Genomic DNA, 72,089 nt, shown 5'->3' on the forward strand with positions numbered 1-72,089 from the left:
AATGACCAAAATGTGGTTTAAGATACGTTTTATGACGCTATATTTGACAAATAGAGCAAACAAGGGTTTACAACTTTGTACAACCTGGCTGGTATTCGACTGAGTTCTGCCAAAACGTCAGAGAGGACGCTACTGTCTAAAAGAACAGAATCGAAAAACAGATGATAGACAGATGATTGCTGCTGTCAATCGATCTGCAGGGGAAATGGTTGAGGAGTGCTGGCGTTGTTGGAGATTCTTCGTCCGGCGGTTTGCTCGAAATAATAGGCGGATTGTATTCTATAACGTGATTTAATGTGTAATCGGTTTTGTGAAGTAAATTCTGTGATATTATGGACATGGTGTTTCATTGAAAAGCCCTCATAAACAACTACGGCAGGTCCTGACAACGGTTCTGGTATGATACGCCCACGATCCGACATATATATAATATATAAATACTTATATACATAGAAAACATCCATGACTCGGGACAATACAATATAGATGGATGGATTTATCAATCTCAAAAGTCGTTGGTATGAAAATTACACTACTTACATGAATATTTTACTATTTGAGGCAATAGCCGTTTTTTAAAAATTAATGAAATAAGTATGAAAATGTATCCAAAGTAATATATGATAATATTTTCGTTCAAAATAGGTCATTCTATTGAGGCGATATCACTCAAACTCGACAACACAATTGTAGACTTAGGGTATCCTAAAAACAAAACCTGCTTCACCCAACAAACAATACATCCTCACTAGCCTTTATAGTCCCCTGGCAACAAAAAACTGCAGCTCCACAGCCAAATGGCTCCAAGACTTACATTAATTTCAAGTAGGTGGTAATTAAATTTGTCGTCTTACCCATTTCCGCGTCCGGCCCTCGGGGACCCGAGCGCACCTAGGGTCTCTAACTAATGAATGTAAACTCCTGTTACGTGCTCTAAAGCATGTCATGAGTGCTGACCTTGAGAGCTTTTAATCTTCTCACAAGGCTCCTTGTAAACGTATGCTAACATTACTTAAATTTTAAAAGTTGCTAAAAAGGCTTCTTATGTAATTGTTCTATTTTTTCTGACAGGTCTCAAACGAATGAATTGTAAACTTCTGTTACGTACCTACTCTAAAGCGTGTTATGAGTGCTGACCTTGAGAGGTTTTAATTTAAGATCTTATAACGAAGGTACCTAATGCAAGGCTTTTTGCAAATGTATGCCAACATGCCTCAAATATTACAATTTAATACAGTTGCTCAGAATGCTGTCATACGAGTTTAGAAGAGAAGAACCAATTTAAAAATTGAGAAATTGCTTTATTAAAAGATGTAAAATAATACCCATTAATAAAACTACATCTGACTTGCCTGTTTTCGTTAGGTCAATAACGAATGTAATTGTTTGTATAAGTATTTTATTTCTGACATTTATCCTAGGGTCTAAACTAATGAATGTAAACTCCTACGTATATTAAGCGTACCTTACGTCCTCTAAAGCGTGTCATGAGTGCTGACCTTGAGAGCTTTTAATGTAAGATCTTACCACGAAGGTATGTAAAGGCTTTTTCAGTACAGATGGTCGTTTTTTTACGCACTAGTTCGAGAAGTGGTTCTATATGGCAATGATCTCAAAATACGATACACGTGCGAAAAGGAAATTTTGTCGATTTAAAACACTAATCATCGCCACTTTTCGAACTTCCTTTTTTACGCACTTGTATCGTAATGTACTATTTGCTAACGTGCTTAATGACTCAAAATACTAATTTTAATACAGTTACTTAAAGTGCATCTTTATGTAGCTGTTCAGGTTATTTAATATACTTATTTAATATGTAATTGAATTGCACATTGCAATATGATAATTCAGGTAATATTTTGTTGACTTTAGTCTATGAAAACAATAAATGTTCTCTATCTCTAAAATATCGTATCATGTATTTTTTTATACTACGTCGGTGGCAAACAAGCATACGGTCCGCCTGATGGAAAGCGGTCACCGTAACCTTTGGACGCCTCAAGGAGTGTCACATGCGCGTTGCCAACCCAACATGTAGAAGATATGTTTAAATAAAGTAATTTTTTCCTAATATGGCAAGCATCTGCCATGTGGTCCTTTATCGGAAAACTAAAACCTGAATATAGATACGCAAACGAAGATTGAAGAGCGGCGCAATCCAAGAAAAAATGCGACAACCAATCAATATATATTATTTACTAAACCCTGAATTTACTTATTATACAAAAACTCAGGAATTAAAATATATCTCACGAATTTGAAAGCCTACATGACAATGACAACATAGATGTCCATATTTTTGTGACGATGAGGGGTATATGTTTTCGTGGACACCTTTCCCGCTCAGTTATATCTGCTGCTGAATACAAGTTATCATTTAACGTATGCGACTATTTTAAATTTAGCAACTTAATAAACAACGTAGTTGAACTTCTGAACGAAACGAATTAGTTCAGAAAACTACTATTACCGAATACAGTGAGTATGGCACACGGCTAATGGTCGACGGGAAAGGAAACTTTGTCTTAATAAACGCTAAAAGCGGTACACCTGTGCGTTGTGTTAGGACAGAGCAGGGAATGAAGCTAGAGACACTATGATATTATTTATTTAACTACAAAATATAATATATACGCCTCTATTAAATGATTTAAATGTATTATGATAATAACCAGGTGTACTACAGTAACACAATGAAAAAACATATTATAATTCAAATATAAACTATATTTGTTAGAAGAAATAGGAATATAAATATTTTATTTGCAGAAAAAGGGTATATAAAATAGTTTCACCTTCTTCAGCTGTTATGAAACAGCATGTAAACACCTCTCGCACATTCGTCTCTAAACGCGCGCCATCCGAGGATCTTGAATCCGATGGCCAATGATGAGGAACAGTTTTTTTTATTCTGAACCACGATGCCAGGCAATGCATACGTCTGGGCACGTCCCGCCTTTTCCTTTTTAGGGTTCCGTAGTCAACTAGGAACCCTTATAGTTTCGCCATGTCTGTCTGTCCGTCCGTCCGTCCGTCCGTCCGCGGATAATCTCAGTAACCGTTAGCACTAGAAAGCTGAACTTTGGTACCAATATGTATATCAATCACGCCGACAAAGTGCAAAAATAAAAAGTGGAAAAAATGTTTTATTAGGGTACCCCCCCTACATGTAAAGTGGGGCCTGATTTTTTTTTTCATTCCAACCCTAACGTGTGATATATTGTTGGATAGGTATTTAAAAATGAATAAGAGTTTGCTAAGATCGTTTTTTGATAACATTTATATTTTCGGAAATAATTGCTCATAAAAGAAAAAAAGTGCGTCCCCCCCCCTCTAACTTTTGAACCATATGTTTAAAAAATATGAAAAAAATCACAAAAGTAGAACTTTATAAAGACTTCCTAGGAAAATTGTTCTGAACTTGATAGGTTCAGTAGTTTTTGAGAAAAATACGGAAAACTACGGAACCCTACACTGAGCGTGGCCCGACACGCTCTTGGCCGGTTTTAAGGCTGCTTTCAAAAAAAACGTCAAAAGAATGTAAAATTGATAGTTTTAGTCGGTGAAATACTACACTTTCCGTTATCCAATAGATTTATTTAATTCAAGTTCCAGTTAGAGCTTTTTATAAGACTGGATTTTTGAAATCTTGATTTTTATAAGACTGGATTTTTGAAAACTAACTCACTAAATTAATTATGAATTTTTTCTAATGCACGTTTAGAAAAACGCACGTATAGAGCTGAATCAGTCGATCTTATTTGTAAAATTTGGACAATTTTGAATATTAAAACGGGTAAATTTATAATTCGTATAACCTGTACCACAATCATTTCAGACTAGATTTTTATTTTAAGTTTTTGAAAAAGAGTAAACTAGCCTAAGGTGAATTCAATTTTTTTCGGAAATTACCTAAAATTAAGTGACAATTTCTTTGAAAATCTACATCACATCGAAGTAAGTTTTGTACTAAATTAATCTGCAACGTTTACTTAAATTGCTGTTATGCCTTAGTGATTATAAATTGCTATTATTGATTTTTGCCAATTTTTTGAAAACGAGCCTTCACCGGTACAATTATTACCACTTTTGGACATTTTCTCATATTTTGTTAGATCAAGTAGAAAAAGTCCTATAATATGATATATATTTATGAACTACTCGCAAAGCCCTTTAATTTAATACCAAACACGGTATGATCAAGCGCTCGGTTGCGATTTTACTATTTTTAACACGAAAGCCCTCTTAATATTATTCACTTACAAAATTGAACTTGAATTTTTCCGGGGACTCTTGTGTTCGCGAATTTTTCTTTCGAGTTGAGGAGGAGGGTATGGCGCGTAACGTCAATCCTTCATATGTTGTCAATGAGTTGTTGCCAGGTAGCCCTTTAAAATATTTCAGGGCAATCAGATATCCGAGACTTACTTATGCTGAATTAAAGTCTGCATTCTTAAAAACTTTCGACGTAGCAGATTTTGATTTCAAGGTCGAGAGACAACTTCGCGCTTTATCACAGAAGGCCAACTAGTCGGTGGTCGATTTTGTTATTCAAACGCGCGATCTAAACGCAAAGCTTCGTACGCCGGTTTCCGAAGAGAACTTATTTCACATCATTAAATATGGAATGAATCCTAGATATCATCCTTGTCTTGCGACTAACGTAGTTAAGGATATTGATGGTTTGTTAGAAGTCGCGAAAAATTTTGAAGCTTTCCCATGTTCACATCCTGCTCGTTTGGTAATATAAAAACGTCTATAACATAACATTAGATAGCAAACATACCTACTATAGTATACCTTACTTTTAAAGATATGGTATAAAGTTATGTTATAATAAAACGAATTTCAGTTTTTCCGTTATGGCAAAACAATACAATGCATACAGTTGATACTTAGAAATACTATTCACCGTGTGCATTTAGAATTAAAAATCCTTCACAAAGAATAAATCTGGTTTATTTATTGTATTATTTCATTACTTATACCAGGACACCAAGGGCAACCAGGAGAGCCAAGACAACTAGGACAGCCAGGACAAACAGGTCAACCAGGGCTTCATGGTTTTCGTGTCCAGCGAGGGGACGGCTTCGGCGACCAAAGGCGGTGTTTGTGCTAGAATGTTCAATGTTCGCGTGGTTCACCGTCACCACGAAACCGAACTGCCTAAATGGTAATCATTCATCATAGTATAGCATGAAAAAATGATTAGCTTTAAAACAAATCATTACCTCTACATATCCTTTAAAATGAATATTAAATATTTCTTGTATGTGGGTAGCTTTTGCACATTGTAATTTTTCCTCAGTCACCCGTTGACCACGAATGCTGTAAAGTGTTCGAAACGTCAGGATGAATTGCAAATTCATTATACGCGATTTAATTCGTTTCCATAGTTTTATTTCATGAGTAACTATCGCGGTCACCGAAGACAATATTTTGATTATTTTTATTACAAAACAATGAAATGGGTTATTTTGCTCCAATGGATGTAATTGAAAAAGCGACTTACTTGACATTTTAATATAATTAAAAAAAAATATCATTAAATTTCATGCTCGCATGCTTGATTTCATGCTTGCATGATTTTGAACAAAAACAACCTAAACCTAAACATTAACTACTCTGCGAGAGACTATATAATTTTATAATCTCCCCCAGTTTTCGGCGCCTCAGCCGCAAGTTTAAGACTTGCGATATCCCCGGCTAAACGAAAGGTATTTTTACCTAACAGCCTATCTAGCGTAATGAGGGCTTTATTGCTATATTCTAGGTTATTATACCTTTTTTGAAGTTGTAAAATATAGGATTTTCTATATAAAAATGTTCGCATATTAGCGCTTAATTTCGGTTTACGTTTTGAAAATTTCTTGCGCATTTCTAAAAAGGCTATTCCAAATGTGTAATATAACAACTTACTACCTGAGAAACTTTTAAAGCTAACTGATTTTCTAGACTATTTTTTTACTCTTTGAAATTAGAAAAAAGTTACTCAATCAACAAAGGAACTTGAGATAACATTATTTTGAGTTTTACAGAGTAGACCTTGCGAAAAACACGACGATGGGGTTAAGCACCGTGATGAGAGGTGTTACGCCATATGTTGTAGGTACTTGTTAAAATAGGCACGTCATTATAACAGATCATATAGAAAACAGGCGAGGATTAAAATGCAACAAGCACGTATTAGGATGCAAAACAACCCAAATCTATACATTTATTTCAAGGTCGTCTTCTTTATAGTTGTAATACGCACTGCAACAATATATAAAGACAAGCAAATGATTTAATAAAAAGTAAACACGTTAAAAGTCATATAATTTCAAAACTTGCCCATACAAAAGTAAAAGACAACATAAAGTTAAATGAAGATCATATTCAATTTCGTCTCGGCCGAAACACGGCATGTCAAAACTTTGTCTTCAAAACTTATCAAGTTGCTTAATTCTGCATAGCAAATGCTGTCCTATTACAAGCTGAATGAAGTTAAAATTATAACAAACTAAAAGATAAATATAAGACTTTCGTAAAGTAAAGATAATGTTTTGCGTTGTTACAGATATTTGAAGGTTATGATTGAAAAAGTTTAATCGATTTCGGATCAAATCGTCACCTTTCTTAACCCACGGGACATTGTGAAAGCAAACATTAATTACTTAAGCCACTTCAAATCCATCTGTTTATATTACACACAATTTCTGGAATTCATCTTATTCTAATAATGTAGAATTCGAGAATAAAATAGAGTAAATATCTTATTTCAAATATAAATTGGACTGCGCACTGCCGTGCCCTTAGATATATCTTTAGTTAAATCTAGTTAACCAATCAACTTAGACGATTAAGGACTGTATCGTTAAATATGGGGACAACTTTGAGTAGCCGTATTTATTTGCTATTATATTTTTTTCTTATAACAAGACATGGGCTTAATAAGGCACATAATAAGGTACGCATTTTGTCCTAGAAACTCGACGTAAAGCATGTGGTTTAGACAGCATTGACTTAATCCTCCCGAGTACCAATTACGATTTCGGACAAATGCTACTAGAAAATTCACAAAGTGCGTACAAGACGACACAATTGCGAAAAAAAATTGTACAGTGCGAACCTCAACGACACATGATCCACAAAGCAGAATATCTAGACATAGTCTAGCCACTGTTATTTAAAAAAAATAAAGTTCATGATCTGTGTATGGCGGCCATTTAGAGAATGTGGCATGGTGCTTACGCTAACTCCGACTTTGATGTCGAATTTAACTATCATACACTGTTTATATCGATCTGGTTTAGGCACTGTTCAAACACCATGAATGTCTATTAGACATTGGCCTATGCCTAATTTTTTTTATCTATTTCTCTCATCCTGCTTGTATCAAAAATTTACGGCAAACCGGAACGTTGCTCAAAAATGCGTTTTTTTAAATTATATAAATTCACCGCATTTATTCTGCAAGTACCCAATTGAACAACCATGAAGAGGACTCTTAAAAAATATATTTTGGCAGCATATTAACCTTTGTTTGTCGAAATCGTACAAAAAGTCTTTGAGATATTCTCAAATTAAGCCAGATTAGGGGTTGTCCAAAATGTATTTGCTAGACCTTAATGAAAGTACCATAAAGTCCCTAAAATAAAAAAAATATCAGACCTTCTTATATCAAATAGTACTTACCAATACCTTCAGATCAAACTCTCGGACCATAATAATACAAAATTATGCACATGTCAACATTTAGACGAGGTTTGTTGTGTCCCTATAATTAACGATACAGTCCTTACGGGTATGTTAGCGTCCAAAAATAGAGATTCAAAGACATATTCGGACTTTCCATAAAATATCCAAATTCATAAGGATAAAACAGTTCCTAGGTTATACATAAATACATGCAATCAATGTTGCATTAAAATAACAAGGACCATCTTCAAGGATCTTTAGAGCCAGGCCTAACGTTAACAAAGGCTAAAATCGTAACAAGTGGTGACCAACTATCAGGAGGATCATACCCAAAATATAAAATACCTAAGCCTTCACTAAAATAACAAGAACCATCTTAAATCAAAGTAGTAAATCAAACACCGAGCTCAGATGACAACTGGTTTATTGAAATAATAACGGGTAGATTTTACTTATTCTTAAGCTACCTACAACATCTTTCCCATAAAAATAAAAAGCATGCAATATAGAAACACAGTCTAAACTTATCTTCAGTAAACAGTTTATTAAAGAGTATTACCTACAATACCTACTAGCGTATAGGACGCATAGGTTGGTATACAACTCAAGTAAACTAGTATACACTTACTCATTCGTCTTCTCTTTGTTTTTTAAAAAAGCAACAAAAAAAAAATCAAAAGTAATAGTAAGCAAAAAGAAGAGAGAATAATTATCTCAACATAAAATGGCGTATATACTTATACCTACAAACTACATACTTATTTAAGTTATTAAATGAGTACAAGTAATCAGGCATAGGTATCTAAAATAAACTATTAATATCAATACCCATTTTGCGAGCTCTGTTACGAGTCAATGTGGGCTCATTTAACACGGTAGTCTGGGCAGTACCGCCACCGCTCGGTCCCGGGTTCGGAGCTGGCTCGGCAGTGGGCGCAGCCTTTACATCGAGCGGACTTGAACCCAGTGCTAGCGACTGCGTGGACGGTGGCGGGGACACGCCCGGCTCGCACTTTATTAAATGCCTGCGATTACGACGGTATTCCATACCTCTCCGATTTCTTATTATGTATGATCGAGGAGTACTACATGTCTTTACAATTTTACCTCTCATTTTATTAGTTATGTTCGTGTGATCCATTATTATTACATCATCGTCAACATTTAATTTTCGAAGATACCTACAACGTTTGTCATAGTTTGTTTTGGTTTTATTCTGTTTTTCAATTAGTGCTTTATGGCACGACAAGTTCATATTTACCGGTTCTAACAAACTATGATGAACGGGCAGTCTGCAATTTAACCTTCGTCCCATTAGCAATTGCGCGGGAGAACCTATGTTACCGCGCGGCGTATTTCTGTAACTTAACAGATCTAGGTAGAAATCAGTACCACTATTTATTGATTTTGTTAAAATCTTTTTTAAACTTTGAACTGCACGTTCCGATTTCCCGTTTGACTGGTGATAATGGGGAGATGATGTTACGTGAGCAAATCCCCATTGATCTTTGAACCTATTAAAATGTAAATGTGGTTGCATTATCTGTAATTACTGTTTGCGGTATTCCGTATCTAGCAAAATTTTCTTTCATAACAGTAATTACAGACAATGATGTTATGTTTTTCAACTGTGCTACCTCAATGAATCCAGAGAAGTAATCAACCATAATCAAGAAGTACTGCTTTCTATATTCAAATATATCCATTCCTACTTTGCACCACGGCAGTTCTGGAATAGGTATAGGTAACATAGGTTCCCTAGCGGGAGCATTCTGGCACTCCTGGCAGGCCTCACAGCGCCGCACATACGACTCAATGTCGCGCGTGATGCCCGGCCAAAACAATACCTCTCGCGCGCGGCGCGCGGCTCTTGCAGCGGTCAATGCCCTGATGACCGTCATGAATGATTTTTAACATTTGTTCTCTTAACGCGGCAGGAATAAGAACAAGCTTATTTTTAAATATTATATCTGTAATAATATGTAACTCGTCTTTATAAGACCAAAAACATTTTAATTTTTCTGATACATCACGTCTGTTCTCCGGCCAACCCTTGTTTATATATTCTTTTAACTGGCATAAGACTTCATCTTTTTCAGTTTCATTTCTAATAAGATTTAATTTTGACTGTGACATTTGTACACTGTTCAACAATTGATTAACTTGATACACAACACATTTACTTATCGAGTCATCATATAAATCAGGAAGAGGCGCGCGCGATAAGGTATCAGGTATGTACATGTATTTACCAGGTTTATAGGTCACTTTTAAGTCATATACTTGTAAACGTAAAAGCATTCTCTGTAAGCGCACTGGGACGGTGTCTAACGGCTTCGTAAAAATACTTTCTAGTGGTTTATGGTCAGTTTCTACCAGAACATTATTTTGACCATAAATGTACTGATGATACTTCTCACACGCGAACACAATGGCAAGCATCTCTTTTTCTATTTGCGCATACCTCGTTTGTGTGTCGGTGAGCGTGCGCGACGCGTACTCGACGGGGCGGCCGGCCTGCAGCAGCGTGGCGCCCAGCGCCACCGCGCTCGCGTCCACCGACACCACCACGGGCTGCGACGCGTCGAACAGCGTCAACACCGGAGCGTTACACACTAACTCTTTCAGTTTAACGAATGCTGCGTCGTGCACGGAGTCCCAACACCAAACAGATTCTTTTTTAAGCAATCTGGTTAATGGAAAAGTATGTTCCGAATAATTAGGGATAAATTTAGACAAAAAATTTATTGCGCCTAAAAACCTCTCGAGTGATTTTTTATCCTCTGGTGCGGGCATATTTTTAATGGCTCTAGTCTTCTCGGGATCGGGTCTCATACCGTCTTTATTAAATACGTGCCCTAAGTACGTTACTTCTTCGACACATAACTTGCACTTTTCTTTATTAAATTTCAAATTAATTTCTGTTGCCCTGTCTAACAATTTATTTAATCTTTCGTCATGCTCTTCCTTCGTGCGACCCCAACAAATAATATCATCTATAAATGAATCAACGCCGTCTAAATTTTCTAACAACAGTTTAATTTTAGCATGAAATACTTCCGAAGCACAGTTAATTCCGTATGGCAAGCGTAGATACTGATATCTGCCAAATGGCGTGCCAAAAGTGCATAAGTCTGCACTCTCTTCATTTAACTGTACGGCCCAAAACCCCGAACTGGCATCTAAAACTGAAAAGTACCGGGCCCCGTGAAGCTTGGCAGCTATCTCGTTAATAGTCGGCAACTGAAAGTGAGCGCGCTGCACGGCGCAGTTGAGCGGCCGAGGATCGAGACAGATACGAAGTGACCCATTTTTCTTAGAGACGATAACTAACGCATTTACCCATCGAGTAGGGTGACTCACTTTACGTATAACCCCTAACTGTACCATTCTGTCTAACTCTTGCCGCAATTTATCGTGTAAACCTATCGGTACTTTCCGCGTCGCACTAATAACCGGCTGAACTGTCTTATCAACCACGATGTGGTATAGCCCTGGAAGACAACCTAGCCCTTCAAACAAATCACCATGTTTGGACAAGTCTATAGTATGGACGCGTTTAATCAACCCTAACTCAATACAACTGTCACGCCCCAGTACGCTTTCAGAGTGCTCATTGTCAGGGATGGCAAATTTTAATTTATACACCCGGTTATTATAATACCAATCTATTACAGATACACCTTTAATAGGAATAACATTTCGGGATCGGGAATAACCAAAAAATCTCATGTTCGGTTCGTGTACAATATTTTTAGGGTCTAAACCTAATCGCAAATACCTTTGATAAGATAACATATTTATATCGGCACCACTGTCCAGTTTAAAACGTTCCTCGCCATACTCACATTTTAGTGTCTCATACCAGTCCTTCGCCGACGAGTTAACTGACGATACATTACAAATCACCGGTATAAAAAACGACTCGCACTCGTTACCCGATTCATCGTCACAAATCGCAATGTCATACACCTTTTTATTGACAGATTTACTCACACACATTCGCGCAAAATGCCCATAGCCCTGACATACAAAACACTGCACTCCATTAGCCGGACACTTGCCGGGATCGCAGGCCTGCCCGCACCCCGGACACGGAGCGCGCTGGCGAGCGGGTCCGGGCGCGCCCCCGGCGCCGGCGCCACGGCTCGGCCTCCAGCGCCCGCCGCCGCCGCCCCGGCCGCCGCGGCCGGCCCTGCCGCTGCGGAACTGCACCACGTCCACTTGCGAGGGTCCCGCGCTTATTTTGAGCGCTTCCAGTCTCCGGGAACCGTCACTCGATACCTCGTCCGCTTGACAAATTTTTATCGCCTTATCGAGTGTCAAATCGTCCGTACGAAGCAAACGGTCTCTAACGATAGTGCTCTTTATGCCGCAGACGATACGGTCGCGAATCAAATCCTGTTCCAATGAGGAAAATGCACATGTTTTTGTTAATAACCTAAGTGCCGTTACGTATTGGCTTATCGTTTCTCCGTCTTCCTGGTTGCGAGTAAAAAACTTGTATCTTGCTAAAGTTATGTTAGGTTTCAGACCGAAATATGCATCAAATTTTTCTTGAAGGATTTTTATGCTATCGCGATCACCCTCCTTCTCAAAGTCGAACGTCTGATATGCATTGAACCCCTCGGGTCCAATTAAATTGATAAGCAAACTGGCCTGAGTCGCGGCGTCCTCTTTCACCACTTCAGATGCCTTAAGAAATAAGTTAAATTGTGTCTTCCAACATTGCCACGCGTCAGCCCGGCTGACGGGGCTTCCATCTGTACTGAGCTCGGGAGGCGGTCTCGCGTGTTCCATTTTAAATCGCACTTTAGCACAAACACAAAAACACAATAACTCCAATATTTCCAGCAATAACCACCAATAACTGTATAAATACTATTAATTTCTTCACCGCTGCCACCATGTAGTAAATCAAACACCGAGCTCAGATGACAACTGGTTTATTGAAATAATAACGGGTAGATTTTACTTATTCTTAAGCTACCTACAACAAGGACATCATCTTCAAAGCCAGGCCTAACGTAAGAAAAGTCATAACAAGTGGCGACCAAGTATCAGGAGGGTCCACCCCAAAAAAGCCAGGAGGAGAATGATAATATCATGACTCAGATGATAATCAGAGTACTGGGTACTAGGAAACTACTAAACAACACGATTCTAAATAGGTACATACTCTTCTATGATTAGTCCTTTAACCGTCGAGGCCTTTGCAACGCACTGGAGGATAGCTGCAGCTGGAGTAGGAGTACCTACAAACGGTCGCAGCCGAGACTTCGAACTACCGAATGATATCCGTAGAATTGGTTATTGGTCGCATATTCAAAGAATTATTTAATTGCATCCTTCGTAAGCTTTACAAGGCATTATCCCATAAAACATATACATTAAACAGTGGAATGAAAAAACTAAAAAAGTAAATGGACGATACTAGAAAATAATATTAGTTGATGGGTTACGTCAATCATTATAACAAAGATGTCAAGCTAGATGAAAGTAAATAAAGAAAAGTTATTGGATTTTACAAATTAATAGACAAAAGCATAGGCGATCAGGAAATAAAGACCAGCCCATGGAAGTAAAGGAAGTTTAGATACCTGTCTTGTTGGCTATTATCTTATCATGTTTTGCTTTTAAATTATATGTAAAAATCTTCTTGTAATAAAATGAAATACCACTTGAACCTACATAATCTATACGAAAATCTTTTAACAATGCTTTCTAAAAAGATCATGAAAGTATTCTCAAAGAAAAATTATGTACCTATGATATTACTGTCCCAAACCTGAAAAATAAGAAAAAACCTGGCAAATTCATATCTCTTTTTCTCGGGGAGCATTAACAAAACCCTCTTAAAAATAACAAATTACGCAAACAAAGACAATCTGTCTCCGGGTTTAAAACAATTATCGTAACAATAAACCCACAGAGCGCAAACTTCTTTAACCATGCGTTATCTTTCCGTCTGCCATTAACAAAGAAAACGCGGAAACTTCAACCCAAAGTTAAAGGGTTAAGTTTCAATTTAAAATCATATCGGGGATTTTGTATAGAAACGTTCGAATTTGAAAACTAAGGTCAAAGCCGTAAAGGTTAACATAAATTGTAATTTCAAAATTTACGTAACTGAGTTCAGGGTCGGATTGACAAAGGCATTATCGTGCAAATCTTTATCTTCGGAGCAGCGGCTTGACAACTGTAGGATTCAAAGAGATACCATTACATGGAAGAAACTTACATGATTCAATTTTGTTTGCCCAACTTGCTGTTGAGAATAAAAACCTTCCCGTTCATTTTCTCTCAAACGCGAATTAAGAATGATTAAACGAAGCATCATTTTCACTCAAACAGATTGTAAAAATTGTGGTAATTTTACGAAAAATGTCACAATTGTGTTTTTATTCAACCCCTTATTTGCCAAGAGTGGCACTGAAACTTGAGTAGTTTCATGTGCTCTGTCTACCCCTTTATGGGATACAGCGTGATTGTATGTAGGTATGTATGTTTAAGCCTTACCAAAATAGTTAGAATCATTAGTAAAGAAAGCAAGTTCCGTCGTCCGACATTATAACAGTGATGAAACAACGGTTTTCAGTGTATGTACGATTATATCTTTATCTTGATATCATAAAGGCTTCTGTCAAAGTTTTGTTACTTTATAATTTAAAGTGAAGAATAGAGCAAGAAGTATTTATTTTTCCATCGCAGACGAGCCCATATGGGTCATCTTTTAAATCTGGAACACTACAGTAGACATATTTTTGCCGAGCCACATTTCTAATATTTAAAAATATTGTTACGTTTTTCAAACATTTTTCGTGTAGGTATAATTATAAAGTTATAAAGTGACTATTGTTTCGTTTCTTCCTGGAAACAGAACAAATAACAATAATTTCCCGAACAATAGAAACTGCGCAGTTCTTCACGCTCAACCATAAATGTAACTCCTCATTCAAGATTCTAATTTGATTAAAACCAATTAAATTCGTCTTGTTGCAAAATGGAGCCCATTTCCTTTGCAAATTGATAGCCTCGAGCACTCAGTCAATGACATTGATGTCTTTTGTTGTAAGAAATAGGGATTGTTGGCTTACTCGGCGTTTTGCTCAATTATTCGTAACTATGTTTTCCTTGAGCTTTGATTCGCAAGCAAAGGTAGGCTGGCTTACATTTTAAAAAGAAATAAGTGAACAGACAGTTTCAAATAATATTAACGATATACAAAATCTAACCTGATTATGCCACTTGTTTGACAGAAATAAATACACCGTGGGCTGTTTAAACCCGACCGATTTTAACCACAGCTTCCTAAGCTTAAATGGAGTAAAAAAAGTGGTACAACATGTAGTCCAAAAACGCATAGTTTTTGAGATAATCACGATTTTAAGATTTTAAAAAGTTGAAAAATCTCAAGTATAACACATCCTAAGAATGTGACGTAATTAGTATCTGCGCAGAAACACAAAAAAAGTTACTGGCCAGTACCTAAGAACTAAGTTTGGTGTACAACTACAAAAAGTTTGTTTTTTATCATGCAGAAACATCTGCGTTTGTTGTCTGTGTTTTCAATCTGTTTGAGTGAAAATTATGTAACTACAAAAAGGTTTTAATACAGAGAGTATTTGCGTCCAATAAAGATGTGACTTACAGCTGAGTGACAGTGTATACCTACTCGTATAATCGCAACAATAATCTTTTCATCACATTTGCTGATTAAAGGTATCATTACGTCTACGTGTACTGAAGCATAATGTACTATTTTATTCCCAAGGGAATAATGGATTTAGTTTTAAAAATTAATACAATCAGTACAATACTGCAGGCAAAGGATGTTTCAATCTGCCAAGGATTTTTATTGCACAACAAAAATTTGACTATTAAGCTATAAAATATATTATACGGTATGAAAAATGCATTTTATTTATGTTTTACAATTATTTCAGTGTGTTTTGCATTTATTTCGTAAAATTTAGCTCAGATAAATTGTTATAATTTACAATCTGACAATTACTCTACTCGCGCTTGACCGCGGGCGTACGCGAGGCACCCACCGTTGCCTAGCAACGGAGAGTACAACATAAAAATAAGTACAATTTTAGTTCAATTATTATGATTTATATGCTTATTTGAATGTTGCATTTAATTTATATGCAGTATTTTCGTGTTTGTTTTCGTTCAAAAAGTGTTTGTTATCAAAAACAATGGATTTAATATGAATAATCTGATGTAGATCAGGATACACTACTGGTCGCAACGCCGCCGGTTGAAGGTTTTGCCTTATAACTGTTTCCTCTGTATTTTTCGCTCAAATGTGATGAAAAACATTGTGTGTAACTCGGGGAGTATGAATATTACTAACTCGAGTCTTTAAATCGCTCCGGCAAGCCGTCGCGATTTAACTTACTCTCGTTAGTAATATTCAACTTCCTCCCCTTGTTGCACAATGTACTATTATCTTTTCTTTATCACAAAATATCGCGAAACTTGACTCAGGTTTGCTGTTTGTTTCCGAGTTTTATTGCTAGAGTGCAAACGTATGTGACTTCGCTAATAACTGGCCGGTAAATTGAAGTTAAACGTTTGCTAAAATGTCAACGTCCAAAATTATTATTCTGTCACACGATAGGTTCTGTCATATTTCCTAATCGATTGAATTCAGCTAATTATTTGAATTTTCTGAGAAATGAGCTTGTTTAGTTTTTAATACCATAAGTAGTTTCGGAACGCATCCTAAATTGTTTACATTTATCATTAGAGCATTATTTATCGGTATTTGATGCTATTTCGATACAAAATAAAATTTCAGGGGTCTTAAACATTTTCTTAAAAGTTTAAAACATAAACATTTTATAATATATTAAGGTTAGCGGTAAAATCTTAATGTATTATTTGCGGCTTGCGGGTTATATTTAACTTAAAATTTCAAGATTTATTGCGGTGATTTACTAGTGCGGAACTTTAAATTATAAATAATGTGGAATTGTTACGTGTAGTTTTCATGTTGTGGTTTGTGTTAGGGTTTGGGATTCTATTGATTATATTGATTTGGGTTACGTATTCAAATACTACCAACGGAAAGATGGCGGCAGCTAGGCGGATACAGTTGTTGCAAATAAAACATCATACAGCGTGTCGTAGTATTGACGTATTGGATGCGTTGGCTCGGAATCCTGAATTGTCTCCAGAACAAGAAAGTGATTTCATAGTGCGGTTTCAAGACTTAGAAAAGGTTTATGAGACATTTACGGAAATGTTTTATGAACTTCAGCTCTCTGCTGCGGATATAGAGAGCTTTGATTTGGAAAGTCATCTTCAGGAGTATGACGCGTATAACAAAAAATACTATTTTATTAAACAACGGCATTTAGGGTTGACTAATTTAAACGCTTCAGCTAATGCGGATAATAGCTGTAGCAGCGGTAACAATAATGACAATCCTAAGAGCGCGCGGAATAGGGCAGTTCTCCCTAAAGTGAAACTTCCTACCTTTGCGGGACAGGTGGAAGAGTTTGTTCCTTTTATGGAATTATTCCAGTCGTTGGTGGGCAATGATGCCACCTTATCGGATACTGAGAAGATGTATTATTTAGCGGGGTCGCTTTTAGGCGAACCAAAGACTTTGACTCAGCATCTATCAGTCACAGGAGATAATTTTTCGGTCGCGATTGATTTATTGAATGCGCGGTATAACAACAAAAGGTTGTTAGCGGATCGTTTGTTGCACAACTTATTGAGTGCACCTCATGTAACTTCTAAGGGGGTAACTGGTTTAAAAATGTTTTTGAACACATTGATTGAAAACACAAAAGCGCTGGAAAAGATGGAATTTCCGGTGGATTCGTGGTGTTATTTGCTCTTCTACATCAACTTCCAAAAGTTAGATGGTAACTTGAAGAAACACTTTGAAGACAAGCACGCCGATAAAGAATTACCTACATTTGCGGACCTTATTAAGTTTTTGGAAACTGAAATACGGATTTTGGAATCCAGTGCGGAACCACAGGCCAGTACGTCGGCGGGAAGGCGTATTGGTGGTGGACAGAGCCAGGCGGTAAAGGCTCATGCGGCATTTCAAGGTGCGGGTTCGGCGTCGGCGTCGTCGTGTCGGTTATGCGGAAAAGGCGGACACTTTATTGCGAAGTGTGAGAAATTCTTGGAGATGAAGCCTGCAGCTAGGAAGCGTCAGGTCGTTTCACTTAGATTGTGCTTCAAGTGTTTGAACGGTCATAACATTGATAAGTGCACTTATAACAAGAACTGTTACAAGTGTAATTCGGCTAAACACCATTATTTATTACACTTTGATCTTCCGGCAACTGGTTCAGATCGTGAACAACGTTTGACGTCAAACGTGGCTACAAATGGAAAGTCTCACAATTCTGTCTCGTCCTTTCCAAGTGTTCCTGTTGTCAGTGCGCCCTTAACCAGCGGCAATCCAGAAGGTGCGGTTCCTGGAGTCTCTGGATTGATGGCATCACAGGCAAAGAAACCAAAGGTGTTACTTGCGACGGCAATAATAAGAGTTCTGGATAGCAGTGGACGCTACCAGGAGGCGCGGGCCTTACTGGACGGAGGGAGCGAGAGCACATTCATATCGGAGTCTTGTGTGCAGAGGTTAGGCTTAGAGCGGTTTAAGCCTGACGATCCAATCACAGGACTGGGCTGTACTCCTATAACCGGTTGTAGGGGAGCAGTTAATCTGACCATGACACCTAGGCTGACGGATCAGCCAGTGCTGGTGACTACGGCTAATGTCTTAAATAAAATCAGTTATAACCTGCCTGGATATTCGTTGCCGGCTCAGTTGGCGGATAATTATCGGGGACTGGATCTTGCGGATGAACAGTTCTTTGTGAGTCGAGAGATTGATATTTTATTAGGTGAGGATTTACTTTGTGACATTGTACTCAGCGGACGCATCAAAATCCATGATAACATTCCACGGGTGACAAAAACGGTGTTCGGACACGTTTTGTCAGGTCCTGTCAATATTGGAGTTTCCCTTCGAGTTCCTTGTGCGTCTCAGGCCTTTTTCTGTAGTACAAGCACAGATCGGATCTTAGAACGGTTCTGGGAGGTTGAAGACATCCCGTTTAAGGCGGAAAATCCTAAAGATCTTGAATGCGAGACCATTTTTAGAGATACCCATTCACGGACTGAAGAGGGTAGATACTCAGCACGGTTGCCTTTTATATCGGACGCCCCTGAACTCGGTAACACTGTACCCATAGCTATGAAGCGGTTTTTAGCCATGGAGAGGCGGCTCCTTGCAAAAGGCAACGAGGTCTTCAGGGAGAAATACACGGAGTTTATGCGGGAGTACGCCGAAACAGGACACATGTCACTGTGTGAAGGGGAACCAAACGACTACGCCAGTGGTAGTTACATTATACCTCATCATGGAATTTTTAAAAAGGATTGTGATAAGATTCGCGTAGTTTTTGACGCTAGTTGCGCATCTACTAATGGTGTTGCGCTAAATGATTGTTTGCATGCGGGTCCAAAACTACAGCGGGATATCGCGGAAATTATATGTAGGTTTAGGCTACATCGTTACGTGTTTACAACGGACATCAGGATGATGTTTAGACAGATTTTGATTGCTGAGGAGGATCGGCGTTTCCAGCTCATTTTCTGGCGGGAGTCCCCAGACTTACCTTTGCGTGTGTATCGGCTAAATACCGTAACATACGGAATGAAGTCAAGCCCATACCTTGCGATTCGGACGCTAAGGCAGTTGGCAGATGACGAAGAGATGCAGTTTCCTGCTGCGGCACAACTTCTGCGGTCTTCGGTGTATATGGATGACATTTTAGGCGGAGCCGATTCCATAGAAGACGCAAGCAAGTTGAAGCAGGAACTGACGGATTTACTACGCTCTGGCGGTTTTGAGCTTAGTAAATGGACGTCAAGCAGTAAGGAAGTCTTACAGGACATAGCAGAGGAGCATTTAGAAAAACCTCGCAAAATATTTGACAATGCGGATGGGCCTAGTTTCTATAAAATCCTAGGCGTTCAATGGGATTCTAGCAGTGACTGTTTCTCATATCGTACGAAGCTGGATGACACTAGTGGATGTACTAAGCGGTCAATATTGTCCACTTTAGCTAGAGCATTTGATCCATTGGGGTGGATCTGCCCAGTAATCTTTCAGGGCAAGGTCCTCATGCAGCAACTCTGGCTGAAAAATATGTCATGGGATGCGAAAGCTCCTGATGACGTAGTTGCGGAATGGCAAGGCATTTTAAAAGATATGCCTCTTATTTCAAATCTGCGGTTGGAACGCTTTGTCTTATTAGACGTTAAATCGTGTTCTCTGCATGGTTTCTCAGATGCATCAGAACTGGGGTATGGTGCAGCGGTTTATCTGAGGACTGTAGGACATGACGGAAGGGTCAAAGTTAGTATAATGATGGCAAAATCAAGAGTTTCGCCGGTTAAATCGAAACTAACTATACCGAAACTTGAATTAAGCGGTGCGGCGTTGCTAGTCAGACTTTTGAAATACGTTGTTGCTGCAATCAGTGATGACCTGACGATAGACGGAATCTTCGGATGGTGTGACAGCACTATCGTTCTCTCGTGGTTGAAGACATCGCCACATTTGTTGCAGACTTTTGAGGGCAATCGAGTTTCTCAGATTCTAAATTGCGGTTTAAACATAGCCTGGAGACACTTACCTTCAGAAATGAACCCTGCTGATGTCGCGAGTCGCGGTTGTCGCGCGTCAGTACTATTGGAGCATCCTTTATGGTGGGGACCTCCTTGGTTATCAGGTGATGCGGAGACCTGGCCCAGGAATATAATGGACAAAGCGGAAGATCCATTACCTGGATTGCGGAAAGTGAAGGTAAATGTTCAGGCCCTGGTCGGGATTGTTGACAAAGATAATATTTTTACGCGGTTTAGTTGTTTAAATATGCTATTGACGGTCGTAGCATATTGTTTCCGGTTTGTCAACAATGCCAGGCCTTTGTCCGAGAAACTTAGGGGGGTATTATCAGTCCCAGAGCGACGGTTCGCTTTGCAGCGGTTAATCAAATTGGTTCAGCAGGAGGAGTTTGCGGATGATATCCACTGCTTAGACCAGAATAAACAATGTTCCAAGCGGCTACGTCGGCTTTTGCCGTTTATTGCGGATGACGGTTTATTGCGCGTTGGAGGTCGTCTGGAGCATTCAAGTTTGTCTTTTCCACGAAAGCATCCGGTGATTTTACCAAAATCACATGCTCTAACGGTTTTGATCGTGGATCATTTTCATGTGACCTATTGCCACGCGGGGGCAACGGTTTTGATGTCGGTATTACAGCGGCAATTTTGGATTATTTCTGCGGGACAAGTGACTCGTACACGAATTTTCAAGTGTATGAAATGTTTTAAAACCAAAGCCAGACCAACAGCGCCGATTATGTCAGCGCTGCCATGGGATCGAGTTAATTCAACTGGTGTGTTTCACACAGTTCAAACTGACTTTGCTGGTCCATTCAGCATTAAGCAGTCTCGTTTGCGGAACGCAAAAATTCTGAAGGCGTATCTTTGCGTATTTATCTGTTCTGCATCCAAAGGGGTTCATTTGGAGTGTGTCACTGACCTTTCGACAGAAGGGTTTCTTGCGGCTTTGACACGGTTCACATCTCGACGCGGAATGCCGAGTGTGATACGTTCAGATTGCGGAACCAATTATACAGGTGCCAACAGATACTTGGATGATGTGCGGAAATATTTGGCTTCTGAGGAAGCACAACAAGGGCTTAGCGACGGCGCGGCCAAACAGTCTATAACGTGGCGGTTTAATTCGCCAGCGGCGCCACATTTCGGTGGTCTTTTTGAGGCGACCGTAAAGTCGGCTAAGACACTATTGCGGCGCGTCATAGGTGAACAGGTTTTGACGTTTGACGAATTGGTAACGGTATTTACCAGGGTGGAGGCAGTCCTTAATTGTCGTCCTCTATGCCCATTGACCCAAGATCCTAATGAATTGGAGGTTTTGACGCCTGCTCATTTACTTATTGGAAGACCTTTGCTTTCGGTTCCGGAGTACAATTTCGAGGACATTCCGAACTCACGGTTGAATCGGTTTAACTTAATACAAGCTATGTCTCAACGGTTGTGGAGAAAATGGAGTGAACAATACCTCCATTCTCTTCAAATGCGTAGGAAATGGACATCTCCAACTGATCCGCCTCAGCTGGGTGATCTTGTCCTGATAAAGGAGGAGAATTTACCTCCTCTAAAATGGAAGTTAGGTAGGATAGAAGATCTGCTACCCGGCAAAGACGGTGTTGTTAGGGTAGTACGTCTCAAAACTTCTACAGGTAGCCTCACGCGGCCTGTTGTTAAAATTTGTAGGCTTCCTTTGGACGACTAAGCGGAGTTAGCGGTACCAAATTGTTTTAATTTAGTGTTTTATTTTCTTTGTTTATTGTTGATAAAGGCTTTAGCCTTTCTCGGGCGGGGGAATGTTTAGTTTTTAATACCATAAGTAGTTTCGGAACGCATCCTAAATTGTTTACATTTATCATGTCTCGCTCTCACATCATTTTATCATATATATTTATCTCGTATGGGGAAATTACGGGCATGCGCAAAAGGCGTTATCTTTAGAACAAGATTTAAACAATATGACATGAAAGAAGAAAAAGAATATGTCAGAAGATGAAGAAAAAAAAAAAATCGTTGACGTTCACGGCGGTGGTGAACTGCGGAAAGAAATCTTGTGAAATCACATTACGGCGAGCGGAAAAGCCGTGGATTTCTAAACCAATAGATATAACAATAAGCGGCCAAAGGCCTACACGTCAAAGCGCGGGTGAGTGTAGGGCTTTATTTTATCTATTTTTCTTTTAAGTTCTCCCCATTTGTTCGCATTCCGAAAACGGGTGGAATCTTCCCAAGGCGTCGATTTCCGGACTGAACCAGCGCCCTTTTGTCCAAGAACCCAAACTCACGCCAATCGGGTGGCGGGGAGGCTCTTGGTACAGAGCTTAATGATCTACTGGAAGATGTGGATTTGAAAAAACGAAGAACAATCTGGTTCCAGCACGACGGTTGTCCAGCCCACTTCGGCCTTTAATTGCGAAATTGGTTAAACGACGAATACCCAAGCAGATGGATAGGACGCGGAAGTAATGTTCTTGCCTAGTCCGCTAGGACGCCGGAGTTAACGCCGTTGGATTTTTATTTATGGGGGACACTGAAGGACAAAGTTTTACTCGAAACCAGTGCATTCAAGAGAGGAATTGTTATTAAGAATTGAATTACAGCAGCGTCAGAAAAAATGAAAGCAAATTTTGTGAACCTTAATGATCAAATACGTTTAAGACTTAATGTTTGTGCCCTTCGAAAACCTTATTCATTAAAAACATGTTATCGTATGTCTTGTTTCTTTTCTTTTTGTCCGATTTTCATAGGTTTGTGACAAAAAGATGAATGTCAACATTGTGAATTCATATTTATGTACGAACGGGTCTACCACGATATAATTTCATGGTTTTAACCTTAATACTGTGACCATAGCTAGAAAAACCTGGCTGAAACGTAGGAATTAAGATCTTAATCTTATTAAGATCTGATCTCGATCAGGTATTTACATTTTCTTATTCACACTCTCAAATAAAGATTTGTTCATAATGAAGTGCAAAGCTTAATTGATTTATTTTGTTACAAAAGTTAAAAAATTAATAATGCGTAATTGGACCTATGTTCATATAACATTATTTACTTGTAATTAAGTCAGGAATATGTGGTTGAAATCGGTCGGGTTTTAGCGGCCCACGGTGTATATTACATAGGACATCCTTACATAGATCGACCTCACTTGAGCATACTGTGGGGCTTAGGTAGGCTCAGAATGCTTGGTTTGTGGGATTTTTCCTTTCTGTTAAATTAGACACGTCGTTAGTATCATTAACATATTTTTTCGTAAGTACGTGCGTGCTTTCGGGCATCAGGAAGCTGACAGGCGTGGCCTAGGAGCTGTCAGTCGCTACTTCAGTACGGTGTAATTTAATAGAATAAAAACCATATCCATAATAGGTGAAATTGCTTTTCTTGTTAACATAACGAAACGTAAGGTGCATTGTGACGCTTGTCACGCAGAAATTGCCCATAATATTATTGATGAAGAAATAAGCAGGACATGTGAGCAAGAAGGCAGCCGGATCCAAGAGTATTAAAAAAAGGACTTATGAAAATAGAAAACCAAAGTTGGCATCTGGCTACCAATAAGCTAGTGCCAACCTTCGACGAAAAAAAATCCGGCATCATCAGAAAATGGGAATAAAGTGGTAGGTGACAAAATAACTAAAGCCAAGTCAGTGGCTCTGATGAAGGTCCCTACACAATTTCAGCTCCTGGCAGACTATTTTAGCGATGGAATGAGAATGATTGTGTTTAGTTCTCCTAATGCTAGAACTCGGCTTGAAGTCTCAGGTACTGGAAGGGCAACCTAAAAAGGTGATGATGAACCAACACTAAATGTCGAAATATGCGTGTGCTATTTTCATTGCTGTAACACCCTAATCAGACAGGCAAAATAATTAGGGGTGAAATAAGCTCCTAGCAATGGGAGTATTATTTCCCCATGCCGCAAATTGTCGTTGCTACCCGGAGGCGATATACCAGAAGGTGACTGAATATACAGAAGATGACTTAAAAACATTATAATGTTTCGATTTCTGGATGAAGGGTGGCATTATACAATGTAGTGCGTATATTAACTGCGTCATCGTACAAACAACGTCGTGGAAGGATGGAACCATAGCCTCAACACAAATATCAACTCAAAATGATACTTCGTACTATACGGAATGAAGCGTCACTAGTACTAAAATGCGACCAGTTAGAGCGAGTTCACTTAAGATCTGGACCAAAGCGCCGCAAGTTGACGATTGCAAAAGATCGTCGCATAATACATGCGCAAACACAATTGAAAAATAAATAAATAAGCATCGTACATTCCCTGGAGAAATTACAACATCCAACATTTAAATTGTTAGTTCTTGCTCAGACAGTCCAGCACAAGTCGCGCTCTCGCCCGTCAGCCCATGCATAAAGTTGTAGCCAAAATGCATTAAAACGCACATCGTATCAGCATGACTACGAGAAGTCGAGCTTAAGCGGAAACACCAAGCCCACGCCTACCATCCTCGTCCGCCTCGTCCAGTTCTCCGTCCATATCGTTGTCAGGCGACGAGTCCTAAACATATAAGTGCAATTTATGAGTCTAAAAGACACCTTAATTTAAATATTTTATTGCATATTGTTGGTAGGTGCCTACCTATTGCTAGCACTAGACTAGCCTTGGCATTACCCCTAAGACAATAATAATAAATAACATATTGTACAAATTATATATTATAATATATTATTTTAGCGATGAAATGAGAATTATTGTGTTTAGTTCTCCTGATGGAACTCGGCTAGCCAAGTAAAGCATTTTTTTTATGGATGAGAATTGCCAAGCTTGTGCAGCACCGTTTCGACAGATTTACGCGATTCACGCTGAAATAAGCAGTATTGAGGGAATAAATACTGTACGTTTGATTTTTGCTTTAATAATTTTAATGAGTCATCTACCGCAACCACTATCCGCGAGGGGTCTCCATCAACAGACTCAGGCAGAGATTCTCTCAGCTATTCACACTCAAGCTCAAGCTCACGGTAACATCAAAAATAACGGACCTGGACACCAAACTCGCCACCGCATCCCAAACAATAGAGTCGTTACAAACAGCTAAATAGAATGTATGGATACCTGAGGGAGTTGGCACCACCACCATCCCTACCTCATCTCCCGGCAGGTCCCCCACACCGTGACAGATCAGTCTCTCTTCAAGGCAGCGGCCTCCACCTCTCGCGTGGGAAGCGTAGCGTTAAGGTATGGGTTGTAAATCTTAAGATATAAATAATGTTTATTTTAACCTAGTGAAGTCTCAGGTACTGGAAGAGCAACCTAGTTAAGGAACCCACCACTACGATACTGAACCCTAACAATCTGCAACATTGTATGACATTACGTAAAGTTCTAGTTAATTTTTGCTAATCCGATGTCAAAACCAAACGACACGTAGAAAAGTCATAAAATATACAATTTGTAGGCCATACGTGAGATTTCCAAGGTGTTACACATCCTGGTGGCGCGTTTCTTAATCACTCATTGTGAGAATTAGTATATAAGGAGGCTGCGTCCCTCCATTAGTGTCAAAACCAAACGACACGTAGAAAAGTCATAAAATATATAATTTGTAGGCCATACGTGAGATTTCCAAGGTGTTACACATCCTGGTGGCGCGTTTCTTAATCACTCATTGTGAGAATTAGTATATAAGGAGGCTGCGTCCCTCCATTAGTCATTCCGGGTCTCCTCCTCTCTCAGAGCAGTTGTAAACTACTTAATAAGTGCATTATAACTTTAAACCATACTCTGTTGGTTTTATTCGTCTACATCATCACCTACGACCCAACTAGCAAAAAAGTCTTGGATTGCGCACTTTATAAGAGTGGTGGGCTTATATCACTCTTATAATTGTTTTGGAACATGTTACTGCTCTTATATTAGCCTTAGACAAGCTAGTACGGACTCTAGAACACTCTGTCTCATTACTTAGTCTCATATATGTATATAAGCGCATTTTATAATACTATTATAAGCCTCTTACTCCTACAATAACATTTACGTAGATTCATTGTTCTTGAGAGTAACTGTTCTTATAGTCCTCTTCTCTAAGTTTATTTGATTTTATAATGGTCCTGATAAATGCTCTTGTAAGAATGTCAGACTAATATCAGCATAACATAAAAACACTATAAGTACATACTTTTTTCATCTTATTTAAAACTATTATAAGGTCAATAGCAGTAGTTAAGTAAGATATTAGAGTGATATTGGATCATTTGATGTTATAATGGTCTTAATAAATGCTTTTGTAAGAATTTCAGACTAATATCAGCATAACATATGCTACACATATGATACATGCACAGGGAACGTGTTAAATCAATTTTGGGAACACAGTTGTAAGTATACAACCATTTCACATCACCAACTTTGTCATTTAAATAAAAAGTAAAAACAATAAGTATACTTGTATTTATATGGTCAAGTGATATAAAATCAGGTCAAGATTAAGAAAATGAGGTTTTATATAGTTAAAGCAAGGAATCCTAAATTAATTAAACATGGCCGTATCATTGGTATTCAAGAACGCTAATATTATAGTAAATTATCTTATAATAGTCTAATAGCGCACTGAGAAAATGCAACTATAACAATGGCGTCTTTTTACTGCAAATAAAGAAATAAAATAATTAACGAGGATACAAAATACTATTATTTGAGTGGGCGCATGAAATTTGAAGTGTAAATAAGGGTCTATTTTACAGTAAATAATATTTTCCAAGAGTCTAATGTTGGATCAAAATAAGCCTATGCAGGCTTATAAAATACTTACGTGAAAGCGATATTAGCCTAAGAAAGCTTAAATTAGTTTTGGCAAGATTACTGTAAAAGCGAACAGTATGCAATAAAAGTGATGTTAGAACGATATTAAAATAAATACGCTTATAATTGTGCCCAAATCCAGGCTTCTACGATGATATAGAATCAATATAAAACCAAAAAAATTTAGTCTTGAGATCGTTGTAAGCGCGACTTTTGCTAGTTGGGGAGACAGTCAGTGCTCCAGTATCAAGCTCCTCGCGAAAGCAACCCTTCGCGACGACATTTGTACCTAAAAAGGTTTCCATAAACTTCGTGGTGATAAATAATCCTTAATGTGGAAATATGCGGGTGCTATTTCCACTTCTGTAACACCCTTATTAGAATGGCCAAATAATTAGGGGTGGAAAAAGCTCCTAGCAACGGAAGAATTGTATCCTTATCAAATTGCCGTTGCTGTCCGGAGGCGATATACCAGAAGGCTGGAAATATATAAAAACGAGGTATTTCCAGGGGATGGCTTAAAAAATATGTTGAGAATTTCTGGATGAAGGAGGAGTATTATAGAATTTGGTGCATATATGGACTACGTCATCGTACTAACAACGTTGTGGAAGGGTGGAACCGTAGCCTCAACACAACCTCCAACAAAAATGAAGTCCAACTTATGGAAATTCTTCATACTTTACGAAATGAAGCGTCATTTACTCAAATGCAACCGGTTAGAGCGATTTCAATTAAGATCTGGACCAAAGCGCCGCAAGTTGACAGACGCAAACGATCGCTGCTTAATACAAGCCCAAACACAATTAAAAAAAAAGAAATAAGCATCGGACATTTCCTGGAGAAATTACGACTTCCAAAATTTTAATTATTACCTATTTTCTTGCCCAGGCGGTTTAGCATAACTTGCGATCTAGCCCGTACAGTAAAGTTGTGACCAGAATGCATTAAAACGCACGTGTCTGAAATATCATTTGTATGACAACACAATTCAAGAAATACATAACGTATCACCACAATTACGAGAAGTCAAGCTAAAGCGGAAACAACAAGTCGACGTCCACCATCCCCGTCCGTATCTTGAGTATCTTCGTCAGGCGAAAAGTACGCCACGGCGCCCGACTCCCGACGGGTCCAGCGACGACAGCGGGCCGCCGCCGCCACCACCACCACCTGCGCGACGACTCGACGAGGTTGTTTTTACAACCTCATTCGTCCGTGGATGGTAAGGAGACGATTTGATATGCTGAAGCTGTGGACAGGCTTGGGGCCTGCGGGACATTTGACATACTCGGCTCCTGCTGCCGGTGGTTTAGTGCGTCGCATGAGATGGACTCAAAAAATCAACAAGAATGTCATTCGTGCCTATTATGGGGCTACAGATGGGGGGAGAAATTTCCATAAGTGAAATCTATCCTATTGACAACCAACAATGTGGTATCTTTTATCTGAAAATGTTACATATATCTACAGCCAATGCAGATATAATTATGTGACGCATGAATATATTCTGTTATAGGGGAGAAATCATCACCGTCGTCCAAACCGTATCCGGCTATGGCGACTCCTTGTTATAGTCCATGTGGTCTGTTTTGGTTTTGGTGGGCTCTTAAATGACTCGCAAAACCGAACTTGGTTTTAAACGTGCGATTACACGGAGCACAATATAGCTGGCCAGCTGTGTTATATATGTAAGTGTAGGACGGCTTTGGTCTGGTCTTCCGGGAGTAGTATGGAGTGACCGCCATATTTATTTTCTCCCCTTGCTTGGTATTTCCGCAACACGTGATCGAGAACAGTGAACTAATGCAAGAACAGTGAATAAATTAATTATATTTTTATTAACTACAACGACACAGTCTTGTCAAAGGAGACGAGAATGAAACGGACTAATTTTAAAACCTTATAAAACATTGTAAACGAAACATTGCAGGCGCTGCAGTGTTGTAAATTACTTTTTACGTTGTCACGAACTTAGCTAACAGACACAGTAAACAGTTTTAAATTAAAATTATCAGGTACAAGTCGTATGTAGGTACATAAAATTAATAACAGAGGGATGTTTTTGAACCGAAAATATGGTAAGTCGCTAAATAATAATTTTCTACTTGTCGATTGTAACTTATGGTTTAAGATTGCATAGACTAACTACGATATTGGCCAGAGTTTCACTCTTTTCAACGCTAGATAATGGATTGTCTAAGTATATCACTCCCTATATGGGCGGACACCCTGAGATCTAAAAGTGAGGCCCTTTTGCGTCGTCCTCAACGAGCCATAGCTCTCAGGGTGGCTCGAGCGTACCGCGACAATTCGTACGCGGCAACTAGCCTACTTGCCGGAAGCCCACCGTGGGACCTTGAAGCCAAGGTTCAATCCGCGGTCTATTGGTGGGTGACGGCAGCAAGGAGGGAAGAGAACTGGCCTGCCCCTGAAGAAATCCAAAAGTGGAGAGAAGAAGCACGAGAAGTGCTTTTCAAAAAGTGGTCGGAGCGTTTGGAGATCCCGGGTGCTAGCCGGGAACTGGTGGCCGCTGTTCATTCCCTCGTTCTAAAAGAATGGGTGGAACGTAAGTACGGCGCACCTTCTTTCCATCTCACGCAGCTCCTGACGGGGCACGGCTGTTTCGGCTGGTAGCTGTGTGAGAAAGCGGGAAGGGAGCCTACAACAGCGTGTCACCATTGTGATCGAAGAGCCGTGGACACGGCCCAACACACGCGCGAATAGTGCCCTGCGTGGGATGAGCCTCGCGCTGCCCTGTCCACGGTTATAGGGGGTGTCCTCTCACTGCCGGCGCTAATACGCCATATGCTTAGCAGTGAAGAGGCGTGGGAGGCAGTGACCACCTTTAGCGTCGTTGTCATGACGCAAAAGGAGGCCGCCGAACGAGTGCGCGAGGATGACGCCAACTTGCTTCGTCAGCGCCGCAGAAGACTAGGCAGGCGGCGAAGAGTCTTCGCAGAGAGACTGATGCCGCCCTAACCGAAACTTGCAGGTGATGGACCGGGAGCTACATCACCCGCCTGAAGAGTTTCCGTGCTGGAAGACCCTCAAGTGTTCCAAGGGTGCCTTCAGCGGAGTAGGCTGCATGACCAGCCACAAGAGCCCGGCCCGCAAGGGCAACGCTGTTCTACAACCGTGTTCCCGAAACCCCGCCCAAGGCGAGCGTCGGAACACTCCAGGGGGTTTAGTCCGTAGGAGTCGGACATACCCACTTGGCTCTCCCGGGCCAGTGGGATCCATAACGGATTCCCCCTGGGTAAACAAAAAAAAGGTATATCACTCCCAACACTAATTTAATATAGTTTTTTTCTACTCCAGTACTTTTATTTTTCATTTACAAAGTCGGACATTTATATTCTTGGGTTTAAAATATGTGTGTACCATATATTTAAAACCCTAGAATATAGATGTCAAAAACTTGAATTTACGAGCAGGACGATCTCGAACGTTCTACGTGCTGCGTAAAAAAGCCCACCCAATCGAAAACATATGAGGATTGATGGCGCAGAACTGGAACCCACCAGAATAAGAAATATTCAACATTTTAAGAACACAACTTACACAACGCATGTTCAAACTATAGGATACTATATATAATATATATAAATATATATATTTTTATTTTTTTTATGCGTACTAAAGAAATTATAATACGAGTTTGAGTGATAAAGTCAAAAATACGAGCTTGAGTCACAATTGTCGCATAGCCATCGATGTGCCATGCCGTCAGATTCCTGATCCTAAGTTAGTTATCATACTGCTTAAAGTATCATTCCCACTGCGGAAAGTGGAGACCGGGAGAGTAAATAATTGCCGTGCGACAAAAAATGCGCGTTCCGGTGTTGTAATTACATTCATCTAACATTGCGCATGTGAACTCAGATGATCTAGATTTTTTAAGCACTGTTGTTACTAAGCTCATTATAACTTACTAAGTTAGGGCGAAAATATCATTAGGAAAAGAAAATTCTCTAATATGTCATCAAAATTGTAAGCATTTTCTTGCCATCATTATTGTTGTTCAACAGTGTATAAGTTCCATTGATTATCTTTTAACTTGCGTGGCACCGGTCCCATCGCGAGCTAGTAAGCTATGAGCTATCGGCTACAAAAACGAACAAAAGATAAGTTTAAAAGAGACACGGCGATTTTGATAGCTCACCGCTGGGCGAGTAACTATAAACATCGCCGTGTCTCTTTTATTTACACGGGAGGGATTATCTTTTGTTCGTTTTTATAGCCGATAGCTCATAGCTTACTAGCTCGCGGTGGGACCAGTGCCTATAAGAGTAGTCTAGAAATGTTTGTTAACTGGGCCCAATTTCTTTTCAAAACTGAAAGTTACAAGCGGAAGTCTCTTTCCAACTTGTCATATTAGACATTGACTACCACTTGTAAATTGTAACTTTTAGCTTCGAGAAATGGGCCCCTGGTTGTGTCTTGAAGTCTGTTATGTTGTTTAAAAATGTACTATCTATGTTAGACGTACGTTATATCAGTCGTCTTCTGTAGTCATTTTGTAAATCACTTCTATCTCTATGAAAACCATTATTACTAAAGGTTTACTTCTTTCCACAACATAATCTTCTTTCTCTCCCGATAACAATAACAGTATCATTGTACCTTGTTCCCTAAGCTGTAAACAGCAGAGATGGCTTGACATTACGCAGCTATAAAAGCATTTTCCACATTTCCTGCTTCAGGAGACAGTTTCGCCATTGACGATTAAAATACAAAAACTGTTGCGGACTCCTTACGTATTTAAACATGTTTATGTTTAAATTGTTATCTATTCTATTAGGTATATTAGGTTTCTTTAGTTGGTTAGGAATTGAAGTAATTTTATACATATTTTAATATTTTATTTGTAAATCCGCTATAATTTTTACTTTAAATTCATACATTTAGCAGTGCAGTTCTAATTTTTTTTTATTTCTTACTCTACTGCGACTTGTTTCCAGATAGAGATTCTAAACTTTACAGAGACGCTTTTGTGAATTAACAATATTGTAGCTTAATTTCATTCATAATTTATTATGTTTATTGTATAACTGTAAAATTATATTTTAAATTTGACAAAATAGGCTAGTGAGCTGTCTGAGCTGAGACACGTACGATGAATGGTTTTTCTTGTTAAAAGACTATTTTTATGTTATGTTGGCGTCTATGTTATTCACGTGTCTTTGATTTCCATATTAACGCAAGAACGATTCGGTCCAATGAAAACTCACATTTTATGATAGTTGTATTGGTTCTTGGAAATAACATCTACCTCCTTGCAATATATATTATAAAGCAAAATAAAGATCTGAATCTGAATCTGAATAGGTAGTCAAACCTTAGATTTCAATTTATTTCTTTAGTCACTGATGTTTTGTACAATAAACGTGACACTAAACCATCGTGGCCGTGGCGTCAATCGCAATGTTTTTTATCATTTTAAAAGAAAATTGATGATCTCTACAAACTTTTTCTATCAAATTTATTGTAGATGAGGGTTTGCATTTCAGTGAATTAAATTTTCAATCAAACATCATTATCTGAAATGAAGACCAATGGTCATCCTTTTGTCTTGAACGAAACTTACTAAATGATCCTAATTCAATCTGCCATTTCATCCCATCTTTCTTTGAGACCAAACCCAGATCTGGATTAAAAGCTACACATCGTGATTTTCCCTTAAGAACTACATATACAGTGGAATGTATAAGAAACAGTATATTGACTTAATTTACACATATCAGTAAATAAATAAACTAAACCGAAACGTAGTATTTGTTACCTTAATTGTTATAAGATCAAAGGATTTGAAATGTGAGTTTATAAAAAGCGCGTCTGAGTGTTTCAAACCAATAAGTGTAGATAATTGCTCAAAAGCGAAGTGTGACCCCCGGTCGTACCACTGAGATTTTATTTACCAGTCGCTTATCCACGAAGTAAAACATCGTGTAAAAACCATCCTAAACTATTACCGGGTTATTATCTTCGTATAGGTAAGTTGCCAAGAAAATCCTAGGCTCCCATGTCATAAGCCATGGTAAGCTGAGACAAGTTCGCTGATAACTAAACTATAGGTTTCAAAAGCATACAAGTCATGGTTTTTTTTTGTATGAATAGGTAGACGTTTGACCACGATCACACCTGATGGGTAAGTGATGATGCGGTCTACGGTGGATCACGCTTACCTATGAGATACCTATTTACTCTTGCTTTAAAGAGACCTGGATTGTACTCATGTGGGAACACAGACTCAGGCAGGGCATTCCACTCCTTGGCGGTTCGCAAAATAAATGTTGAAGCGAAACGCTTAGTGTGTATTTTTGGAATACTAACCGTGAAGCGATGCCGCATTGCCGATTGTCTGGTGGTCCTAAGGTGAAATGGGGACGGAGGAACAAGGTTGTACAGTTCCTCAGCGCACTCTCCGAAATGTATCCTGTAAAATATCGATAAGCTGGCAACCTTCCGACGATGCTCCAGGCTATGTAGTCGAGAATTGGTTAGCTCGTCGTCATTGATGATTCTCTTGGCCCTCCTCTCGACTGACTCGAGCGCCGCAAGGTATTTCGCTGACCCATCCCACAATAATAATTTCATGGTGATTTGACGTTTAAAATACTTTGGATAGCCAAAATCGGTATCCACTTTTACGGCTCTTAAACTGTACTCTCTTTAATTATAGTCTGTACACCTATTATATTTACTAGGTTGTTTTCATCATTTCGTTCTTCAGCGTGTAAACGCCAGAAAATAAATCAAGGAACTGCTGACAATAAACGTATTGTTCAAGAAGCGTTATCCGCAAGGGGTCGCCCGGCACGTACGGACGGCACACGTTCTGCGCGACAAGCAATTTTACTGCCCCATAGAGCCTACAAGCTTATCGATAAATTGTCTGCTCCGGATTAATCATTTCAGCAGAATTCTTGGGCGGAATCCGTAGATCATGATGAGATTTAGTTGATGAATGATGAAATAAGACGTTGGATGATTAAAAACGATTCTTAGATAATCGTAATTTTTTTTTTAATAAAATTAATTTTGTATGCAGTTGTTAATTTTCGGTTTTCTGTTGACAGTCACAAATATTTAATTATTAAATTGTGGATTATTACTAGTAGCTCCATAATTATTTATAATATTATGTAACATTTAATAACGAATGTGTGTCTAAATATTAATAAAACTACAACAGAAAATTTATCAATCCACGAAACAAAAAATTTATCACTTTATTTATTAAAACCGAAATAAATTGTAATTTATTTCAGTTTTAATTTATACATTATATATAGTGGTGTGACTACTTTAAGATAGCACAAGTTGAAATATTTTCAATAGAATATAATTTGACTTGTGTTAATTAGGACTTTTACATTTATTTAAAATAAAAACAAAAAACTTTGAGAAACAAATTCCTATGAGACAAAGTTAAAACAAAGATTCAAACCGACCCGAACATTATGATAATTGTAAAATATCATATGAAACTTATATCTGCTATAAGTAAAAGGTACATTTAAAACTTAAACACTTTAAAGTGGAGACGTCGGGGTGTTGGTGTGCAGAGGGTAAATCTTTTTTGGTCAAATTGGGGCGGCTGCTCAGCGAGAGGCCATGACCCTCGTTCCGGATCTTTTCTGATGCAAAAGCTGCCTATCGCAATTCAGCGTGGGAACGCATCGAGTGTGATGGGCACCTTTGCATCTAAAAGGGCCCGGGACGAGTTTTGTGAATAGGTTAATTCAGTTTTAATATTATTTATTTCGTTAAGTTAAGATTATAGTTGATATTTAGAATAAATGGTATTAGTTAGTACCTAATATTTAATCATCCATCGATAGTTTATCGACAAATTATCCCTAGCTCCAGAGTCCAGACCTAGCTACATTTTAGTATTCTGCAGTGTAGGAACAACACTTAACATCGAATTTACTAGCTATTGGTTACCAAACAGCGCGTGTGGGCTGAGAATATATTTCAGATCCAGATTTACTAATACGAAACAAAAAAATGTGTATGTGTGTAGGTTTAGAACACAATCTGACATAATTATATCTTAAATGTCAATACGATGTAATACCCACTGCGGGGCCATGCACCTTACCCAACGAAAATGACCTGGACCTATTTGTAAGTTTATGTCAGTGTTTTATTATCGTATTATTTTATATATTTTACATTAAAACGAAAAAATGACCTGGACCTTTTTCTTTCATTTGTAAGTTTATGTATACATAGTGTGTTACTTTAAGACAGCACAAATTGAAATATTTTCAATAGATTATAATTTAACTTGTGTTCATTAGAATATTTTACATTGTTAATAATAAAAAAAAATATATTATAAGACATTCTTACACAAATTGACCGAGGCCCACGGTAAGCTCAAGAAGGCTTGTGTTGTGGGTACTCAGACAACGATATATATAATATACATAGAAATACTTATATACATAGAAAACATCCATGACTCAGGAATAAATATCTGTGATCATCACACAAATAATTGCCCTTACCGGGATTCGAACCCGGGACCGCGGGGCAGCAGGCAGGGTCAAATCTATTCTGATAACGAAACCTGGCGGCCTATCGCTTTCTAGCACAAGTCCCCACATACCACGACTTGAAATATGAGCTCATGATAAAAATTACACTATAAATTTTCTAACATGTCAAAATTATACACGTTAAACTTTCGTGAGACATATTCAAATAATTAATGAATCTATGGTTGTACTCACGTTATTATATCGCTATTGCTGCGACATGTTTCGAGCCAATTCGGAGGCCCCTCTTCAGGCATAGAGGAGTTCACGCGGCGGCTAAACTCAACATAATAAACATGTCGCAGCAATAGCGATATAATAACGTGAGTACAACCGTAGATTCATTAATTATGTCAAAATTATATGTTTATCTTCTTCTTTATCTTCACCTTATATTTGTTTTACTTATTTCTAAATTTACTTCTTCACCCCGTTTGCAGTTGCGTAAGGCTACTCTTACAAAATCTTTTGTAAGAGCACGTAACGCGACAGATTTGGCGCCCAACTCGAAATTATTGTCCGGCTCTCTTCACTCCCAAAACTCTAATTTTGTTGTACCTATTTGTAACACAGAAAGGTTATTATTATATTACCTTGAGTTCCATTGTCTAGTGTCACTTGGTTGCAAAAATGAATATCTGAAAGTTGTGTTTATTGTTAATGTTTATTTAAAATATATTCTGTTATCCAACGTCCGTGTATCGATTCACAAAATTATAGACAAAAACCGTGTCTTAAAATTTCCTACTTTCTGTCTCTATCCGGAAACATTTTTTTAGATTTCTATAGGTAGTCGATATTGCACTTCTTACTATAACTTTGTTAATATTTTTATTTTTACAGGTCTTTATTTTATAGATCTTCATTCTACAGTCTACACCAGCCCAGCCCGTCCCACTCTTCTATCAAGCTCGGTCTCATCCTCCATTTCTCCATCTTCCAACTTTTCCATATTGTGTGTGTGTTCATCATCTTACTACAACATTACAAAATAAATGTTCCTCTAAACCTACTATTTATACTACCTTCGTCGGCTCTAAACCGATTAGGGTTCTGTACATAGTATTTTTATTTAGTATTATTTTGTACATAATTAGTATTATTTCCAGTAGAGAGGCTGACTATTCCCTTCTATAAACAAGCCTAGGTCTAAAACTAAGGCTAGGGCTAAACAATAAACAATTATGTCAGGCGACGTAATAGTCCTGAGATATAAAATAATCTTTACATAAATTATTATTATTTTATTTTCGTTTTCTTTCATATAAAATAATCTTTACATAAATATGTGCATTTTTTTTTAAACTACATGATGTAACAAAATTTGATTTAAAATTTCAGGAAATGGACTTTGCAATAGGAGCAATTAACGCTTGTAATTTTTTTCCATTTAAATAATGAGAATCATTGAAAAAAAATATTATAAGGAAAAAGAGATAAGGCATACAATAAGCCTCATCAGTTTCACGCCACGGCCCATTCAAATATGGCACAGCACTTGACACGTCAGCGGGCACACTCGTGCAAACTAACGTAACTCAGCGACACATGCCGGTGATTGGCGACTCGTAAATCGTTCAGCAGCCGGCGCCATGTTGAGGGCTGATGTGCGCTGTGGCACTCAGAGGATTCACTTTATGGGGAAAGGATTTGGTGAACTTGTTGTTGAGTGTGAAATTGTCTGCTCGCCGCCCACCTTGTGCGGTCGAACAGCCCTACAAGCTTTACTTGCACGCGCTATTAGTCACGGGCTGCATAGTCCTTCCACCCGAACGAAATTCTTTCATCAGCTGACATTAATGAACCTTGCCCCGTTTTTTCTAGCGCTCGAAACAAATCAAATTATACGGTCTACTCCGTTCTATTCCACATTTTCTGAAATTTCTGTAGTGTGGGGATGTTTCAGCCATATGGTATTTTTATTTTATACATATCAGACATATCTTCGTAAAAATAAACTTTATGGTAACACGGACTTGAGATCGGAATAAAAAAAATTGAGCCACTTCTAGCTCTTTGTACTGGCACGTCCAAAAAAATAATAATACGTAAATTGTTTGACAATTAAAGTCCTTGAGTGTACGTAAACGTAACACTACACCCTGAAGACGTAGCTATTTCACCTCCTCGTGTATCCACATACACGTGTATAATGGATAACAAGCGAGCTCCCAATACAGCGAACGGGTGTTTATTTCTCGTTTGCCACAATGTGAACCAACAAATTGCCACTTCGGAAAATTAATATTAGTAAAAACAGGGAAAAGTTAGTATTTTTTTATTTGAAGTAAAAAAAGTCGGAAATTACCCAAATTGTTAGGAAATAAATATACCTATTGGTAAATATTTAATCAAAATAAAGTAATAACTTATTCTTATTATTAACAATTTGACAATTTCTTGCAAGAGGCACCTTTCTCCGAGTGCGTGCGTGCGTGCGAGCAAGCGTGCGTGCGCATGCGTACGTGCGAGCGTACATGCGTGAGTGCGAGCGTACATGCGTGAGTGCGTGCGTACATGCGTGAGTGCGTGCGTGCGACTAGGCGTGCGTGCGTAATCATAATAAGACTAGTGAACCGACCAGAGACTTCCAGCCAGACTCAACATGAGCCGACGATCTTTAAAACGTTAATTAAAATTAACTAGAGTGGTTACTAGGTGATAATGTACCTAACCACATGGGCTTGAAACAAATATCTATAGAATCGTCATAGAAAATAATCTAGCTGTAGCTAATTATTAGTACTGGGACATATAAATAAAGCTGCTCATATTTTTATAAGGCAAAAGACGGAAATATTTTATTTGAAAAAAAACAATAAAAATGAATTCAGAAACCTAATTAAATCGTATCGGTCTGCCACGGCGGTTACATAGACGACTTTGCAGGACTATTCCCAGGAACACCATCCTATACTGATATTCTGTCGCAGGAATTAGGTGCTACTCATGTAGAAGAGCCAATAAATTATGTGCTAGTAGCCGCGGTGACGTGTTCATAATACGAGTAGATACCAAGGAGGTTTAGAAATGCAATCCCCGACACCGAGGCATGGAGTTACGATGCACATATGCCATCTACTACCTAAACTCTCTAATCAAACACAACTAAGCACCGAAGATGCCAACTAATCTCGTCTAGTGACTACTGTCAGGTGTGTTGTGGAGGTGACAAACGGTTGTATTAAAAGGTAATTCAAATTACTCAGGCAGGAGTACTGTAAGGAGGCCCTGCTAAACACGTTAAACGCCGTTCGCATTATAGTAGCGCCCACGATCGTTTTCAAAGGGCCGTTAAATGATTCACCACAATGCAAATAACATTATAGAAATCATTGAAGAAAGTCGGGAACTACCAAACTTGCTAGAAAATTATATCGTTGAAAATAATATTAATAGGCAGGGCTACGTACCGAAGTATGACAGTAATATAGACGCGGGCGTTCTTCTAAGAGAACGAACAAAGTTTCGCCAGACTGGAAATAAAATTGTCAAGAGCATTCTTGAAATGATAAGTTAAACTTAAAAGTGTGAGATTAAAAAACGTAAATATAGATTTACCTAGAGGTTACTTTGACGCAGTTTCTCTCATCGAAGGGTATACAATCAGTCGAGACTTTGAAAGGGACTCGGAAGACGTAGTAGCACCCATAGATACTTTTGTTCAGAGAAGATCTACAGCATATCAAACTCCCAGGACACATGACTGACACATTTTACATACTTTAAGCGTGGGGTCCTTTATTATGTATGTTAGTATTTAAGGTATTTGTAATATGAACCTTGTTACCAGCCATTTTAAATAATGAAATAAATTAAGTAACAACTCTGTTCTGTACTAAGCTACAGCAACTGAAGTATCGTATGTGATCTGACTACCATTGACGTACAGGGAAAGTTCTTGGAATGCATACACTGAATACATTGATGAGCAACACTGTCATCTGCCATGCAAATTTGTGCATCCACCTACAACTTGCTGAATAATCAGTGAATTTGATCCCAAATGGCACATTTGGTTAGGCATTCAAATGCTTTTGGATTTGGGTTTTGCAATGTTGCGTGTTTCATTCATTGCTTCTAACGTAGATGTATAATGTATATTTATACTTTTTCTAGCTCTGTTTTAAAGATAAATTAAAGAATGAATGTTAATCTGAAAAGAAAATACGTCAGAAAGTTACAATGCCTCCTTACTGACATAAAAGTATGGAAAATTCGAACGCCTGTTAGAAGCACCACGCAAGTCACACAACTATTACTCCTTTCATCATTTGCGTAGATAGAGTCTTTGCTCCACAAATGTCCGATTCCATAAAACATCTCGCTGAAGATACCACTGACAGTGAGACAGGTTTCCTAGCACAGTGATGTGCTGGCTTCACAGGCTGGCTTAGACACTAAATCATGATTTTTCATCAGAACCGGCATAAACTAAAATCAGTATGTAACATTCCTTCAGGGTCAATAACCGGTGCTGCTCTAGCTTTACCCAGCCTGCCCACTTCTACCCTGCACTGATGTTTTTCCGTATTGAATTTAATTTTAACCGTTTTTGTCGTATTTTTCCTGACCGATAGATCCAGAGACTGTTAATGAACGATGTCCCTAAAAGCTTTAAGCTAAAAGATACCGAAAACAATCAAAGCCAAAAATGACATCAACCCCCCTCAATAATCCGAGCTACGCTCAATTTATTCCAAACTGTATCCGAATTCCGGATTTTCGAACCGCTTTATAATAATTTCCCGTGGCCCGTTCTTAACTAATATAACTTTTAGCCAAAGACAAATTCACTCATCCAAGTTGGGAAACTCAATTAGCGAATGATGCTTAGTACGCGAATTATATTATTGAGCACACCGTTTCAATTTGGGACCAATAGCCATCACTTCCTTGTATTATTCTTGGCTATTAATCTAATTTTTGACAAGCAGAAATGTCTGGAGTGCTATTATATAAAAACAAAAGCGGAAAAATATTGCCTTAGTTCAGACTTGTATTAAGTGGCACCAAGTTAAATTTCGACAGTAATTTTATCGATTTAAAAATATACTGTACGAACTCAAGTGATCGAAGAATTTTTAAATTCATCCTGATATGCAGTGTTCAAAAAATTTCTTCTTTCACGTTGAGTAGTAAATAGAAATAAAAAAAAATCTGACCCCGGCGTCTTGTCATGTCAGCCAGTTACAGAATTGTACGTTAAAACAAAGTACCTTGCTTGTATCATTGAGATAAAGAACAACGAAAAGAAATGAAAACTTTACTCAAAAAAATAGACTCTTCGCGTATTACATATTAAACCAAGAGTATTTTTAAATACGTTTTTGGTGAACTGTAATAGTTTTGTTTAACACATACTTACTAAAAGTTACATATTATATAATAAACCAATATATATTAAAGCCCGACCTGGAAACCGTGACGCGGTGCTGCAAGGGGCTACGTCTCTTTAAAATAAATCTGATTAAAAGGCCTACCTTCAGTATGCCTATAGTCAATTTGTTACATGTAGTTACTAAATAAAGCATTTCATTGATTCCGCTCTGACAACTGCAATCCCCCTAATTATTATAGCCGCCCCGTCCGCCGCCTATCGCAGGTATAGTAATATTTACAAAGACAAGGACAACGAAGTTTTTAAATTAATTATTGAAATTGAAACTAGTCTTTAGATTAATTATTATTGAAACATTTCAGCCCATTTCCCTAAAATATAAGTTAACGACAAATCCTCAAACATGGCAGCGGCCGAACCTCTTAAACGCCGCAAATGCTGGTCTCCTACACAACCACGTATTTGCGGCGTTTGCGGTAGAAACCCTAAGGCCATGGAGCAGCAATAACCATAGTCTTTTCCAGATTCTAAAAAAAGACTGCGCGAAACTTCCGGTGACCCTATGGCTAGCTCATTCCTACGCCAAAGAATCGGAATTGCCATTCAGCGAGGGAATGTAGCCAATCTTATGGTCGACACTCTTCCACAAGGGACGGACATGGCTACAAGTGCTACAACCGCTACAACTAAAATGCTTCTCGTTAGTGTGAATCATGATACTTTAAGGTAAGTTAAGACGTGCAAGTTATTGCTGCAAGTTTTGAACCAGAAGTATATGCAAGAAAGAGATGCATATATTTGCCACTCACTCTTACTTATAGTTGCGTCTCAAAACTTGCAGGTCTAAACTCAGCTTTATATTGGCTTTCCTTCTAAAAACACTTCAAGTCATAGTGGCTACAACTTCAAAGCTTCTCTTCTCCGAGAGTCAGCAGGTGCCTCCGTAGATCTGATTTTCTTTTACACTTGCAGTTACATTGGCTAGTACTAAAAGGCTTCTCGTCAGTGTGAGTCATCAGGTGAGTCTGTAAATCTGTTTTTTGTCTTCACTTGTATTATTTCATAGGTATTATTTTAGTTAGTTTATTAAGTTAGGTTTACGATTTAAATTTAGTTTATTTTTATAAGTAGGTAGTTTTAATTATTATTAATAAATTATACTTACGAAAAAAAATACAACTCACGAATCTTTATAATCCTATTTCAAAACTGAACTCTTAATATAACTCCATACCAAACCACTACGAATTCGATGTCGACAAATAATTGAAAAAAGGAACAAACCTTTTGCAATAAAATGCGGACTGAAATTAAAAACTTGGACCACAAGATGCATTCTTTTATATTCTTAGGAAGGATAGTAAGAGAATTTCAAATTATGAACAACTGAAGTGCGACTTCGAGTAATATCGTCAATTACTATAGTTTCTAAAGAACATTTTTATTCATTTAGTTTAGAAGTACTTAAAAGAAGTATTTTACTTTATATGTAAGATGTTAAACTTGAATGACGTAGTAGTATAGGTAAAACTAATAAATGAAACGGTTTGACAAGATTTTTTTTGGCTCCAAATATACCTCTATTATGAACTAACCAGATGTACTCGTAACTAAAACGAAAATCGACAAGATTCCCGATTGAAACAGAAATGTATTTTTTTAATATAAAAAAAAACTTAGACCAGAAATGTAGACATAGGTATAAGTACCTATGCATTTACATAATGCAAATGAAACAAATCAAGAAAATAACTAAATCAAACATTTGAAGAGTAATGTCAAGTAAATTTCACATTTTACCCTACGGCCAAAAATGATTAAACTTCCCCAGGACCATTGAATATTTCCAAAAGCAACTTTCGATAAAACACAAACACCGAAACCACAAAAGCGGCCAATAATTGTCCCAATTTTCGACCAATCCTGTAAGTAAATATTTGTGGTAGCACATTTTCTGCTTTTCAATCACGGCGTGTCAAGTCAAAGCGGCCTCCACTCGCTGCCAAACAAAGCTCACGGTTGGCGAGTATAGTTGAAGGAGCGTTGTAATTACTTGAACAGCAAGTAGATTTTATGTTATAGCATTTTTTTATTTAATAATATAAGTACATGTAGGAACGGAACGTAAGGTGATGGCGTGAAATGCAACGTCAGTGAGAAAGGAACGGGTAGAACGGTTTGAATGGTGTTAATAATTTGGTGTTAAAATAAAACGAATTAAGTGTTTTCCTGGATCAACAGAAGGTTTTGTTGATTTACGGCTCCTAAATTTAGTTGTTCTTTACCCTTATACATTTTCATCCACAATCAAATACTCTTAAAACTAAATTTCAAGTCATCTTTTCCTTTATTTAGCTACTCTGCAAAGCTAAGGTGGTGGACAGATATTAGATTTTAGCTGTGTCAATTATTTTATTTCTACGTGTGTCAAATTGAACGTATTCTTCCAGTGAGCATTTGTTAGATTTTAGCTTTGACAATTATTTTAATTTTACGAATCTGTGCCAAATTAAACGTATTCTATCAGTGAGCAATTTTTATTTTCACTATAAAAGCTAATAATTTAATAGTCTCACGGAGCTTTGCTTCTTTCGTTTCTTATGCGCACTGCGGAGGAGTGGAATTTCTTGCCGACGGCTAAATTTCCGACCTCATATAAATATAACCCAACAACCTTCAAATCTCTGCCTGTATCCAAAAGTAAGTCAATTTATAATAAAAAAAATACATGTTATCACCTCATAATGACATGCAACAATGGAAATATTGAAAACGATAAGATCACAAACATTAAGCCAGGTAAAAAACGATAAAAAGAACAACTGAAACCACTGAAATTACAAAATTCAGGATGGAGAAAACAGGTCTCTTTCTGGGGGCATCGGACCCACTTTGTTGACGCGATCGAGGATGATATCGATATGGAGAGGGAGTTAGTATAATGTACAGCACAATAATTTAAATAATGCAGAAAAATTATATTTTATTCTTGACTCTACTGTTTAACATTCCAGTTTGCAATTTCATTCCGCCATTAATATAGTGCCACCGTCAATAATAAACCAACATTTATTGTGACACAAGGATAGCTAACAACGCGATAAGGTAAGTAAACCTCTAGTGCAAAATTTTGCAGTGCCGTTTTAATTTACCCGTGATTTCAGTTCTTTAAATTCTAGAAGTATTTTACGTCACCTCTTCAAAATGTGAAATCTTATATTATAATTTTGTGGAACTCGTGTGTATGTCCACTAGAAGAACGGAACAACGATGACATAGAGCTCATCATCATCAACCACGGAATCTGTGCAGTGTGAGTTCGGAGTTCAATGAACATTTATATTCAAGTAACTATCCCGAAGCAAACGCTCCTTAGCGATTGCCTGCGAAGCGTAAAAAACTCATTCAGTGGGCCCATAACATCATCCCTTACTTTAATGGCAGTATTAATTCTTCAGCGCCATGTTCTACGCCTTTTTATTGAAGACAACAATGGTTTTATGGTATTTTCATATCGTTTACTTTTGTATCTATATAGAAGATTGTGTTTAAAGACGCCATGAAACAGATTTGAAGATGAAAATAAAAATGTATTTGCTTTAATGTGGAACTTAAGTTTCCTTTATGTTGTTGATATATAGATATACTTGAATAAATCTCCGTTGAATTCTTACAATATTGTAAGTGTACACTTAATATATTGTAATAGTACTTAAGAGGCAAGAGGCAGACGAGTAGACCCGTAGCACTGGTAAGCATAGTCATTGCCTTTAGCTTCTTACCTTGTATCACATTCAACATCAGGTTTTATGCCACATGCTTCGTCGTGTTGCCCCACATTGTTGTCGTGGTGGCAAACCTGTTCACCAGTTGGATCACAAAGGCCTCCTGCAGCAGAAATACGTGCTCTCCCGAATGCTAGCATTAACATGCGCGGATCCTGGAGCCTAGGTTGGCCATACAAATTGACCACGTGACCCCCTGGGCTGGGCACACACATTTACCACGAGACCCCCCCCCCTCCTGGGTACGAAGCTGGATCCCCCTTAAGAATTAATTATGTCAACTGTCGGATCGGAGCACCAGCCGGTTTGGGACCAACCGGCCTCGCCCGCTATGACAAAAAGACGACGCTATGATCCTCGTGCTATGGAAGATGGGACGACCGTGGTTTGGGATGTAGCAAGTGTCAATACACTGGCGCTGTTCTATCACCATAGCAGTCAATACACTGGCGAGCTCCTGAAGCGACGACTGCAAGCATAAATAGTGGTTGTATATTTGAACCGTTTTGAGTTGCGATTCTGGGGCCGTGAACGGAAAATTGTGGAATTGGCGCGTGACCTGAGGGACTTTGTAAGAGTTGTCAAATTGAAAGAAACTTACGCTTATATCTACCAGTATATGTGCATACCTTATATATAAGTACAAATTAATTTACATCTAACGAAAACATGGCAAAAATGACCATCATCCCAACGACATCCAGTGGTCGATTGTAACAGACCTGAATTTGTAATCTCCGCGTTAATACAAAAGGTAAATGGGCCATCGCTGTTTTCAACCGCCGTAATGACGTCATCACCGCGTCCTCTGTAATCGAGGGGTGCGCCCACTTTTATAGTATCCAAGCTATAAGGTGGCTGCCGTGCACACCGGGAGAAGGACATTGCTTATGTGAGATTTAAGAAATAAAAGATCAAACTATGCAACATTTTGGCGGCATTTCAATATTGCAATACGCACGACCAGCATGTGCATTCGAGGCACATCTCCTTTAGACTTTAGGTATTTTACTGTGCACTCCATCAAATCAGGCAAGTCTTAATTTTTATTATGCTATTCATTCGAGTAAACTTTTGGTATTTATTGAATGATACTCGATGCTTATGATTTATTTGCGTTAAAAGTTAATATTTCATATAAGTACTTTGTGAAAATGTATCATAATATTTAACTTACATGAATGTATAAAATGGCTTTATTTTCACAAGATATACTGTAACAACCTAACAACTATAGAAACGAAACGATATAGAAGAAGAAAAAACAGGTAAATTTACGAGAACGCAATCAGATTTTGACCAATAGACAAGCGATTGGCCAAGTATAAAAGTATTTTTATAACCCGTTTCTAGTTTAAATCATATTTATAATAATTAAGTACATAATATACATATTGACTAAGTTACACACAGAACTCAGGAACCGAAAGCTCACGAATTCAGCTTTTTATTTTGCAATAATACTTAGGTACAGAAGTTTTAGGCTTTGGTGAATCTGCATCATAACTTAACAAGACACTTTCAGAAATTAATATAGCAAACCCTAGTTTATAATAGAAACTGGACAAGACAAGAAAATCCTAGTTTAGAAACATCAGTTTAAAATAAAGCTATGTCGGTGACCATTTTAATCCTAAGGCTCAGTTATGACAAGCTATTTTGATATGGGTTCTGAAGGGCTCTTTATTTGGGTCGGTTCTATTATTCTTGTTTTTAAATTGTCTCGTAAGCAATTCAAATAACACAAAACCATATAGCGCTACAATATTGTTTCATAAACCTCTCTGCCCTCCTTCGCGGTTTTATATTAAACGAAACAAATTCATTCTTGATAATAGTAGGTATCATACTTTTGCAGAAATATTCAATCTATACTGACTCAATTTGGAATGTGACGATTTCGGATATCCGACCCCGAAAAAAGGAATAAATAAACTGCGTAAACAAATCAACTATCATTTATAATATTCGCAATTAATGTTCTGGTAAAAAATTAAGGTGCAAATATCAGTCATTCGAGCAGTTTCCATAAGAGTGAGAGGTAGTAGAAGAAAAAACAGGGCCTTCGAATGCGAAAACGGAGCAGAGATCAAGTTTTGTTACAATAAAGTAAAACTCAAAAAAACCTTAAATTCGTATAAAAACTATGAAATAGCAAATGGGTGTTTGATGGTTAATAGTAAGTATTGCCGCCTGGCGTCTATATATAAGTACACCTTGGACCAAGATAAATTAAAAAAGATGTTATTGCGTATTGCAAAATTAGAAATAATATATGGAACGAGCAACCAGCAGTGAATTCCAAACGCTTTACAGCAAATTAAATAGCATACGGGTATTGGCACTAACGTATTTTCTAAAACCTCCGGTCGCCTTTGACCATTTCCTAATTTGTCCCTTTCTAAACTTGTCCACTTCCAAACTTAACTATTTCCTAACTTGTCCACTTCCAAAATTGACTATTACCTAACTTGTCCACTTTCTATTAGTCTCTTTCCGAAGTCGTCCACTTTAGGATTGATTTTCCCAATTTGGCCAGTTCCTAACTTGTCCACTTCATAATTTTATGTTTTCTCAAACCCTCCGTTTTGGAAACCATAGGTTCGAAATCTTATGTATTAAAACTATTTATAGTTATAGCTTTGACATTCAAAATCACATGAAAGTATTAAAAAACTAAAACTAATATCTAATTTTTTATTATCATTATTTCCTAAAAGAAAGTGGTCAGTTTATGCCCAGTGCCCGTTACCGCTGACTCATACTCCGCTATAAATTGTTGAGGAGTAAAGCCTGGTATCTCAGATTATGCTGTAAATAGGTTTATTTTTATCTATTGGAAATATCAGCTATACATAGTCTACAATGATGACAGGTCACTTGTACCCAACTGAAGTGGTTATGAAGCATTCTATTTTTAAAGGTGACAAAAGATGTCACTATCATTTTACAAGGCTTCTTCGTGTACATAACGATTAGAGATTTACGATGAATTCCTTTAAACTAGGTAAAAACCAAAGGGGAAATTGCATTTTAATACTTGGAAACAAATATACACATACGTTCAGCAAAACAAACCTAAACGGAACAACGAGATGGAGATGTACAGATCGCAATAATTGTTCTGCTACGGTTACTTTGGATAAGAAAAAATCTAAAATTATAAATAAACGAAAAAGTACATGTATGTAAACCTGATATTACAAAACTAAAAGTGCGACAGTTGATAAATGAGTGCAAAGAAGAAGTAAATAAAGATTTGATCCCCGTAGAACAAATCTATGAAAATTTTTCAGAGTCATTTAACAGACATGGCCTATCCGCGGCTCACATTCCGTCATTCTCTTCAGTCAAGAGTACTTTATACAAAGCAAGAAAAACTTTTTTAGATGTTGATCGCTTGATGTTTGAAAAATTAGAAGATGTAAAGATTCCGAAGGCAATTTTGGACAATATGCATGTTATCAAAGATGGCGACATGGAAAAAATTAAAAGTATGTGTTCATATATTGCAAAAAAATTAATAAGTCAACAAAGATATACCCCATATTACGGCGATGGAACCTTTAAATCAGCTCCGAAACCATTTTACCAACTGTACACATTATACATGTGGATTATTTCTCAGACAAAAACAGCGTACATATAATCCCCGTCATATTTGCATTGTTGCCAAACAAAACTCAACGCACCTATAAACGCATGTTTCGACTAATTAAAGACCATTTGGTTGTTGAAATGAGAATGAATAAATGTGACTAGGAAAAGGCACCGATGAATGCAGCACAAAGGGTTTTTCCGGATGCTGAATTAAGTGGGTGCTATTACCACTTCAATAAGGCCATATGGAAGAAGGCAAAACATTATAAACTGAAACGTTCAAAAGAAGGCAGGACAATCATTCGACTTTGTTCACACTTCCCTTTACTTCCTGCTGAGTTAATGAAAGAAGCTTGGCAAGCTATAATCAATTTGGCTCCTAACTCTGTGGAGTGACTAAATTTTAAAGATAATTATTTCATTAAAGAATGGTTTAAAAAGGATCATCATATACTGTGCTGTGCCGATAATAGTCACAGAACAACAAACTCTGCTGAAGGCTATCATCGTCGCCGTATTTTGCCGAGAAATATAAGAAACTGGTAAAAAAATTAAGAAACAAACGTATTTCTACGATAAATTTTCTAAAAAAGATTGTTTATTTAAACCGTCGATGGATATTGTCTTATTGATCCTCTTTAGATTAAATGTAGAGTAAAAGGCTGTAACAATCGCCTTATTCAGATTTATGAGCCAGTGACGTGCGGTAACTTGGAATAGGTTTCAAAGTAAAAAAAAAAAAAACTTGAACTATTTATATGAAACATACAAGTAATTATATATTACTAGCTTATGCCTGCGGCTGCGCTCGCGTTAGAAAGAGACAATAAGTAGCCTAAGTCACTCTCCATCCCTTCAACTATCTCCACTTAAAAAATCATGTCAATTCTTCGCTCCGTTTTGGCCTGAAAGACGGACAAACAAACAGACACACACACGTACCTGCATAAGAAGCAGCCTAAAAACACTATTTTAATGCAGACACAAATCATTATATATTAAATATAATTAATTTCAAGTAATTTAGTAGCACAATTCCTTTCCAGAGAAGAGAACATTTTCCGTCCGAAAAACAAAAGACGCGCGACAAGCTAACATTTTTTTTCCGCAGCGGCCAGTAAGCGTGGCGACTGCAACATTCAGGTTTACCATGTTACGGACGACTTGGAGATTGCTCCACCGACTGGAGCACAGCTTTTAAGTTTGAAGAAGAAGAAGAAGACATAAAAGATAAGATCAATTCTAACAAATATGACAGTACGGCAGAAGAAAACCGAAGATGAGCGGGATGACTTTGACAGTTTCTGTATAGCAATAAAGACAAGCTTTTGTCCACCTTGTGTTCAGGCAAAAAACGGTGCGATTTTTAATGGTTTACATAACTGTGTCATTCGGTGTAACTCCACCCCACACGAGAGCATAATGCGCATAACCCAAACGACGTCGTAAGAACGGTCCAACCCTTTGTATGAATCTTATCTGCATTTTGTTGTGTCCAACGCTGTTGTGGCCTTCAGATAATTGTGGATTTCACACTGATTCGTCCTGGGTGTTATTAATCGTTTCAGGTTGTTATTATAATTTAGAATAGCTGCTTTTATATTTGAGCAACGGAAAGTTAATGGCGTTTTTAAATTCTTAAGACAAATAGGCGGCAGTAAAAGTTGTAAATAGAAACCCTACATATTTTGTCCTGTGTCTTCAGAAATAATTGCGCTTATTTTATTTTAATTAATACAATAAGTGTAGGTAGGTAAAACAGTGTTTCCTTGATCTACTAATCCCATACAGTCCACTGTATTTATACCGTTAGATATCCAAAGTAATTCCAGCTTCAGTCCATTTCATTTCATATGTCTTTCTGAACATTGCGAGATCTATGCTGCAAATGAATAGTCCAAACGATTCGACCTTAATAAAATGGATACAAAATTAATGAAAATGACTTAATGAATAATGATGATAGTGTCATAATAATACATAACAAAGCAACCATCAAACTGGGGACCCTGACTGTCCCGTCAGGAAAATGGCTGAACGACGATACATAAACTCAATTGACTATGGGGATATCTAAGTAAAATGAGCAGATTAAATTATTGATATTTTGGTTATTTTTTAACAACTTTGAACTAACTAATAAATTAATAAAAACTTTGATTATAGTTATTGCAATTTTCTGTCATTTTAATGATCAATCATGTTTTTAACATTTTCACAAGCATTTCTCATGTTTTTGTATAATTTAATTGTCAATGGGTAGCATCTATTTACGTAGCAATAAATTTGCCCTACATTAAGTATCAAAACCTGTCAAAATGCAGTTCTTGCAATTTAAGATAGGTAGTTTGAATAACAATGTAATAAATGTAATAATTTAAAATATGCACGATCGACCTCCTTTTTAGATTTTATAAACGCTTACTTAGCAACACATATTATCCAAGTGTAATTTATTTACTTTTAATACCTATTATGTACATGTTCTCATGATTTTAATTTGTTTACATTAATTTGTGTTTTAAACTAGGTCATTATCTCTTTGCCCGAGATACAGGTTTTTTTTTCCTAGTTCGGGCGCACGTATCACTGCACGTGAGATAAGTAAACGCATAAATGTAATATTAGCAATAAGGTTTTTTTCAATAAATTATTCTTATTCTTATTCTTAATACCCACATTACCAGAACTATTAGTTTTAAGCGTTTCGTACACTTCGTACGATTTAGGTACGTAATGGAGCTTAAGTCTTATATGCTCATTTTAATGAATTACCGATTAATATAATATTATATAATATTATATTATTTATATTAGTATTAGTCAACGTTTCATTAACGGCAAAAGTGTTAGTTCTAGTCAATATAATTTTGCTAAACTAGTAGTAAAATAACGTTATAAAATGTTCCGGCATCAAATTAAACTTCCAATTTATCTTGTGTATTCATTATGAGGACCTAGAACCTGTTTAATTAATTCAGTAGTGAAATTATCTTCTAAAATAGATAATTTTTGCGCTAGCCAAAGGCTCTCTTTACGTAAAGGAAATGTATAATTAAAGTAGCTTCTTTAACAGGTGAGATATGGGATCAGCATCGCCGTTATGCATTATATCTGAAGGTTGTTGCATAGGTAATAAAATACAGGTTAATTATTGCTCATATGTCATATCAGATGGCGCTGGATTTGGGATGTCGACAGATTTCATAGATTATAAAATAAATTTTGTTCAACTTGACACAGTGACAATAATTGTCATTCTGGTTTTCAACTTCAGAAAAATTGAAAAAATGCCGTCTGCAAAAATCTAGCAGGAAATATATTCCGATTTCCAATAAATAATGAAGATGGGTTGGCGTTATGGGTAGTGAATTCAGGTAACGTCAGCTTCATAAAGAAAAAATATAAAGGTTTCAGTAAAGGGGCATGCAATCCGAAGAAGCACCTAGGTAATTCCATGTAACAGAGTAATGTAAGTGACCAATTATTTGCATGTTTTTTTATTCATGGTGCTAATTTAAATATCAATATATCTAAGGATTAAAAGTAGGCTTATCTAGAGATAAATTAAGATTTCAATTTGCATCATAAATAAAAAAACATGCAATGAAGTGGTCACTTACATTATAGTTACGTGGAATTGCCCACCTCATGTCTCCAGTCGTTTAAACGTGATATAGCCATAGAAGTAGGATGACAAAGAAGAACTGTCGAATATCAAAAGTGAGACTAAAAGTGGACCAATGTCAAGTGTCACTGTGCGTATTTTGTCTGTTATTCATAAGTACGTACATGTGCGTATTAAATTCAGAAATTAATATGTATGATAACATGAATAAGATTCATAATCAAGCATTACAACCATTAGCGGAAACAAGTTGCCCTCTGGGCGCTCTCGTGCAAAATCAATACGTCTTGGCGGCTGGCCAGTGCCCGGGAAATATGTTTACGCCCGAACCTATGTCGCGATCATTGTTCTTGCTAAATTAGATGCATGCTTTTGTACACAGGGAAAAATAGTAGAACCAGAGAGACGTCAGCCAGCTGGGTGGTTGAGCCTTTAGTAGTGAATGATTTAAATTTATATTCACAATACCATACCTGCTTATTGTACCTACATAAGATGTTACAATAAGGTACTAAACCTTAACACACTCAGTTTGATCACAGATCAGAGGCACAACTACAATTTTTTTATCGCCAAAAACTCGTTTTCTGTTATTTAAGGTGCCCCACTGGCTTATTATGAATATATACTGAACAGTTCTTCATAGATAGAAAGAAAGAAAGAAAGAAAAGAAAGAAAAAAAAAATATTTGGTATAAGAACAGTATAGGTACAACACAATACAAATAATAGATAAATTATATTTTAAACTCCTCGTTTTGTATTCCATCGGTAGGTATTCAAATTTTGTAAGTAACACAAGGAAATAAATTCTGCCCTTGTCAGCGATCGAAACTGTAATTTTATGTTTTGCTATGATATTAATTCATAACAGTGATAATTTGGTCAGTCGTAAACTAGAACATTCCTTTGATAATCCGCGAATTGACGTACGATTAACATGGATTTCCGCAAAGTAACGAATGATTCCATCGATTAATTTGGTCAATCACATTAGCGAGAAAACATAGCCAACACATTCACAATTTAGGTTAGTAGCGCTTTATCATTGTACTCGTAAATAAATAAGACGCATAGGTAATCAAATAGATTCCCGAATGTATAATACGTATTTGAATAAAATCCTCACGGAATAACTTCTTTCTAGGCCAGCTATCAGTCAAATAAACTGCAATTTCCCTCCCCGGCGGAAACTTAAAACGTGGTGTCATTACCTTACACTTGTGTGCGAATGATGGCTGCTTTGAATTGGAGATGAGGACCTATGAGATACGTTAGGTCGGTGTTGCCAAGAACCATCAAGATATCTTCAAAACATTGTAATATTGGTACAGTCACCGGCATAAATAAGTGATGATTTCTGTACCTTGTCATATTAATGTCTTGTTTGAAATGTCATACGAATATCTAAAACGATTAAAAGCGACAAGGTACAGAAATCATCACTTTATGCCGGTGACTGTACTTGGACACTTCAACTTTTACCGCCGTGTTCAGCAGGCCTAGTTCATGACTGATGCGAGATTAATAATGATTATATTATCCGTCTTCATGTCATGTCATTAATACAATTATAAAAAAACCGGCCAAGAGCGTGTCGGGCCACGCTCAGTGTAGGGTTCCGTAGTTTTCCGTATTTTTCTCAAAAACTACTGAACCTATCGAGTTCAAAACAATTTTCCTAGAAAGTATTTATAAAGTTCTACTTATGTGATTTTTTTCATATTTTTTAAACATATGGTTCAAAAGTTAGAGGGGGGGGGACGCACTTTGTTTTCCTTTAGGAGCGATTATTTCCGAAACTGTTAATATTATCAAAAAACGATATTAGTAAACCCTTATTCATTTCTTAATACCTATCCAACGATATATCACACGTTGGGGTTGGAATGAAAAAAAATATCAGCCCCCACTTTACATGTAGGGGGGGTGCCCTAACGAAACATCTTTTTCCACTTTTTATTTGTGCACTTTGTTGGCGTGATTAATATACATATTGGTACCAAATTTCAGCTTTCTAGTGCTAACGGTTACTGAGATTATCCGCGGACGGACGGACGGACGGACGGACGGACGGACGGACGGACGGACGGACGGACGGACGGACGGACGGACGGACGGACGGACGGACGGACAGACAGACATGGCGAAACTATAAGGGTTCCTAGTTGACTACGGAACCCTAAAAAGACGTCACTACGGTCACCTTCACAACAAGCTTTGCAGTTAGCCGAAATTCTGTATTAGGTTTTTTTTTGTTGGGCAATAAATTACGATAGAAATTGTCTGTAGAAAAAGACGCGCATTCGATGTCGACGTTAGAAGACAAATTATAATCAAATTATACAAAAATGTCTTGCTTCAAGCAACTAAGTTTTTTTATTCGTATAATAATGACTTTCTGCAACCAGGGCACTTTGTTAATGTGAAGTAAATTAGTTATTTTTGCGAACGAGGCCTTCGCGATGCACTGGAGGATAGCTCTGCTGGAGCAGCAGTACAAAGCATGATGGCGGCCGGGACCACGAACTGCCGAGTGAACCTAGTGAAGTTAATTTCTATAAGATTTCTATCTGTGAGAACCTGTAATTGGCCTCCTGTTTCTATTGTTTCTGTTAACATGTTTCATGTGCTGTTGGTTTTCCAATAAATAAATAATAAATTATGTCCGTAGAATTGGTTATTCGTATCTCCAAAACAATTTGCGCAAGCTATTCACTGCATAATATCCTATCAAACTTTTACATTAAAGCGCAGAATGCAAAAAATAAAAATAAAATATCGGAGGACGATCCGCCATGTTCCATGGGTCAATCGAAAGTCCCAAGTAAGTTTACCCAATAGCATGGGAAATGTCACTGTCACGTCTGCAAACTGTCATGGAACTCGAGTACAGTTGTCAGTCGCCAATATGACGCGTGCAGCTGTCAAGCGTTTAATTTTTGCATACTGAACATATACTGTAATACAGTGGGGCAAATCTCGACTGGGGGACAATTGTAACGCCGTGGCTTGCGTGGGCGACGGTCGCGCGATGGTCGTGCGACGGCGATGCGACGCATGCGAAATCAAACCTTATCGATATGGAAGTATGAGACGCGACGGCGACGGTCGCGCGACCGTCGCCCACGCAAGACGACACGGCGTTACTAAGCCATTTTTTCCATTATTACACTATGCTGCTGGAAGAGATCCCTTATAGGGATAAGCTCGCCTTTGTATCTCTATTCCTACAAATTGTATATAAACTGTTGTACACAATAAAGTGATTACTACTACTACTACTATGATGTTGAGTTCTACATGTATCCACTACACACGCCTACCATATATAACCGGTGGACACTATTTAATACTGCAAACATTGTAAAACATGGAAAAAAATTACCAGTTACATTATTTGTCCCCCAGTCGAGATTTGCCCCGCTGTACCTTATACGAGAATCATGTTGTATTAATCAGTATTTATTTAATATAGCATCACGCAGGTTTTCTAATAATTACATCATCACATAGAAATACTTAAATCCAGAGGTAAACCTGTGGCTTTCTCTTTAGCCCTGGCAACACGGCGTTGGGGCGAATCATTGTAGATGTAGGACGGGTACGTCATCTTGTCGAGAGATATGGGTTTTTGGCACGGAATAAGTTTCGGACTCGGATGCCGAAAAGTGTATATTTTGGTACAGGCGATTGTTTGGTTCATTTATTTTCCATATTAGTTTAGTATTTTTAAGATATGAATATAAAACTAGAATATATTTTTAGGTATCTAAGGTGACACCTGCTGCAGGGCAGGTCTGCAGAGAGAAGAACCGACAGATTATTCGCACAGTGTCCAAGATCACCTGGCCCTTTATTCAAAACTGTTGTTCGAGTTTAGGTACGTAACTGAAATGACTATCGGGAATATGATCGTCGAAAAGACCACATGGCGGTTTTTTATTATATACTTTAAAATTTATTTATTTACATGAACATATTTACATAATTATTATATTAACTGGAATTATTCTCTGTTGCTTAAACAAGAAGTGAAGTTTAAGTATACAATTTGGAATTAGGTACAGCGGGGCAATCACAACTGGGGAGCAATTTTCAACTTGGTACTCGATTTTTTCCACGTTTTACAATGTTTGCATTATTCGAAATGTTTGCATTATTGTGTTCGAATCCCGGTAAGGGCATTTAAGGGTACGTGTGATGAGCACAGATATTTGTTCCTGAGTCATGGATGTTTTCTATGTATATAAGTATTTATATATTATACTCGTATATATCGTTGTCTGAGTACCCACAACACAAGCCTTCTTGAGCTTACCGTGGGCCTCAGTCAATATGTGTAAGAATGTCCTATAATATTTATTTATTTATTTATTTATTTTATTTATTTATTAAATAGGTAGAGTGTCCACTGGTCATATATGGCACGCGTGTTCAGTGGATACATATGGAGCTAATAGTCAAGTTAATAGTCAAGTGTAAAACTTGGAAAGAACTCGATCAGTTGAGAATTGTCCGCAGTCGTAATTGACCCTCTGTACCTTACAATAAAGACACATTACAAAAAATCGTTTTGTTACTAAAACTAAAAACCTCAAAGCTTATGTGGGCCATTTTTAGGGTTCCGTACCTCAAAAGGAAAAAACGGAACCCTTATAGGATCACTTTGTTGTCCGTCTGTCCGTCCGTCCGTCCGTCTGTCAAGACCCTTTTTCTCAGGAACGCGTAGAGGTATGAAGCTGAAATTTATATCAATTACTCAGGTCTACTGTCCCTTGAAGCTGTGAAAAAATCAAACTTCTAAGCCAACGCAATCAAAAGATACAGCCGTTTATGCCGCAAATTTTCGACACTTGCAAGGGAATCAAAACCTACAGGGTGCTTCCCGTGAACTCAGAATCTTGAAATTTGGTACGAAGCAACGTCTTATAGCATAGATAAAGGAAAAATTACGAAAACCATAAATTTTTAGTTACATCACATAATATATATTTTTTTAATAATTTTAACCTTACTACCCATTTCCTCATAAACGCGTAGAGGTATTAAATTGAAATTAAGAGATAAATAAAGAGATCTTTGTCTTAAATTTATGCTCCTCCATCTTTCCCCATTGTAATGTTATGAATTTCATTTTGCAATAAAAATACCATAGTTATGACTCGATTGTCGTAATGAACGAACTTTGTAAACCTTGCAGGTTTGTACGGAACCCTCGGTGCGCGAGTCCGACTCGCACTTGGCCGGTTTTTTTAAAGTTGTCCACCTCACTTTTTTTGATTTTGGATATTTTTATGTGGTTTCCGCTCAGAATCGCCTAGATCTCTCAATCCTAAAACGAGGAAAAAAGTTTCCGAAGATTTTTTCACATTCTGTTACCATTTGTTTATACATTTTCTATGGCGGTAACGGAATGGAAGGATGGAAAAATGCTTGGCAATCTTGGCACTTTTTTTTCTCCTATTAGGATCGAAAGACCTCGCGATTCTGAGTATGAATCGCCTAAAAAATACCCATGTTACAAAAAAAGTAAAAACAATGGCCCATGTAGCAAATTTATTATAACGTCATTTTTATAGTCATCGTTTTATTTTATCGTCATTTTTTTTTTTAATTGTTAATTTTATGAATAAATGAATATGAATATGAATATCATGAAATAAATAAATTCAATCTAATCTAATCTTAATTATTTTACTACTTCACTAAACGGTAAACCAATAAAGAAACCGATAAAATAGTTAAACGATTAAATACACTTAAAGCAAATACCTAAGTAAAATCTTTTCCTGGACTGCTTTGTTCATTGCCTAATGAATTGCAATTTAGTCTGGATGGCAAATAAAAAAATCAATTAGTGCTTGAGCTGATTAATGCCAATACGAGTCCCGTACGAACAAGCACCATTTCGATTTTTTAAATACTGATTTTGATTTTATGCGTTTCTTTTTTTTTAATTATTATAAATGGGCTTACTCTTGGCCACAGACTAGCCAAAGGCAAAGACGTGGCCTACGATGGAGTGAGCTCGATTTGAAGGTTAGGGGGAAGGTCTCTGAAACTTATTTATAATTTAATCCAACAAACAAATTATCATCAAGAGTAGGTCTCACTGTAAAATTACACAAGGGACAGGGGACCCCAGGGCTGGCGGGTACATCTGCCAACGTATTATTTTTGCAATATAAAGAGGTAACACCGCCAGTGTCATGGAACTCATGGGGTCCACGCCGCAGGGCGAACTATTGGACGGGGTTTTCTCTTTGTAACTGTTTTATTCTTATTTTATTTTTGTAGTTAAGTATACACGTTAAACTTCCGTGAGACATATTCAAATAATTAATTGAAATATGGTTGTACTCACGTTATTATATCGCTATTGCTGCGACATGTTTCGGGCCAATTCGGAGGCCCCTCTTCAGGCGTATAGGAGTTCACGCGACGGCTAGACTCCGCAAATTGAACTCGCCGCTCGCCGCTCCGCCCGCTGCGCGCGCACTGATAGGACGGGGGAGGGGGGCGCAGAGCAGTCTGCTGCTGTAGTTGTTGTGTAGAGTTCTGGTAGCGCGGCTGTGTCGACCGATGGAGGTAAGCACACTGCACTCACTGTGTCCACACGATTGTTAGTTAAGTATATTTATACGTAGTTTGTTATTTAGTTTAATTTTTAAGTTTAAGTTTAATTTTAGTTTTAATGTTATAGAGGTACAGCTAGTTAATTATTTAATCATATTATTAATATAAGTTTTATATCTTATTCTGCTAATGATCTGCAGTGGGCAACAGGAGACTAAATAATGACGATGATAATGAACTTAGCAAATAGAAAACAAACCGTACTCATCGAATCAGAGATCTATGCAACCAGAATGCCGCGTTCAGTGCTTATTGAGACTAATGGAGAGCTTGCGCGAGCTTAAGGGTAGTTCACAATGAGTACACTAAATGAAGACTAAACACAAATGAGAAAAACGAGTTCAAGAGGTGGACGACTGATTTACCCGAGCAATGAACTTAAATTAAATTAAAATTAATGTTGCTGCTATTTTAGAGCGACAAACGCCACGATTTAGAAGTTAAGATAATACGTACCTCAAATATAATTTATCTCTAATTAGGATGTGGATTGGATATCTTATGTCATTTTATATAATGTCGTTTTTTCAAGCAGTCATTATTAAATTAAAGGGAAAATGGAAAAGTACACCTCCCCGGTAGGTCTCGAACCTGTGACCATGCATTGCCTTGCTGGATGTCTATTTTTCCTTTAATTTAAAAATATGTAATATCGCTCGCAGGAGTTCCTGCATGATAAAAAATAAATTTACCTATTTTTATTGATATATTATATATTATTTATTATATCATTTATATGTCTTTCTCATCACGGAACAATGGTGTTCCGGACTTTTGTGAGGCGTGCGCGGGGCCGAAGCCAACACGTAGAGGCCCTTTCGACACTTTAATGAAATGTAAGGGGTACACCGAGCGGATGTTGCCCTTGCCCGTATCATGGGACACACGCAGAGGCAACACCCGCCAGGGTGTAAAAACTATTTGAGAGTTAATGGAATCTAAAATGAACTGGTCTATTTTGATGAAAGTGATGGACTAATTACTGGGCTATGGATAAAAAAACCGGACGCCTGCCTAATAAAACGGTATCCAATTTTATTTCCGGCAGACGGTGACTCGTCCCCACAAGATGGGCCCCCACAAAAAGCGACATCCAAGATGGCTCAAGGGCAACACCGATGTGAGAACTCAAGGGTGTCGAGAGGTGTACACCGCTTTCTGCCCAGTGGCTGTCAAGCCACTGCACCAACTCGCGTCTTATGCAAATTTTCACTTCCACCCCTGGGGCATATAGCCCTAACGACTCCACTCTGGACGGCCAGCCAAGGCAAGCCAGAGGTAGAGAGTACTGTCCCACCCACCCGCCTTACGGGTAACAGAACTCCCCAGGAGCACTCGGGTACGTGGGGTCGCTGTTCCCCAACAGCTCGCCACAAGCTGCCCTGCGTTGACTGATTGCACTGGTAAAACCAATGGGCGATGGGGTCGTCACATCCCTACGCCTTATTATTATCATATATATTATATAATTTGATATATATATCGCTTTAAAACATTCAGAAACGTCCTTCAAATATCTAGCCAACGCGTTTATAGACCTCGAATTCGTTAATATTCAAACTCCAAATCAAAGCCTATGCAGATTAGTATAACGGTGTGTGAGACACCTGCTGTAGGCAAGTATTAATTGGTGAACAGATTCATTTCTCTCGTGAATTTTGAGCGAAACACGAACATTGTTCGTAGAAAGTTTGGTAAATTGGCCTGAAATTTGTTTTCATTTCGTTATTATGCTCTTTTAAATGTACTGTTTTGGATATACGAAATAGTACCAAAAGTACTTCAATGGAAGTTATAGTGTAGCCTGATTTCAAGAAGCAAGCAAAATGTTTGGTGGTAGAATAAGTTTTCATTCAAAACAGGAATTGATAAGTGTATAATTGGTGTGATTTTGTAATTATATAATGTTTTATTAAGATTATGTAAATAAAAATATATAAATTGATGAGATCGGAAACAATTAGGTTTTTATGCAATATGTTATCCCGTAAAACATTTTAAATTTTTGGCTAAAGAACATTGGAAACCAGGATAATCTAAACAAGACATAGTTTACCCTCTGAGTTACCATCATCATCATCATCATCATTTCGGCCATTAATCGCCCACTGCTGAGCATAGCCCTCCCTTCGTGTACGCCAATTATCCCGGTCCTAATAGGCTAATCTTATCCAGAAGTGCCCCACAGTTTTTCGAATGTCATCCACCCAACGGGCCAACGGATGCCAGGCGCTTCTTACATCCATCTAGGTTACCAGGGCAGATGAAGCTTTCCTAAAACTAGTTAGAGTTACTCTATAAAACTACCAACTAATGAGCGTAGAACACAAATTTTCTTATTTATGTTACATATATTTATACATAAATAATATACATGAAGGGTAGGTTAATTGGTACTAAACCCTAGTTTAATTTGAATTTAACTGACTAACGTTTTGATAAGTTTATTTCGAATGTTTTAAGATTTTCAGTCCCGTCAAAAGTAAAAGTCAACTGGAACTCACCCAAACCCTATAAACATCACCTTTAAAAGCGTCCCACATACCCCAAATCTTAAGTATCATTCAAGCTCTTGTGTTTCTTTCAGAACTTCCAAACCCGCACATTTTGCCTTTAAATTATGCAACAGCCTTTACGTATTGTCTCGTAGGGTCAGGTTGCCCTTATCCGTAGACTATCTTATACTGTAGACTACGTAAGTATGTTTTGATTGTGACTCCGGCGGTGTTAGACCTGCCACCGAGGTCACAAACTGGCAAAAATTGCGGAAACTTGATTGGAGGGCGTAATCACAATTCCAAATTTTCTGTGATGACGCCTGATTTCGTCAAATTCGTAGGAAATCTTCGTCGCCATGTCCAAACGTGGTAAGGAAGTACATTAAGGCTACAAGTTCCAGAGAGCTGGAGCGTGCAGCTCTGTGCTCCGCGCGAAATTAATTTAATATGTACCTCGTGTCATAATAACTACAAAGTTTTGAGCCGTGTAATAAAATAACCTACTCCTGAATTTTCTATTTTTTATCTCACTTAGGGCCACTTGCACCAACGAAAATGGAGGGTTAAGCCGAGGGTTATCCCACCATTTAATATTGAATTTGACAGATGACAGCCCACTAACCCTGGGTTAAGTGGTTGGTGCAAGTGGGCCTTAGTTCTAAATTTACTTCTTCACCCCGTCTGCAGAGTTACGTTCTCTTCTCCCTCTCCGGCTCTTAACACTATCAAAACTCAAAATCCAAGACAAAATTCGTGTCTTTATTTTTATTTTTGGCCATTAATGAACATCATTTTTGATCCTTTCTTTTACATACCTAAACGATTTGACACGTCCAATAAAATGTGCTAATTTAAACAAAGCAGAGCTCGAATACGAGGTTCGTGTCTGATTAGAGGAAATTAAGGAAAATTTAACCCTGTTAAGGAAACAAGCAGAGTTAGCAGAGGTACTAGGTCAAATTCAGTCTGCATAAGAGGTACTCCACAATGCTCTCCCTCCTGAAGAAAAACAGAACAGATCGAGACCTGCCTTAACTTCATTCAAGGAAAAATCGACAACTTCAAGCGAAACCTTCACTTTATGCAACTAAGAGGTTAGAATCTTTTTTAATCACGTATACCATAGATTTGGACTCTCCCTTCTTCTTGAGTCGGTGGAATCCACCACTCAGATTTCACCCCAGTTTCCTAGACCATAGACCTCCACAGCATTACTTGTTACTCCCTTAACAAGCCTCCTCTTAGCCAACAAACTTTTTAGCTTGTTTCCCCACCTAACGTGATCAAAGAACTTAGGAAACTTTCCTATAATGGTAGCTCTTGCCATATATCATTTCTCAAAATGATTGAAGAGTTTAGCATCTTTCATAACTTTATAAAGGACCGTCTGACCGTTTTTTTTTTGAAATATTTACTGACAAAGCCCTACACTAGGTACGTTTTAAAAAAAATCTTAATCCAAACCATTCATGGGACGATATTTCTAATTTACTTATTAGAGATTTCGGAACCACGGACTACCGGTCGTAAACTTTTGACTATTATTCACGCTAGAGTTCAAGGCGAAAATGAAGCTATATTTATTTACATTTCCAGCATGGGATGTGGCAGAACATAAACAAACGAACTACCTGAATTTGAACAACTGGCAATCCTCCTCAGAAATCTACGCCCTTCTTATTCAGTTTTTGTAGCACTTAACAAAATTAACACCACCGATGATCTCTTAACGGCATGCCAAAATTATGAACATATTTGAGACAGAGACCGCAACATCAAAAAACCTAAACCAGCCGTAGGGTAACTAGCTTCGGACTTTAACTACATGTCTAGGCAGTCCTAGTTTCAAATACATATTCCCTAAATTGAAGACAAATTTAGACACTAGACAACAAATATAACTTTCCGAAACAAGTAGGAGGCCTTACAAAGATAAATAAAGGAATAAGGAATACGAAAATTCATCGAAGTTTTCATGGATCCCTTCGCAAACGGTACTAAACCGTTTAAATAATGTTTTATTACTTGTCGTGGCCAGCAAGAAGGTCGACCATAGAGATAGCTGTCACATTTTAAATAACTGTCATCGAGTGTTCTCAGAATAAATAAGTTATTGTTGCATATGAACATCTCAGTTCTTATCGTCACAACAAGAGTTGAGCTTAATTTATTTCTTAGGTTTAATATAGGTTAGCTGGAAGAGATTCCTCTTAGTGACAAGTTCGCCTTTGTATTACCTTTTTCTTGTTTCTCTTATATTGTAAGTCCGTTTAGTTTTGGTGGTACAATAAAGTGTTTTCTTACTAATGAGTTTGCTTAGTCTAGCACGCCAGTGATCTGCGAGCCTATCCCACGGAATGTCCACAATATACCGTAAAAAAATATAACAGTATGCTCTTACGCGTAATAGGGGCATATAAAATTTGTTGGGCCACACTAAACTCGGGGTTTACGGACCTCACACAAAACATGAGGGTGATCGTAAATGCAAAGTGCTTTCGATTGGGACTTGCTGTTATTGAAAGGTGTCGTAAATACGATTAATATTGTATGCGCAATTCCTTTTTTGGTTGAGAGGCAAATGAGATACAATTCAAGATGTATGGACTGAATAATATCAAACAACCTCGGACATGGCACTTCATAGTCAAGGTTTATTATCTTTTTTAGATTTATTAATATAGTAAGTTTTAATAAACAAGGTAAATAAAATATGTAGTAGGTAAGCAGTAAAGTGATGGTTCAGTAATAGTGTGATGTTATTTTGGGATGCACAGAGGGAGGCGTTATTTGATATCCGTGTCTAGACACTGACGCTCCCTCTTACATCTCACGTCCGGTAGCAATAATACTTCAATCCGCCGAAGAAGAAAAAAAACGAAAATATCTGCTCCCATGCGAAAAACGACATGCAACATTTACCCCCCTCGTAACATCCGTTGATGGTATCTTCGCACCTCAAATGTCTGCCTTTGTGAAACATATGGGTGAAGCAATCGCCGAACGATGGGACAGATCCCTCAGCGTGGTTATGGGTTGGCTAAGATCAAAAATTACAATTTCAATAATCCGTGCTACAAGCATGTGTATCCGGGGTACGCGATACAAATTTAACACGTTCAAAAACTTCTTTGTCTTAAATGATGGCGCAGCCCTACCCAATGCTTCCTCCACTTCATAAATTTCCCTGTTTTGTTGATGCTTTGATACGTATTTGTAATATTTGTAACTATCTTTTTGTAAATAAATATTATCTCTTATGTTATTTTGAACAAATATTTATCAGTGAAATACTTCAGGCAAGCCTTATTTTTTTAAATAGAATTATAGGGAATATTCACACAGAAATGCATCAGTTCTTAGTACAGACCATTGAAAATTGTTTCATTTAATAGCATGATTTAGTCAAACTAGTGTCACAAAAACGGGAAGCAATGTTTAAAATGAAAACAAACGAAACTTGTTGGAAATTCCCTTTAATCTTCAATCAACCGACGGATTACATCAGTGACACTGCGCACACTAATAGGATTACCAGCGGAATATATTTACGTCGAAAATATTTATTTTACACCAAGCAATTCAGCCATTACACCCTGTAGTTAAAACATTCAGTTTTTTTTTTGCAAAAAACTTCCCGTTCCATAATGTTCCGTTTTTAATTTATGAAATGTGTTCGTAAGTAAATACAGGATAGATATTTCGCTAATAATTAATAACTATTTAACACGAATAATCTTTTAAAAATAATATAGATGCTATCCTGTTCAATGAGTAAGTATTTTAGCTGTACCAATCCATACTAATATTATAAATGGGAAAGTGTGTATGTCTGTTTGTTTTTCCGTCTTTCACGGCAAAACGGAGCGACGAATTGTCGTAATTTAAGTGGAGATAGTTGAAGGGACGGAGAGTGACATAGGCCTGTCTCTTTCTAACGCGAGCGAAGCCGCGGGAAAAATCTAGTTTGTTTATAAATACAGAAAAATCCTATTAAATCGAATGAAAATATATTTATCTTTTTGTATTTGCTTTAATGCTAATGCAAAAGCTAGTTTGTTTATAAATACATAAAAATCCTTTTAAATCGAATGAAAATATATTTATCTTTTTGTATTTGCTATAGATTTAATGGGGCTCTCTCTTTACTGTTTTTTTATTACGTATTTTATGAAAATGTTCTAAATTATCGGAACTATCTTTATAATGATACGCCAAAGTTCCCATTGGAAATTTATCACAGTTGATGTATTGGCAACACTGGCTTTTGAACTTGCCGAGTTAATAATACAGCAGCAATGCTGCCAGCATCGGAGCAGGAAATTGATTTTCTCGCCACGACTCGACATTAAATATGACGTTCAATGGTGCGTCAGTAATATGAAAATTTTCATTTTGAATATCACCATGGTTCATCACTGAACGCGTTTGATTTCCTTCGGATTGAAACTATTTCATAAAATATGAGTGGAATTCCTGTTATATTTAAAATTGTCAACGAGTTCTGGCGAGGATTGAACATGTTTGAGCATTTTTGAGCATTTTTAAAAGATATTGCGTAGTACAGTACAAAGATATTTAAAAGAGATTTAATTTTAATTTATTTGTTCCTGAGTCATCGACGTTTTCTATGTATATATTTCTATGTATTTGTATCGTTCTCTGAGTACCCATAATACCTTCTTTAGCTTACCGTGGGGCTCAGTAAATCTGTGTAAGAATGTCCTATAATAATATTTATTAATTTAATTTACCTATAAACTTATAGAAATTAAAACATTATAAAGAGAACAAGAACGCTAAGAAGACTTGAAAGATGTCGTTACTAAGTTATGCTCACCATGCAGGGCCGTCCCTGTGGACAGGATATGTATTACTGCGACGGCACTTAAAATAACTTTTCACCACACCAACTGATAAAGGCTTTCTTTGCTATCCGAAAACCGATAGCAAAATTGCTTTTTATCCACAAGAGAGCAAAGTAATTTCATACAAATTTTAACTTTATGTCTAAAGCTGGGTGTTGGAATTCACGTATAAATGATGATTTTGAATCATAAACATAAATTGTAGTTTTTTATTTATTTTGATGTTTTACAATTCATATTTTCATAGTGTTGGTGTGGTGAAAAATTTTGTGTTTAACTCGGTGGCAAAGTTTGTTTAACCTTCGTGGCTTGATACCCTCGCAACGCTCAAGATTCCACTTTTTGAACCACTCGCGGTTAAACAACAACTTTGCCCCCTTGTAAACCTAACTATTGTCATTATCAAGCAAGGTTACATTTTTTCGTTCGCGGAGATTGGCGTTTTAGTAGGTTTGATTGGTGTTTATACATATAATGTAAATAAATAAATAAAGGTGTTACAGTACAAAAATATACGATAACAATTAATGACTTCCGTTATATTTGAGGTAGGTATGCCCAAAAGCAATTTGGATATAGTATCCTACGGATAATTAGTTGCGCCGTCCCTATTCACTAGCTTAAATACATTTCGAAATCTGTTTCAATATTGTATTTACTGTAAATATTTTTCACGTAACGCCATAATCCTAATTTTCAACATAGGTAAGCCAAACTATTTATTTTGAAAAACCAAAACCGCAACTCGTGATAGCTATTTAACTCTCGCTTCTAACTCACCGAGGCTAGGTATCAATTTCCTGTACTCATAAATTCTCCAGCACATTATAGGAGTAAAAGAGCGTAAGTACTATTACATATGAGATGACTTATTTCCTTTTGATAAGGAAGTGTCGAGCCACACGTTGACTAATGGCCTTCGCCTCGATCGCAGGTGATACAAAATTGATGTACCAGTAACTGTACACGTTAGTAATACTGAAAAATGGTCGTCTTCCATCATTTGTTACGTTACTTACGTTGGTTAGCCAGATTTTGTTTTGTTCTCGTATTATATAGAATAGATAAATTGTTTTAGTTAATTCAGAGAGGTAATGCGGCCAGTGTCCTAGGGTCGATGCCGCTAATTTATTTTTGTATAGTACCTCTATTTTTTATATCTATGGTTAATACATAAATCATGAATTTTAGTTAATGAAAGACATGTAACAGAAACCCCCAAACATAATGTATGCAATTAATGTGACAGAGTTCCAATGACTACCCCACTTTTCTTTATAATCAGATCAAGCAAGCAATTATGGTCGCGCGATAAATGATAACATCAGATCGTCTCTATCGCACTATTAGTAAGTGCGATAGGGACGGCCTGATGTTTTTATCATTTATCGCGCGACCATGATTGCCCTGCAAGTATTGTATTATTATATCGAATTATCACTTTTTTATTTTTTGGATCATCTTGTGTGCAAAACGACGTCTTGCACCCGAAATGTTCGAACCTAGGAACTGATAATTGTTTATTTGAATTCAATAAGATTTAGTGGCAGAATTTGTTTATTCCTGGCGCATTTGTAATCCTAGATAATGCTCATGATTATCTCTTATTAAACTAATATTAGCACTATCAGTCAAGCAAGAGTTTTACCTGCTTATAAACCTATAACTATTTTTACTGACGTAGAGAACAGGAAGACAGTCTTAAACAGTAAGATGTCATTCGGAGACAACGGCGCGCGCCCTGTACTGTAGTTACGAGCATGCATGAGCGTTCAAAGCTTAATCTCAGGCACCCTGTATGAAAGACTAACTGTGGATTTCGCGTTTAGCTCGACCTTACACAAGACTAACTGTGGATTTCGCGTTTAGCCCGACCTTACACAAGACTAACTGTGGATTTCGCGTTTAGCCCGACCTTACCCTAGACTAACTGTGGATTTCGCGTTTAGCCCGACCTTACACAAGACTAACTGTGGATTTCGCGTTTAGCTCGACCTTACACAAGACTAACTGTGGATTTCGCGTTTAGCCCGACCTTACACAAGACTAACTGTGGATTTCGCGTTTAGCCCGACCTTACACAAGACTAACTGTGGATTTCGCGTTTAGCCCGACCTTACCCTAGACTAACTGTGGATTTCGCGTTTAGCCCGACCTTACACAAGACTAACTGTGGATTTCGCGTTTAGCCCGACCTTACACAAGACTAACTGTGGATTTCGCGTTTAGCCCGACCTTACACTAGACTAACTGTGGATTTCGCGTTTAGCCCGCCCTTACACAAGACTAACTGTGGATTTCGCGTTTAGCCCGACCTTACACAAGACTAACTGTGGATTTCGCGTTTAGCCCGACCTTACACAAGACTAACTGTGGATTTCGCATTTAGCCCGACCTTACACAAGACTAACTGTGGATTTTGCGTTTAGCCCGACCTTACACAAGACTAACTGTGGATTTCGCGTTTAGCCCGACCTCGTTTAGCCCGACCTTACACAAGCCTAACTGTGGATTTCGCGTTTAGCCCGACCTTACACAAGCCTAACTGTGGATTTCGCATTTAGCCCGACCTTACACAAGCCTAACTGTGGATTTCGCGTTTAGTCCGACCTTATACAAGACTAACTGTGGATTTAGCATTTAGCTCGACTTTACACAAGCCTAACTGTGGATTTCGCGTTTAGCCCGACCTTATACAAGACTAACTGTGGATTTCGCCCGACCTTACACAAGCCTTACTGTGGATTTCGCATTTAGCCCGACCTTACACAAGCCTAACTGTGGATTTCGCGTTTAGCCCGACCTTAAACAGGACTAACTGTGGATTTCGCATTTAGCCCGACCTCACACAAGACTAACTGTGGATTTCGCGTTTAGCCCGACCTTACACAAGCCTAACTGTGGATTTCGCGTTTAGCCCAACCTTATACAAGACTAACTGTGGATTTCGCATTTAGCCCGACCTTACACAAGCCTAACTGTGGATTTCGCGTTTAGCCCGACCTTATACAAGACTAACTGTGGATTTCGCCCGACCTTACACAAGACTAACTGTGAATTTCGCATTTAGCCCGACCTTACACAAGCCTAACTGTGGATTTCGCGTTTAGCCCGACCTTATACAGGACTAACTGTGGATTTCGCGTTTAGCCCGACCTTACACAAGACTAACTGTGGATTTCGCATTTCGCTCGACCTTACACTTTAAGGGGTGCATGAAATGAACATAACATTTTGGTGAGAGTCAGAATGGCGGGTGTGCCTAAATATAATAAAATAGGAAGCATACTGTTTTTGTACCGTATTTGAACTATAAAAAAATTAAACTCCTTAAAAAAATTTAACTGACGGGACCAACGTATTATGGTAAGTTATTATCGAAAAACGTTACACCTGCTTTGATGACAGTCAGATCGACGGGTAAATTTTATTATTGATTGATATACTCTGATTGAGAGATACTCTTGTTGATAATATGAACATCCTCCCTTAATTGCTCTAAGCTTAACTGGAAGAAATCCTTTAATGGGATAAGTTCGCCTTTGTACAAATTATGTGTATGTAACTTTTTTCCTGTTATATTTGTTTTTTTTGTACAATAAAGTGTATCACTACTACTACTACTACTACTACATTGACAATTTTAAAAACCTCATGATAACCTCTGTCATCCAGGGATTGTCCGAATGAATCATTGGGTGCGGTCGAAAAACTTAGGTACCTAGTACCTACCTACCTTATTCTCTAACTGATATCCGTGAAGAGTAAAAACAGACCGTTTTGGCACCTAATCTGCACAAACCGTATCTTCAAACAATTTCACAGACCACACAAATCAGTAGAGCACATATTATCTAGTACACATTAAAAAAAAATTTAATACACTTTCCATAAAACCACTAGGAAACATGCATGAAAATTGATAATCATATTAATTTTACTGTTTTGATTTATGAAGCACAAAATGATAAAATGTAAAGTTTACGAGAAGGCAAGTCGTAGTAGAATGTAGTATAAATAAAACTATAAAATGACAACAAAAAGTAAATAAAACATAACAAACATTCCAACGCATGCTTATAAAAATTCGTAGTTCATGAAAGAAACATGATTACCCACTGCGTGGGACGCGCGAGACCAGGAAATTGCTGAACGTGATCCGTCACTCGGACTAGGCGAAGTTATACGTATAAAAGTTCCGAACCAAATGGTTAGTGCCAAACTTTGACAGATTGAGCGCGATTTGTTTGCTTGGGAGAAATTATTTGTATTACAGGTTTTATTTTACTAAGTGAATTGGAATATAAAGTTTGATAAACATACAGTTACCTTGTTATTGGGAATACAATAAATACTTTATTTTATATTCATATTGCAAAAATCCTAACCTAGAGAATAAAAGTAAATAAAGAAAACGAACATGGCTCATAGTAAACAAAGGTTGTTAACTTTTTTTATTCAATGTGTAGCTGATAATTTACACAGCAATCATCATGGTATGGGTTTAATATAAAAATGTTCAATAAAACAAATTCTGAACAAACTTTCAGATGACCACAATAATTCTGAATGAATTGGCCGAGGTCAAATTCGACATCCCTAAATATATGCCAGAAGCAAAACACAGTCAGGTCAATCGAAGAAGTTGTAGCAAAGTCTGAGAATCTAATAAATATATGACCTTATGTGTCAAAAAAGAAGCTGAATTTATATTTGCCCATTGTGAGCGTCAAATTAAAAAACATTTTTTACGCGCACCAATCGAGCGATCATAGTGCCTCTCAAAATATTGACCAAACCTCGCAAACAGCAAAACTTAATATAATAACGCTTCTGACTCGCTTTTAATTAAGTTACACAATAGTTCTATCGATCAAGCGTAAAGTTCCAAGTTACAAAGTGGGCTCTATTCACCCAAAGAGGTGTGATACCCCGTGATATACGGCCCCCTCGCTTCCCACTTGGACTGGTGCCCATAGTCTTATAGATTGCCACTTCGGAATTTTCAATTCTAAAATACGGTTTCAAAATAGAATGTTAAAGGAGGGTCATAACTTGTCAGCGGAGTGGTATTTGCTATTGGACAATATTGATGACTGAGGCAACGAGTTAGTAGAGAGAGCTAAAATTGCAAAGATTTTGATAGCCAATATCTGTCTAACTTGTAACAATTAATGAAGTTTAAATAACACATTATAGCCTTGTCGGTGCAACGTACTTGGATCTAACTATAAATACTTTTGTAACAAAAGTATACTACTATACCTTGCAATAATTAATTGATATAATAATTATATACCTACAGAGTATCATCCCAAAATCTATTTAAGCAACAACCGAATACTATTGTGAAGAATTAAATGACAGCGTAAACCAGAAATACGGTGACCAAATTTGATGAGCAGAACTACCCACGCAGAGGCTGTCAGCAAGATCAACTCGCAGAACCCGGTAAGCCAACTCAAAGCTTCTGATGTTAGCCAATATTAATAGGTAGTAATTGTACAGTCCATTTATTCTGGTTTCATGCTACATTTTCTGGGCCGTATCACCGTCTGCCGGAAATAAAATTGATTACCGTTTTATTAGGCAGGCGTGCAGTTTTTAATCCCATAGCCCAGTATTTTCATTCAATCTAATTTCATTAACTCTAAAATAGTCGTGCGGGTGCTGCCTCTGCGTGCGTCCCATGACAAGGGCAGCATCCGCAAGTGTCAAAAGGGACTCTGCGTGTTCAGTTGGCTTCGGCTCCGCGTTAACCTCCCATAGATCCAGAATATCTGTATGGTTTGGTAAAATATAAACAATATTTAGTATTCATAAGACCAATTGATAAAATCATATGATCGGGCTAATCGAGGAAGTTGTAGCCGAGGCGGAAAAACGTGTTAAAATTGTGAAGAATTGAAAACTATTAAACGAAATTCTTCTGCCATATTAAGGATTAATCATTCGTTTATTACTTCACAAGGTATGAAGTACTTACGTGGGCGACTAGGAATGTTTTGAAATACTCAAAATTTGAAAAAAGAATGCATTGAATGCAACAATA

General features: G+C 37.6%; 2 protein-coding genes across 2 annotated transcripts; one reads left to right on the plus strand and one right to left on the minus strand.

The window, feature by feature from the left end:
- Positions 1 to 8,546: 8,546 nt before the first annotated feature.
- On the minus strand, positions 8,547 to 12,483 carry LOC125235799. The gene is made up of 5 exons (XM_048142386.1): positions 11,716 to 12,483; positions 10,883 to 10,998; positions 10,148 to 10,372; positions 9,321 to 9,570; positions 8,547 to 8,708 (listed from the first exon to the last, which is right to left on the minus strand). The coding sequence occupies exons 1-5, from the start codon at positions 12,481 to 12,483 to the stop codon at positions 8,547 to 8,549; spliced, it is 1,521 nt and encodes a 506-aa protein (XP_047998343.1).
- A 4,978-nt stretch (positions 12,484 to 17,461) lies between these two features.
- LOC125235800 lies at positions 17,462 to 28,704 on the plus strand. Its single transcript, XM_048142387.1, has 4 exons — positions 17,462 to 20,867; positions 21,375 to 21,560; positions 28,154 to 28,352; positions 28,647 to 28,704. The coding sequence occupies exons 1-4, from the start codon at positions 17,462 to 17,464 to the stop codon at positions 28,702 to 28,704; spliced, it is 3,849 nt and encodes a 1,282-aa protein (XP_047998344.1).
- The last annotated feature ends 43,385 nt before the right edge of the window (positions 28,705 to 72,089 follow it).

Source organism: Leguminivora glycinivorella, chromosome 18, assembly GCF_023078275.1.
Source record: "Leguminivora glycinivorella isolate SPB_JAAS2020 chromosome 18, LegGlyc_1.1, whole genome shotgun sequence".
Taxonomy (NCBI): Eukaryota; Metazoa; Arthropoda; class Insecta; order Lepidoptera; family Tortricidae; genus Leguminivora; species Leguminivora glycinivorella.

Bases quoted from the DNA above. Each gene is read 5' to 3' on its own strand.
- LOC125235799 (XM_048142386.1), bottom strand. From the start codon at position 12,483: ATGGAACACGCGAGACCGCCTCCCGAGCTCAGTACAGATGGAAGCCCC. The intron at 10,999-11,715 runs GTATGTCAGGGC...ATCGTCTCTAAG, and splicing joins CTAATGGAGTGCAGTGTTTT to AAAAATGGGTCACTTCGTAT. The intron at 8,709-9,320 runs GTAGCACAGTTG...TCGTAATCGCAG, and splicing joins ACTTCTCTGGATTCATTGAG to GCATTTAATAAAGTGCGAGC.
- LOC125235800 (XM_048142387.1), top strand. From the start codon at position 17,462: ATGTTTTTGAACACATTGATTGAAAACACAAAAGCGCTGGAAAAGATG. The intron at 20,868-21,374 runs GTTTGTCTTTTC...CCAATTATACAG, and splicing joins AGGTCGTCTGGAGCATTCAA to GTGCCAACAGATACTTGGAT. The intron at 28,353-28,646 runs GTAAGGAGACGA...ATTCTGTTATAG, and splicing joins ACCTCATTCGTCCGTGGATG to GGGAGAAATCATCACCGTCG.